Source organism: Dermacentor variabilis, chromosome 3, assembly GCF_050947875.1.
Source record: "Dermacentor variabilis isolate Ectoservices chromosome 3, ASM5094787v1, whole genome shotgun sequence".
Taxonomy (NCBI): domain Eukaryota; kingdom Metazoa; phylum Arthropoda; class Arachnida; order Ixodida; family Ixodidae; genus Dermacentor; species Dermacentor variabilis.
In genome coordinates, this window is record NC_134570.1 from 104,674,030 (window position 1) to 104,746,118 (window position 72,089).

At 46.2% G+C, this 72,089-nt stretch overlaps 1 protein-coding gene across 1 annotated transcript; it reads right to left on the bottom strand.

Moving 5' to 3' along the window:
• Positions 1–7,654: 7,654 nt before the first annotated feature.
• Positions 7,655–37,310, bottom strand: LOC142574668 (nose resistant to fluoxetine protein 6-like). Its single transcript, XM_075683705.1, has 10 exons — positions 36,949–37,310; positions 28,603–28,814; positions 27,994–28,105; positions 26,331–26,415; positions 25,213–25,304; positions 23,582–23,761; positions 20,957–21,050; positions 18,740–18,826; positions 10,354–10,476; positions 7,655–7,847 (listed from the first exon to the last, which is right to left on the bottom strand). Exons 1-10 carry the CDS (start codon positions 37,244–37,246, stop codon positions 7,655–7,657), a joined length of 1,476 nt encoding a protein of 491 aa, XP_075539820.1. The 5' UTR covers positions 37,247–37,310.
• Positions 37,311–72,089: the final 34,779 nt, after the last annotated feature.

The following is a 72,089-nucleotide window of genomic DNA, read 5'->3' on the forward strand; positions in this document are numbered from 1 at the left end:
TTATCAGAAAGTGGTTTTGGCGCGTAAAACCCAATAATTTAATTTTTAAATTTTTTTTTCCTCTGTGGTCGTCAAAGTGTGTCTTATGGGCATTATCTACAAACGGGTGTTCCATCACTTCACGCTTGTCTATTATGCAACATTTTGTGGCAATATAAGCCTTTCAAATTGGAAAGGAGTCCCTAGTACCAGTCCTTGCCTACTGAAACGCATGTACAATGCCGAAACGCTGTCATAAAGCAACTGCGATGAGGTGATTTCAATTAAATTTGTGCTTATGAAAAAGCTGATGTAGTTACCGCAACCAAATTAGAATAATTATTTAAGCTTCATATTTCTGCAAAGATTGCCTGAGATCAATAAAAATTATGATATTTACAAATCTGTAACTCACCACCAACAGCAGATATCGTAGTTCTCTGAAGTGCGTTTGTTGGACGCACAAATAAAAAATTAATGTAGTATATCACAGCTTATGTGGCGTTGTTACAGCGTTTCCGGGTGTTTTTCAAAAGTGGCACCAAGAAATTGGTGGCATATTTGAGAACAGTGAATAATGCATGAGCTTTGCGCCCTCTAGATGTATCATGAGGCGCTGTTGTCTCAATTGACAACTTAAAGAAAGTATCTGCTTCCTAGAGTCCTTAGATTCTAACTTTTTCTTTTATAGGCATGAAACCTACTCCCACTCAGAGCAGGGTATGCCGAGCAAAAGAGATCTCCTTTTCCACATACGCAGAAGAGGACTCCTGTGCTGAGGCTCTCTGCTGAGAGGCAAGTCTCCTTTACCAACGTTGAACGAAATTCACCTGTCCTCTGCTTGGCGGGTTTTGTTAAGTTTATAGGGTAATAAGTAGGCATTGACAGCAATTTAGCCCATACTATCACGATAATCGAGTTAATGATATTGTGCGCAGGATGAATGTGACTACCAGCGACACATTAGTACTAATTGAAGTGGTGGCGAGTTCCTATATTGAAGCCGCGCCGGTCAATGTGTTCAAAGCTAAATCGAAACGAGACATGCACCGAAATTATATACGGTGCACTGCATTGTTATTGCATTGGCTTTTCATGCTGAACGTTATGAACGCACATCAGCTTTTCAGGGTAATTAAAAAAAGCAATGGTTGTACAGGAAAATGGAAGGACATCCAGCTTTATACTATGCTGAAAAATTCTTTTTTGGCGGTCTGTCAGTTCTAAAGTAAGGACTAAAGTAAATAAAGCTACAAAGCTGTCTCTAATACTTCCGAGAATGGGCACGATTTCAATCCATAGAACACTCATGTTGTCATGCTAATTAACATGACAAATTTATACGGCATTCACCGCTAAATGCCATTTGATGGAAACAAGGTACCTTGAGAAATACGTGTTGATTGCGGACATTAGCAGACTCGCTGCTCGGTTCTTGCTGGTCGTCAATATATTTGCCGGTTTTTAAGCCAGCTTTTTAATTTTTTACAATATAGCGACGGCAGTAAGGCCGTCTCAACCAGCAACAGGTCATGACGATATTGAATTCGTTACTCAGACGCCCAGGTGTGCCATACTTTTTGATATTATCATTATAACTTTTGCGTAATGTTTCGCTATACGTAGTGTATTTGCGTGTATCTGAGAAATTTCAAAGTTATCAATAACTAAACTACTTAGGTGGCTCATAAACTACCTTGCTAATTTTTCGCTGCCTGAAGTCTTCCATAACAAGGTATGTCAAACACCCGCTGAAGTAGCACACGGCGTGATAGTATGGCCGAAGGTAGTATTCGTTCACAGTTTTGGACATCACTCTGCGAGAAAGAGAGAAACAAAACACCTCTAAGATCAACAAAAGTAATTCTTGCATTGTTATACTTCAGGTAAAAAGTGTTGCGATTTTTTTTTTCAGTGGAGCGGACCGCAATAGACCTGACATCCTAAAGCGCGTTAAATTCCTAAAAACCCCAACCTACAGGTGGTTTGCATAAGTAATATTTCCGGTAATTTAAAAGAACACTAAAGAGAAAATCCTAATGAAATTAGAAATGAAATGAAATTATTTCGGTAATTTCGCTGTAATTGCTTATTTATGAGAAGAGAAACTGGATAGTTCCATTTCTTGATTAGCGTGCTCAAAACGCCGTGCCGGTATCTCATTGCAACGTAAGAAAGTTCAAAAGTATACTTTTGAGCAAAGCAAGCAGAAGGTAAAAGTGGGAGTCAACATCTTGACAAGTGGACTTGCCTTTTTCAAGGCGACAAAGCTTATGTCCCCTTGAAAAGGACAAGTCCACTTGTCTGAACGTTAGCTCCCGCTTTTAGCTTGTTCTAGTTTTGCTCATGGTCTTAAATTAACATCTACCGACTTCCCTGTATTTTCCCTTGAATTATACTTTTGTATGTTCTGTCGCGTCGGCTGAGTAAAAGTTCCCGAAACTTACCACGTTTTACCCTGTAATTCGCTACGTATTACACGTGCTGCGCTGAGTTTGCACTTCAAGATGCATATTTAACCGCGGGAGACATTATACAATGCCTATAACTGCGTTATTTGTGCGCTAGAGTAACGTTTCAGCTGTAGATAGTACAACAGACCAATTGTGAATTAATCAGTGCGCTCTCCATTGAAAACAAATGAATTTCAACAATTTGTTACAGAATTTCCTGGATGCAGAACTATGTGGGCATCTTAGGGTTAATCGTCGTCTCCTTCAGTACACCATGTAGCCAATTTGCAGGTAAACAATTCAGTAGGCCCAGGAAGATGCCGTCAAAGTACATGATGTCTCGTCGAGCAGGTACAAGAACGTGAACGCTGTGTAGCAGCCTGCGTTTTTTTTTTCGTCGCGTTTTCTGCCTTGGCAAGCGTCTTATTGCGGTAACAGGGGAGTTTTGGGTATCGTAGTAGGCCTTTTGCTAACGTGAGAGAAATTATTTTTCTCTTTAGTGTTCTTTTATGCTCTTGAAATTAGGCTTCCAAGCGAAACAGAAATAATAAAAAAAGCTCTCCATCCCAGCTCTGCAAAAGTAGGTGTCCAGCGAAGCTGCTGAGTAACACCACTACGACTGCTTAGTGGGGTATCCAATGCTTTATGGCTTTACAGTCATGGTAGTAGTGATATTTTACAGTAACGGTAGGAATGGAAGTAGCGACAATGTCGACAGCACACAGCCGTCCCTAGCAGTGATGCAACAACATTGAAGTCAATTGCTAGGCTGGTAGTTTTAGGTACGAAAGGCTAGGCACCTGACACCCCACGTCGCGAGCTGGCGTCACCGCGATAGCTTCTGCAACCGTAATCTTTACCGAGAAACATAAGCTACGTGTTTGCATAGGTATTAGGAGCACCTTATCATCAATTATGTCTTTCGCACGCTTGTTTTGAGCTTGTTCTTTATTGAAACTTATGCTCTTCTGTATGGTGTACGCGTGATGCATGCACTGTTCCATTCTCTTTGCTAAGTGGTAGTAGCGTCGGCCAGGACCAAACTTTATTCGGTCCTGCAAGTAGTGATAATTAACCACTAAGCGGGCCGCTCCCACGTCGGGACCGGAAGGCCAAGCCTCACGGCCACGTCCTGAGCCTGCTGGACAGCCCAGAATTGTTCATCCAGGTCCGGGCTGCGAAGTGCCGCCTCTCACCTGGACGCATCCTTGATCGCCCAGTCTTCAATTCTTTCGCAAGACCAGAGCATGTGTTCGAGCATGGCTAAAGCCCCACAATCTTGGCAATAAGGCTCTGTATACGTCTACGGATAAAACATGTTCAGTCTCCGTGGGCAAGGATAAGTACCAGTGTGTAGTAAACGTAATGTAAGTGCATGAGCACCGTTTAGTTTAGGATGTGGCAAACCGTAATCCTTGCGACTAAGAAGGTAATACTTCGTGATTTCATTGTATGTGGAAGGGGAGTCTCTGTTCCCGAAGAGTACCGCCACGCCGTGATTCGGGGCAGAGCGGAGGGTAAGATCTGGCGCAGCCTGATGAGCGGACTCATTGAGATTCGGAGAGGCTCCCTCAATCATCCCAATGTGAGCAGAAAACCGACAAAAGTAGTGCTGAGAGATCTCACATGTCTGCATAATTTTTAAAGCAACCTTAGCCACCGAGCCCTTCTCAAAGGCCCTAACGGCAGACTTTGAATCGCTATATACAAAAAGCCTCCGCCTGTCAACCAGGGCGAGCGCAATCGCCGCTTGCTCCGCCACCTCTGGCCTATCAGTGCGAACGGTAGCAGCGTTAACGACACTACCCTCATTGTCCACGAAAACTATGGTAAACACCTTCCTCTTCTCGTTGAAAGAAGCATCGACGAAGCCAACCTTCTGATTCTCATCACGAATGAGTCTCAGCAGGCAAGCCCCCCTGGCCTTTTTTCTACCCACATTTCGCTCCGGATGCATGTTCCTGGGAACAGGCTTTTCGTGATACCGATTACGGACCTTCAAGGAAATACCGGCATGAGGCTGCTAAATATTCTCCTGAGGAACACCTAACTCTATCAGAATCTGCCGACCCGCGCTAGTCGTAGAGAGACGCACCATCTGCGTCCTCTCCTGAGCCTCAGCTATCTCATTTAAGGTATTATGAATTCCCAGCTGGAGAAGTCGGTCGGTGCTGGTATACATTAGCACTCCCAACACTTTCTTCGTGATCTTCCTAATCTGCGTGTCAAGCTTCTCCTTCTCTGATGGTTTCCCCTTGTGCATGGCCGCAACATAAGTAAACTGACACAATACAAATGCGTGCATAAGTCTAATCAAACTATCCTCCTTGAACCCCGTCTGCCTGTTAGCCACCCTCTTCACTAGGCGTACCGCATTTTCTGTCTTGTCAATGATCTTCTGGATCTTCAGCGTATTGGCGCCGTTCGACTCAATCATCATCCCCAGAACCATGATCTTATCTACCCTAGGTATGAGATCGCCATTTCTTGTACGAAACTGTATGCTCAGTTGGTCCACGGGGATCCATCCCCTTGGCTTGGGTTCCCTTCTAGTGGGTCTGTACAGCAACAGCTCCGACTTGGAGGGGGAGCACCTTAACCCAGTCGGGTCAAAATAATTCTCTATTACATCTCTGCCTCCTGCAGAACACGTTCGATATAGTCCTCACTACCACCGGGACACCATATGGTCACGTCATCTGCATACATGGTGTGCTTATAATCCCCTCAATCTCCAAGCGCTTCTTGGTCAATATGACCATGGCCAGATTGAACAATGTTGGCGAGATGACGGCACCCTGAGGAGTGCCCCTGTCTCCAAGATTTAACGTCTTTGACTCCAGCTCCACAACCCTCAAGGTAGCCTTCCTGCCTGACAGGAAGGACTTGACATAGTCATGAAAGCGCGCGCCGAGGCCAAGATCCGAAATGGACTTAAGAATAAAGGAGTGCCGAACGTTGTCAAAACCCTTCTCCAGGTCCAGTCCTTGGATGGTCTTAACGCCCCTTCCATCTCCATCAATGACCTGATGCTTGATGAGCTTCATTGCGTCTTGAGTCGACAGCCCGGCCCGAAAACCAATCATAGTGTGGGGGTAGACCTGGTTCTCTTCAAGGTACCTTGTAAGCCGATTAAGCACCGCATGCTCGGCTACCTTGCCCACACACGAAGTGAGCGAAATAGGCCTTAAGTTATCAATGCTCGGGACTTTGCCAGCCTTGGGAATCAGCACCGTGAGAGCTGTCCTCCACTGCTCCTGAACCACCCCGTCTCTCCACATAGCGTTAACCTCCCCGGTAAGGTACTTGATTGACCTATCGTCCAGATTCCTCAAAAGCTTCTTCGAAATCCCATCCGGTCCGGGAACCGACTTGTTCTTAAGGTTATGCAAAACCGTGCGTATCTCTTCCACAGAAAATTTCTCATCTAGGGAAAAGTTTTCGTCTCCCGTGCAGGCCTGCTCCGCCAGAAGAGCATCCGGGTCCGCAACAGGAAGGTATTTGTTGGCCAGCTTTTTAACCAGCTCTTCCTCCGAGGCAGACCCCACTGCTTCGTGTACAGCTCTAGCAAGGACGTGCCCCTGACTAACTCTCGTATTGGAGTCGTTCAGCAAATGATTAAGCAAGCCCCACGACCTCCCGTTGCGCACTTGCTCGTCCACCAAGTTGCATAGCTCTTCCCACTGTTGCCTAGACAAAAGCTTACAGTGCTCCTCAATCAGCTTATTCAGCTCGAAAATCTTTTTACGCAGCCTGCGATTAAGCCACTGCCCCTTCCACCCTAGCCAGCATAGACCGCTTGGCTTCAATCAGATGGGCCAGCCTGCTATCAACACTATCCACCTCCAAATCCGTAGTGATCTCGTTCGTAGCCTCCTTTACATCCTCCCTCACCTGGGTGACCCAATCCTCCAGGGACGCCCGGTACAGGCCTTCGAATTCCTTCCCCCTTTCGCCTCTCTCCTCCCGGATCACACGAAACTTATCCCAGTCTATAAACGTTAACGCCCTAGGGCGCCTACCCTCTACCTCAAGAACGACTTGGTTAATATAATGATCACTACCTAAGTCTTCGGCAAGATTGCACCAACTAGGCTTGGCCGTGTTCTTTGCAAAGCAGAGGTCAGGGGTAGTATCCCTACACGACGACGTCCCTATACGTGTCGGAAAGGCAGGGTCAGTGACCAGCGTAAGGCCAAACTCCGCAGCGTTCTGTTAAAGGTCTCTCTCTTTAACTGTGTCATGCTTGCAACCCCACACGTGGTACGGAGCATTAAAGTCCCCAGCCACGATCAGCGGATGGTCCCCGGTAAGCTTAGAAGCCTTCTGCAGAAGCATCTTGAATCTGTGCACCCTGTCCCTCGGTGCACTACACACGTTCAAAATAAACACGCTTTTCTTGTTCAACAGGTGAGGAATCACCTCAATGATGACATACTCCAGGGAACTGAAAGGTATCTTAAGATCATGGACCACTTGCGTCCGTTTGCTATCCAACAGAATGCAGGGCCCCCGAGCTTTGGATCCGCCGAAGACGGTTCCGTAGCCCGTCAAAGAAACTTCTTCCGTCATTGTCTCCTGCAGTAGAATAGCCTGCGACCTACCCTTACACCCGCGAATATATGCTATAGAGGCGCCCGTTTACGAGCATACCCCCTACAGTTCCGTTGCCACACACAAAAAGTCTCATTTTGTCGCGCCAAGTTGAAGCAGTTGCTGCGAGCCATCTTGCTGAGCCTGAGACTTCCCTGTCGAGGAACCAGCCGACTGAGATCCCGACCTAAGAAGGGAAGGGGCACTCAGACTGGATTTGTTTGCGAACGCCTCTATTCTACATTGCAGCTCCTTCATCGATCAAACCGAGCGACTCTGTGAGACGCGTATTCAGCTGCGCCAGACCATCGTTGACCTGCTTAACACTATCTCCAGCACTCGACAGCATCTCCTTCACCTCAGATCTCAGCTTCCTCGACGCGGGCTCCGCCGAATGAGTCATCGCCTTCCTATTTGAGGGGCGCGACCCACTAGCCTCACCTACATCAGCAAAATCCATGCTATCTATAGGCTCAGGCACTGCCCTCTCGGCCGGTGCAGGTCCTGCCACACCCTTAAGGGCCGAGATTTCTGCCCTAAGCTACCTCCCCATTTCTCTCAACTCTACGTTTTCCTGTTCTACCCTCTTGAATCTCGCCTCATTCTTGCTATGCTCAGGCCTTACCAAACTAGGCATCTCCGTTCGAGCGCTTGTGCGCTCCGCCTAGTTGGGAACTACTGGCCGCTCCACTGGGGCCCTTGCCTTGTAGACCCTGCAACACACCACTCTTGCGCACACCCTGCGGCGCAGTCCCATTGGGGCCCCGCACAGTCTCAGTTCCCAACTGTCCGTCCAGTCCGAAGCGCACCTTAGACGCCGATCTGCTCCCAGACCAGCCACCGGAGTAGCTGCGAGATGCTCTACCTGGTCTCCTTGATCTTGATCTTGAACGTCGACGCCCACGATCTTGTCCTTGCTCAGTCTCCTGCGCCTTGCCCAACGTCAGGAACTGGCTTTCGTCGTAGCTGAAGCCTCCCTTCTCTTCATCCACCGCCTTGATATCCTCATAGCCCGCTCAAAGCGACGGTGCCGGACCACATATGGGCTACGCAACCGCTGCTGGCACTCCTTGGTAGCTGTGATATGCGCTCCCCCACACAGTTCACACTTGGGCGTATACCGGTGGGCCTCACCGGGCTTGGTTGAACCTCAGCCCCTGCAAACCACTTCTTCCGGCGAGGGGCAGACGTCAGCGCGATGCCCCAGCTTCCCACAAACATAACAAACATCAATCTGCTTGCGGTAAAGCGTGCACCTAACCAGCGCGTTACCATAACGAACGTAGTTGGGCACCTTGTATCCATCGAAGGTGATGATGACCGTACCCAACTCCTTGATGCGTTTTGCCGCCAAGGCCAGGGGATTACGCGGGTTAACAATCTTGTGGCTTAGCGCTTCGGGTCCCTTGCTGAGAGGAACATTTCTTATGATTCCCTTGCACATTTCATGCGGCGCTGCACGATATGCCTCAGCTTCATGCATGTTCCCAGCAATGCATAAATCCTTGATCCTCACGTACTTCGCAGCGTTTTCTTCTTCCGGCGGGCTAAGCACCACAATATTCTGCTCATAATTGGGGCAGATCGTGTCCGCTTCTCGCTTTACCTCGTGTATGCAAGCAGCAGCTGTGAATGCACCAGCCACCGTGGCCGCACCAATTTTAGCAATATTCAGACCTCCCCTAATAATGACGATAACTTTGATATCATTTTTCGGCAGCGGAGGCATTTTACCGCGAAGGATGATACCCTTCTTGACGCTAGCAGGCGAGTTTGGACTCACTTTGCCGTTCTTGGGTCCCGGCCCGGCGTTAGGACTAACTGCATTGAAGCTGCATGATGGCCTTGGCTTGGTCGTTGAATTCCTCTGGGTGTTAATTTTCCAGCCAGCATCCTCCGAAACGTCTTCCGGAGCAATATCTTCCCATTCGGGTGAGTGTGTTTTTTTTGCTTGAAACTTAGGAGGGTTTGAACCGTGGATGTTGGCAGTTTTTGACATGCTGTTCTGCATGTTGTATGAATGATTCCAACAAATCCAAGCACTGTTTGCTTCCCTTTGCTGTGTGCTTGTAGCCTCTGCCTTGCGGGGCTACGGGCCATTGAATTTTTTGCCTGCTTACGTAGGCACGAGTGTTTAGTGCTTTCGGGGGTATGAGCCATTGATGACGACCATTTTCTGTCGACGGACGCGAAAGAATTCCAGCGTACTATAGCCGCATGCAGCTTCGCTGTAAAAATAAGCAATGTCTGCAAACATACCCGTCATGAGCAATCAGAGCAGAAGCGTTAGAGATGGCTCCTTGTAAACAAACCATCAGACATGCGTCCTGTGCGTGATGCACAGGTAAAGTCACTTGCCTGCGTGTGTGCAATACTAATTTTCGTACCTGCGTACTTTTTTCCTGTGACCTGAAGCTTTCAGGAGACGCTCCGCACACACCTTTTATATTAAGTGCAATTCGTAAATACAATTTTATGTGTTGACTTTTCACTGAACTAGGCATGCGGCGAGAACAAGTTTAGGAAATTTGTTGCTTATATTTCGATTTGATACCGCCTGTTCGGCGCGTTTAATATCATATCTGTGTAATTTCGTTGTTCCGCGTTCTACTGCACGTAATAGAGGTGATATATGCGGCGCCTTCTAATTGGCCAACGTGCCGTTATATAGGTACGGATATATTAAGCAATTAAGCATTATTTTGCAACCTCTCTAGAATAACGCGTCAGAACAAACGTTAATTATTTTAATGTTGCAGTGTTACCCTGAAACATTCCACACCTTCGACATCGCGCTAAGGAGGAATTGCGTTGCGGATGCAGTCAGTGTCTCAACTATGCCTCTTCAAAATGATTGTACTCTGTGACGTAGGCATGCTGGTGATAACCATACATAACATGTCCACTAATACATAAGAATTGTCTAAGGCCTTCAGGGGAGACTCACGGCGAAAATGCGTAAATGTAGACAACCATTTTTGTAACTGTTACGAATTCAAACTAGTAACATTTTACCAACTCATTGTTGGCAATAAACATTTCATCATTTAGGCACTCCCCCTCGCAGCAGCCTAAGCAATGTACATCTCATATAGTTCTCATCGTTTCAAAATTCAAAAATAGAAGCTCACCCACGGTTATAAAAAGTCGCATCGCGCGCCGTCTTTGGTATGCATGAACTAAAATATATGTTGTTCACGCACAGAAAAAAAACTTCATCTGACTAACGTAATAACCGTGGCTATAAGTGCGTAGGCGGTAATGGCATGCTTTCGACATGAGGCTGTTCTGTTTCCCAAATGCGCACTTTGTTTTCTTCAACACTTACTGTAGAACGGGCCCGGGAAAGATCATGAAAGGCAGCAAGTCAGAACTGGCCACTGCCCATGTTCCGATGGCGCAGCCCAGGAAAGACAACAGAATGAATGCCCCCACGGCCAGCATTTTCCGACTGGACAGAGACATTATAGCATAGGTATCAAGAAAAAGATATTGCCCGAAGCTTCATAAGAAACTCTTTCCTGGAGTTATGCGTCAAAGTGAGCCCTTTGGTAGAGAACGAATTTCCCTAACAGAGCACGAGAAAACCACACAAGAAAAGACAGGTTTATACATGCACAAAAGCGCACAGCGCTCGTATTTACGCTTTTCATGCGTTTTCTCTCGCTCATGGGTTGTTGGCGACGTGTTAAGAAAACTAACACTTTTCCCAAAAAACACAACACAAACAACGAAGGAACTGTTTAGAATCAAATAGTCAATGCGTCTTTTTTCACCATTGATGTTATTACCAATTTTACCATATTGCAACGCGTGCTAAATATGTTCGTTTGTGTTGAGTTCTAATGGCTGATTGATTGCGTAGATTTCATTACGATAGCAATTATGTAGACACTCCTGGCGAATTGCTGCCGTCGGTGTCAGCGTCGCCATCTACGTAATATTTAGCACATATTTGTGTATATGTATGCAACATTTTTATCCATGCCGTATATGCCGAGAACGCGTGGTACTATTCAACCGTCAAAGTCGCTCAAACGGAGATTATATTCCTCACTGATTTACTCCTTATAATTTCCTGAAGAATTGCGGCGCGCAGACAAAACTCACAAGAAAATAAATCACAGCGCATGCCTTTTCTACTAAATATTCTTAGGCTATATAAAGTGCAAAACAGTGTCAGTGGTCACAATCTATAACTGATGTAGTTTCACTGACGCCGCTTTTACTCGAGTGCAATGGTGCTTCTGTGATCCGTTTACAGCGATTTTAAGGGCTCTAATGCCTTACAATTCAAAGCTTTTTACGGAGCCAGAAATTTTGTCGCGTCAGAGTGTCGTGTAAGAATGTCGCGTCCGTGTATATTCGCGTCCGCACAAGTTTAAAACACTCCTTCCCCTTCAATCCCTCGATAGGAATTTAGGAGCAACTTGACCCTCGGCTATCGCTGTGAGCGCTTCATACTTCTGGCGAAACTACCATTTTTCGTGTGGTCCTTAACATTTATCAACATTCTCAAGTCAACCCTAACAAAGAAGGGAGTGTTGTGGCCTCTCTTGATGAGAATAGCGCGTTTTGGCAAGCTTGGCTACATTTTCCCAGGTTTTCCTTGACCCACGGACGTAGAACACTCGTTCGGCAGACTGAACGTTCCAGCAGAGCCAACGCAACCAATTGGAATGCACGATAATTCTAAGAAAAGGAGTTATATGTGGTCACTGTTGAGACATTCTCGAGTATAAATTCTCCCTTGCGTTAGAGGGACATTTTGGACCTCGAAATCCAAGAAAAAATATGTGCAATTAGGTCTAATATAGCGCCTTACAAAATTTGTTACGCACCATTTATTTCTACGAACCGCTTTCTTTTTTCTTTTCTAGGAGTAGCAATTCTCATGACGTCATACTCGCACGTTTGTCACGTAGGAGCAGAAAGTCCCTTATGCAAAAAAGAAAGGAGGCGTGCAGGCAGGACACAAGAGTAGGTAAGTGGACAACACGTTGTCCACTTCTCTACTCTTGTGTCTTGTCTGCACGCCTCACTTCTTTTTTGCATAATGAATCCTTACCAACTAGCTCTAAGCTTCATTTCCAGAAAGTCCCGACGTTTCGGCATTCGCTCCGTCTCGCTCGGGCTCTTGCGTATAGCTTAATCTAGCAGCGTGGCAGACTACAGAGCGTGTGCTGAAACGCGGCGATTTTCCATTTCCAAGTGACTGGCTGCTGCGTCCATGTTGCGATAGCTACACCTCCTACTAAATTAAATCGAAGCTGATTCGCGGAAAGGCTAATATAGTGATTTGCGTTTACGCTTTGAGGCTTGCGCGTATCTTGATACTCTTTTTGACGCCCAAGATGTTGATTGCATGCAATAAATTCAGCGAAAAAGTAGGCCCTTTCAGCACCCGTATGAGTGTGGGAGAAGCGCTGAGTGCCAAAAAGAGTTACCAGCACAGCCTGTCTATTTAGTGAGGTAAAGCTGATGGTCGTTGTGTATATGACTCACCTTTTGAAAACTAGTAGTATCACGAGAGATGTGGTAAAGAGCTGGAAATCCGTGGACAGATACCACGTGTGCGGAAGCATATCCTGTAATCACGAAGAAGTTCGTTCACTGCAGCAGATTCAGTTCAGTCGCTACATTTTTGGCAAGATTACTGCACTAATACTTGTGCGGGTACAGCTGATGCAAAAGCTGAAACTTCGCAACATTTTTAGTGTTGTCTTGTCCACAAATTCTTTTTTCTTTCATCTTAGCTGTGTCTGAATTGTCACACATCAGTGATGTGGTCCATTACACAACGGGAAAAAGATATGTTTTGTATATATAGTCATGTTAGATAGTTACAATATACACATTGTAGAACATATTACAGAATAGCGTCTGCAGCCCTGAAAGTCTCCCACCTTACGCTCTCTTGGCCAGAGATTCAGAGCTGACACAATGCAAAAATAACATCCTCACTCATATACATGTGAACGCATGACCTTTGCTTCATTCAGCATTAAAAAAGGGATCGTAGCGGGGGCACCCTAACTTGCCGTACCAGGATAAATACTGTCCGATACAAAAATACGAGCGCCACGCATACACGGCATTTTCTGCTCTACCGCTGGGCCGTACGCGCCGGAAATTTGCGCAGAGCAGTAGCGTTATCCAACGAGTTGAACATAATACCACGTTTCTGACCATGGTACCGGTTTCATGCACATTCAAGTCAAAGTGGGTGCAGTCTGTCACGATGCCACTCAAAGCATGCCGATTTCACTGCAACGGAACGATGATGCCATCTGGAGCGGCTATGCTGAACACCGCGGTTTTGCCGTAGTAGTGTCACATATGGTTCATCGTTCCGTCGCAAACGCGTAGATGGGAAACTTTTGAGCAACATCGCCACATACAACACCCCCTCCCCTTTGTAAATATTCTTGATCAAACTTCTGAGCATAATACTAGCAACCAGGATAATTACCATAAGTTACTGTGCGCCATTCTAGAGCAAACAACTTAGCAGTTCAGCTTAATCACCCCATGTACACGTGGTGCTCTTATTAATGCAACGAACAATATAACGGCCACAAGGACTCCAACACTGAAGTGGCGCTCGTAACCACAACCGTGAAAAACATAGCATGTCTCACCCACGCAGTGATCTCAACAAAATTCCTGATCATCAGAAGCAGGTGCCACCAGTGACTGCCGACTTCGTTGTACAGATTGAGGAAGAAAGCCTTCGTGTCCGGTCCGAATACGAAGCGTGGCATCAAGTATAAGCACATGATGACGAAGAACAGTGGAATGGCAGTTCTGCATGTATTGAAACACAAAGAAAAGGGGGGAAGGAGTATTGAGCTAATTATCAGCGGTAGGCGTACATTGGCCGCACTTTTGAAGCGTAAACATTATACGGTCGATTGAGCGGAAGAGCCGGTCTCTGTCGTCTGGACAATCGAATTCTTATTCTTATTAGCTGTGAGGCCACGTCACGAGCTCGCCTCAACGGAACAGAACGGGCGAGAGCGAGCACCTACTGCTGTGTTAGCGAACCAGGCACTGAGTGAGGAGAGAGAGCATCGCCGCGACGGCATGTCGCACTCGCTGTCCGGAAGATTGCGTTATCCGCAAGTTGCTTGTCCACGCGAACTCTCGCATGCGTTCTAAGTGCGCCTTGGTAACTGCTAAAAATAAATTATTGATTTAAGAATACAATAGATTCGAAAGAACAATGTTAGCGGTACTTAGTTTCGAACCTACGAATCCCGGCTCAAATGTCGGATGGTTTACTTACTGCAATAAACCAGCGCCTCCAAGATAGCCGCCCTGCGCTCTCGGCTTTATGACGTCATGCTACTTCAAACGAAATTTCTGTGACCAAGCCAGTCGTGATGAAAGTAATGGCGTCAGAATCACTGTGGCGCACTTGGGGGACAGAAGATAGATAAAGATAGTATCCACCCATATAGACCGTTGACCCTTACAGAGGTAATATACAGATTAGCAACGGAAGCAAATAAATTAAAGCTTGAAGCATGGGCAGGAAATAATGTCATTTTGGGGGAACTTCAGGCTCCCTTCAGAATAGGTAGGCGTCCGGATGATAACTTATTTGCCCTTACTCAGTGTATTGAAATATTAAGAACAGAAAGGAGACCATTATATGCGGCCTTTTTGAAATTTCAGGAGTGTATGACAACGTAGGCCGCGACATTTTGAGGGATATTCTGGAAGGCGAAGGCATCGGCGGCGATTCTATACAGCTTTTGAGATAGATTTACCCACAAAATACCGTTTGCGTTGAATGGGAAGGGATGAGGAGCGAGGAGGAAGTTGATGTCAACAAGGGACTGAGGCAGGTGTGCCCTTTATCCCCACTGCTGTTTATGATCTACATGGGGAGGATGGAGAGGGTGCTAGAAGGAAGTAATATCGGGTTCCATCTCTCATATAAACAGGCGGATATAGTATTAGACCATCAGCTTCCCGTATTTTGTTATGCGGATGACATTGTGTCGATAGCTAATAAGCAAAGTGATATGCAATGTCTGGCTAAAACATGTGGGCAGGAAAGCGAGAATTTATCTTTTAAATTAGTTTTAAAGAGTCCGGTGTTAGGATATTCAATGAAAACATTCAACAGACAGTGTTCATATGGGGCTAGGAAATACCTCGCGTGAAAGAATATAATTACCTTGGTACATGGATGAACTAAAACAATAGATATATGGAAATACAGTAAAGGGGAAGGGAAATGCGGCCATAATGAAACATAGAGCAATATGGGGATGCAATACATACGAAGTGCTGCAGGCTACGTGTAAAGCTGTATTGGTTCCAAGACTTACATTTGGAAATGCGGCTGTTTGCTGGAAATAAGGGGTACAATAAGGAGTTGTGGCAACCAAAGGTCAGTAGGACACTTCGCAATTGGCGCTCATAGGAAGACTACAAATGAATCTGTGCAGGGCGATATGGGCTGGACAAGCTTTTAAAGGAGAGAAGCTTACAGTAAAATTGATTATAAAGCACGACTAAAGAATATGGAAGGAAGCAAACGGGCTGGGAGTGTGTTCAGGTATTTCTACAGGAAAAACATTGATTCACAGCGGAGCAGAAGGACTAGGAAGCTTGCCAGCAAGTATACGACCTGTATAGTGAACAACATGGCTACAAAGCACCTCAAGCGGAAAGTCAGAGAGCCTGAGGTAATCTCATGGGTGGCGGCAATGGAACACAAATTTGGTATGAGTACCTAATTAAGTGGGAAAAACGACACAAGCAAAGAAACAATTTATGATAACTCAGAGGGAAGCTCATTACTTTTCGATGCGAGGTTAGGATTCCTTAGAACGTGCACTTATAAAGCGACGTATAGGAAGCAAGAAGAAGCATGTACTTGGCTGCGGTGAAGCGAGGGATACGATGGAGGACGTTCTGTTGGAATGTGAAGATATCTGCCCAGCGGTTTATTTAGCCACTTCACCTCCTTGGAGCCCTTGGGTTCAGCAAAAGCAGTGGGAAAGTAGACATGTCCGCAATGGCGATTAGTAAGAGGCATCCGGAAGATTGCTAGAAGAAAAGTGGGGAAACGACAAACAACGGAGGCGTACGAAAACGAAGTTCACAATAGGGGTTAAGAGAGTTTGGTTAACAGAACTCATCTTGTTTTCTTTTTTCTTTCTTTAACATAGGTAGGGCAATAAGCAAGTTAATAACAAGAGCTTTTGGCGCAACCAACCAGCATGTTGCAAAGCGGACGCTCATAGCATCCACTCATGCATCTATTAGGTTCTGTGTCAGTCGGGCAAGGTAGCATGAGATCACGGATCAAAATGCATCGTCCTTGTGCTATCTAGGAGGCTTCGTCCAAGCGTCTCAACGCGCTCGCTTGCCCGCGAGGAGCTCCTAAATCGAAGGACCACTCAGCGGAATTCAAGTGGACAATATTGCTTTCACAATCACAGCTTCTAAAAAGTCTCAGGTCTCCTCGGATTTTCTTTTTCCTAGCCTTCCCACTTCCGGATTTTCATGGCCGCACCGCTTATGAAGATCGAAGACCTAATGCCCAGCCTTAAGGGATTACCTATGCTATCCGAAAATGCACGCAGTCGTAACGCTGCGGTTACAAGGCGGTGGTAATGGTAGCGGTGTTGGAGCAGGAGGGCTTAAACTGGTTTGCCTCACCGGCAACTGTTCCGCCTGAACGTGTTGCGCTATCACTAAGGGGTGAGTATTGCCAAAGCCTGAGCATATCTTACACTATTAGTACGTAATAGGGGATTGAAGTACTATTTTTTCGTCTTTATATTACAGGTCACATAATACTGGGCAGCAAACGAACATATAAAAAAGCAGGCTTTTTTTGTGAGAGCTGGATAACAGCCCTGTGATATAGTGCGTATGTAAATTTTAGACAGCCCATTAACTATGGCTATATTTTGCCAACTATTCTTGCACAGCTACGTGTACATTCATTGATGTATATTTGCTGAATGCGTCCAGTATAGTCTCCAGCGAACCTGAATTAACTGCGGCAGCTGTCCACTCCGGGTTGCATTTATGTAATGTTCTAACAGCCGCTTCGTCCGGTCAGCTTTCTAGCTCTGAACGGCACCTCGTGAGCATATCTATCTATCTATCTATCTATCTATCTATCTATCTATCTATCTATCTATCTATCTATCTATCTATCTATCTATCTATCTATCTATCTATCTATCTATCTATCTATCTATCTATCTATCTATCTATCTATCTATCTATCTATCTATCTATCTATCTATCTATTTATCTATTTATCTATCTATCTATTTATCTATCTATCTATCTATCTATCTAATCTATCTAATCTATCTATCTATCTATCTATCTATCTATCTAATCTAATCTAATCTAATCTATCTGGGCATATAGACATCAACCGTTACTCTGATCTGTTGGGAAGAAGTTCCTGCTATGGGCACTAGCTCAGTCGTGGTGTTTCCTCAAGCCGCAATTTGTCAAAAAAATGGGTATATTAGTTTTTTTTACGTGTCAAAACCACAATCAGGCTAAGACGTACGCCGTAGAACTATGAGGTATGCCTTAGTAGATTAATTTTGAGCACCTGAAGTTCCTTAACGGTTTTGAATCTCGCTCTCATCGAAATGCGGCCGCTTCGGCAGTAATCAAATCCGCAACTTCGACCTTAGCAGCGCAGTGCCATGCCTTGTGAGCTATAGGGCAATTTCTCACGTACAAATACTTAGGTATTTCGTACAAGAGCCGTAAGTGACGTAAGGTACGCGTACCATCGATAATCGAGAACCATGCGAGTCGGCGGAGAGCGCTAGGTCATACCACTGGCCAAATAACTGGAGCCCGAGGGTTACCGTATGCTCATACTCATAATCGTATCGTCGCCTTATTTTGCCTGTTTGTTTTGATGTTCAAAATAAAAAAAGGCCAAATCATATGAGTGTGCATGTTGTCGGTCACGATCGAATAATGTCCTGTGCTAGAGATTACACATCCACCCTTTATTAACAAACAACAGTAATACAACCAAACGGCCTGGCCCTATTCAGGAAAATATTGATTATTTGCAGCCATTATTATGCGCAAATCACAATTTATATTCAGTTCATGATTACGTTAATTTGTTAACTCGACAGATATAAACATCAAAATAGTAAACAAGCAAAAGTCTACTCAGGATTTACAACATTTGGATTTGGAGCTTCATCTGGCGCAACATATCTGGCGGCACCCCCCCAATGGCGTGTGGAGCGAAACTTAGGAACTTTAAAGGCCTCGTTTAATATCAGGAGAGAAGACAGTGTGTTTCGCAAACGCTGCCGTTAAAGCGATACAGTGGTAAGCGAAAAACACACTCCACAGCATCGGTGTTGTGATTGTAGCACGCAATGCAAGAACATCGTCCACTTCACGGTAATGCGAGCAGCTTCTGCTTAGATGAACGCCATCACGCTTTCCTGGTCATTGTGATTGCAACATTGCTTTCGTTTATCCATCCTACTGATAGGTAAGAGTTCTGTCCAGGTGCATTTCAGCTTTCGCTGAGTAACGGGGCGGGGTATGACGTTAACACATATCGCAAGAGCACATTAAAAAGAATTCGTGGTTTCTGCGTCAGTGCTTCCGCTCGGCCAGTACACGATGGTCACAGTTGTTACTATCTTTATATCTCTAGTAAAGCGAAGCAATGTGCAGGTCACCTGATAAATCGCTGTATCACGGCAATGATGAAAACGATAGGCCCGCCTCTCTTCTCCCTGCTGAGAGTGAGGCACAAGAAAAATCCACTGCAAGAGAATTTGACGAACCCGATATCAGAAATCATGGTTATGAAAACCTCACCATAAACTAATGAAGGCAAACTAGAGCAAGTTGCTTATATTTTGGTTAATTTAATGAGAGCCGCTCAGTCCAATGTAACCGATTTAACATCGTTAAAAAAGAGAGAGACTATCTTCGTGTTGCCAATAATGTATCTGGGCTGCGTACTCCTCATTGTACAATCTCCTCGACAATCAGACAATAGGGAAATGCACAAACACAGTTTTTTATGCACATCTTTGGAACTTCATCTCTTTTGCAGAGGTCCGTTGCAGTGCGTATACAACCCATTAGAGTCACTTGAGGAGCAGCTATCATACTTTATCTGCAGTTTGCACGTTTTTAAAAATGCATTAAACCGAAATAATAATTTAAGCTGTATCTATAACTTGCGCGTATCAAAGACCAAATATATGTACCGTCGGAGCACGATTGGTAAGCCAGAAAAGAAAGAAAGGCGAGATTTATTTAGTGGCGGTGGCCTGAACTTACCGCAGTCTCTCAGCCTAATTTCATTTATTTCTACAGTGTCTGCTTGGAATTAGGTGGCCGTTTATAATTCAATTATAACTAAATTGCCTCCTAAAGTGGTATCATTCACAAAGGGGAGGAATGCCTTGCTTCATAGAGCCGAGTGTGCATTAAATAACAACGCCACGCCTTTTGGGGGCCAAGGTGCTGACGTAGATATCGCCGATCGATGGGAGACGTTTTGCTGCGCGGGCACAAAACACTTCCTCTAAGTGAGGGAGGCAGCGATGATCCTGCTGACTAGCCTAGGAACCTATTACACCGTGCTCCCGCGCTCACCGTGTACAGGCTGCATCGAAAGAGCCGCAGGCTTTATGGACGCTCGACAGTCTTGTTCATCTCACGGCGATTTTCTTTCAATGGCAAAAACACGTCGAGACTCAGTAAGTGACGAAGCAACTCCTTCTCTTCTCATTCGTGAAGAAATTGGCGTGTCTTTGGGAGACCATGCACGGGCCCGCGTGTATGCGCTCAGGGTCGATAGTATAACCCTCTGCCAGCACTGAAATCCCTCATTCCCCATACAGTCCAGTCCCTGTGAGCGGGAGAGGAGCACGAAGCCCCGTGACGTCTCATCGTGTCATGCTGCCGTCAGCGTAGAGAGCTCGGCGCGTGAATACCACTTAATCCTTTCAGTGCCACTAACGTACCGGTACGCTCACCGCTCTCGTCATCAAAATAGTCATCATTTGGCGAGCTCTGAAACAGTTCCGCAATCTGCTGTATGTTTCTAAAAAATTTTTGCGCATCTCTGCGTTTATCCAGCGTCAGCTTACAAACAAGGCAAGGTGGGCGGCCAGGTCATGTGGCTTCCTGGATGGAGGAAGCCACCCACAAGGAGGGCGACCAAACTAATTCGTCTACTCTTAATGAACTTCTGTCATCATCACCTCGGTTTGCTCTGTCAGGATTTTTGTTAGCGCGCTGCAGCACGCACCCCGTGGTGGTGGTGGTGGTGGTGGCGGGGGCGGAGGGGGCGGGGGGAGTAGGATGAGCTCAGTGCGTATCCACCTTTTGGAGGGGTCACGCCCGCACTCTGAGGACCACTACTGAAATGGATTCTCCGTTACAATGTTCGTGCCACAGCACAAGAGCTACTCTTGCGTGTTTATGCCAGCTGCAGTACCTGCAGAGCAGGCTTTTTTTCGGGGGGGGGGGGGGGGTTCTATGAGGTGGCGGTGCTATCGCGGAAGCGCGCACGTCAGACCGAAACTAGGTTGGAGACAAAAACGAAGACAGGAATATAAGCGCCACACTAAGAGCGCATTTGTAATTATCCGTGTCACTTCCCTGTTTCCTGAATAACCGAAAACAACCCGCTGTGTTCGTTTTATGATATATAAGAAAAATACTGCTTTCGCCCTTGCTTTCTATTTTACTCAGATTTCATAAATCTTGAAATAAATAGATACAATTTCCATTTCATTCAGTCTCTACAACTATGGCTCCACAAAAGCGTCGCATTCAGGGAATAGTTCACCGATATGGTTATATTGTCATTTAGTATACTAATATTACGTCTCTACAGCCACATTTTGGAATTTGTGACGGTTTGCACCACCTACCTGAGGAAAAAGAACGTTCCAACGCTGCTGAACCCAGCGCTTAGGAACATGTATGACCATTCTTCAGAGGCGATGAGCAAATTCAGGTAACGTGCTAGAAAAGGATATAAAAGTTTGACTTCATAACTACATGCAACAGGGCAATACACTATTCATTTGTGGCGACGTTCCGTGCTGAGGGAATGGTAGCATAGAGACATAGGCATTTCTACTGGATGAAGGCATTTGAATTTAATCCCTTGAGAATTAGCCAGTAGAATGAAAGAGCCCCTGCGCAGCTTGGCTCCTAAGGAATGCGAAAAACATGCCTCGAGTCCGTAGAATTTTTATTTTTCCACTCGTGGTTTTGCTTTTTAAGGAGTGGAAAAGAAACTGACACAAAATGTTCGTCTCGCTTTTCTTGCTCTTTATATAGCCGTCCACTCCATCATCGCGGTATATGACTCCCCAATTCCTCCAAGTGCAATGAATAATAAATTATAACATCTTTTATTCTGATGAAGTCGAAATTCTCTGGCGTTTCGTTTAAAAGGGATATGTGTGCGTCGCGAAAATTTAGGGTTGTGAGAAGGAGGGGGAGGGGTGTCACGTGATATCACTGGTGTTTGGGTTGGTGCAGTAGTCGCAGCCGCATTGTGCACTTCACATCGAAAATTTTAGAGGAAGGAATAATAGAGAAGAAAAGGTCAGAAATATGAAGGGCGCTGCGCGTTCATACAGAACCGACCGCCAAGTCCCGATAACTTTCATGAGGCACGAGTTCAGAGGATAACAGCAGCAGGTCACTTGCGCTATTTTGTAGCGATGTCCCTTCCGATGATACTACCTTTCGAGCTTCGTCAGTGGGCAGAACGACTCTACGCTTGCGTTATCGATAGGATCAGCCGCCAGCGAGTGGTACACGATAAAGGAGGCACATAATCGAGTGCAAGGCATTACTACAAAATAGTGGCCTAAGGTTATCCTGTGTGGAATGCAGAGAAGCGTGTTGTGAAATAATTGCTTATATGGCATGCCTACAGTTTCAGGCAAGACATGATCACTGTACTGCTTCCTACCACTGGGCCAGATTGACCCGTACATGCTTCAGCGGTTTGATACCTTTGATTTTCATGACGCACTTGAATGACTTGTACACAAGCCTACGCCAAAAAGTTGTGCTTGATTTCTTTGTTTGGCACACATCTTTAAACGGTTGCCTTAAAGGAGGATAGCATTGGTGATTATTTTTTCTGTTCAAGGATTTTTGGCACGACACCGTAGTTGTGGGTCCACCAGCTATCGTTAAAGTAACAAACGAAAAGCGGGATAGAAAATTTTTGTGTGAGTGTCCTTTTAAATAAACACCAATGAAGAAACGTATCATTCAGATTCGAACTTCAGCAGGCCTCTGACGTGTTCGTTCATCGGGTGAGCTTTGTAGCTGCCCATTCTTTTATCAGTCACGTCACACGATGAATACTTGTGGAAAAAAGCGTCACGCGGATTTGTTCGCTGTGAGTGTATTATCCTTTAACTCTAACGTGCAAGGATGCCCCAAGACAGGCGAAGGTTGTGGTTAAATAAAGTGTTTCTAGACAGCGTTGCCCGCGCAGCTCGCCAATACATGAGACATATACATTTTCGCCCCTGTTGCATACAGGTGGGACATCAACAGCTTCTCTTAGGAGTTTCTTAGTAATGTTACGAGACGGCGCTTCGGACTGTGACTTTTAGCCGCCATAGTTTATGTAGGACATGCGTCCTTATTCGGAATGACTTTTTCAGATTTCTTGACACCGTCCTCGCGTGGCACGCCACGAGCAATGCACCCGAATTGATATGCAGCACGTATCCTTATTTTAGACTCAACTCTGCACGAATCACCACCACAAAGACACTGAACATGCACATGCAATGTCGATACCCGTGAATAACGGATTTACGAGATGACACATGGATACACTCATTTCTTTTTCTGAGGAATGTGGTCGCGTGGGTGGGGTGCATCACAATTATTGCAGATCGTTTAGGCCCTATTGGTGGTAGTGTTTTAGCATTGTGATCAATGCGCAGCTTTGCGATAGCGAACAATAATTTTTTTCTTCGTGGATTGAAGTACAAACTTCGCCTACATTGCTACATAAACATTCCGTAAGCACCAATAGACCCTTACTGCAAAAAGGTTGAGGTGCGCAGGCACAAGGAACGCATACACACAGGCAAGGGTGTCCATGCCGTATCAGAGTGCACGCACCAGATACCGCTTCGGCTATAGATTTTGACAGATTCTATTTGACGCTCTATTTGGCGCATAACGAAAAAACTGTAGTCACTTTGAACGCAAATTTAGTTTAATACTGAACCTGGATACCATGGAACGCGCGACAACATCCTGGCGTAAATGGTGAAGCACAAACACTGAATGTTTGCCTTTATACCTAGGCTCATAACCTACCCTGCTTTTCCCTAAGACATGCAAATGTAGTCTCCTAAGTGCAAATGTGCGAAACCTCATTTGGGTATTCTACTGAGCATCCAGTTAACATCCTTTGTTGTAATTTTAAGCTAAACTATAGCCGAAAGCTGCGAAATGCAAGCGAGCACAGCAGAAAGAAAAACTACGCATGTTTCTAATCTACTCACACCAATTGTCGGACATCGTTTGACCGCAATGGCAAAACACTATGTGGACGATGGAGAAGAATCTCATGCCATGCAGGAACTGCAGGGCGTAATGGTCAGTGTTTGACTTCTCGGCGACCTTGAGCAACATGCGCGTGTTTGACGTGGCGGAGAAACCTTTCACAAGATCACCAAGCGCACCTAGAAAGGAGGCGCCAAATCATTATTACGAAAAGTCAGTGTTGAGAAATTGATTCTGCAGTACGTGTGCACCTCCGTACGTATGAAAGATAGAAAGCTTGGCAATGCTTGAACATGAGAAAACCTACTCAAACTTATCTTGTGCAAGTGCAATATTAATGAAAATTCACCATTTGCTAATAGAACATGTAGTAGCGGAGCAGAATCACAATCAACTTTCCTAGGATTAATGGGTCTTGTCATGTCGCGGCACACAGGAATAGAATGACCTAGGGCACATGAAGGCACTACTGACCGCATTCACAGCGTAAGCAATTAAGCATTCCTGAGATTGAGCTAAAGACCATAACTTCCCCCTTTCCACAGTGACAGCTAAAACAGGATAAAATGAAGGCGCAGATGTCAGAGGAAAGAGTCTTTGCTGTGGTCTTTCACTTTTCATATAATCCCTACTATTTGCCTTCTGTGGCTGATTTTTCAGTTATGCACATTGAGACCAGCAATGTTTGCATTTAGTCAATTAGTGATTCCTCTTTCTTTGCTTGCTGGTTATATAGGAAGATATAGCAATCTGTCGTTTTGTGGCTTGCATATTCCTTTAGGTTATTGATTTCTTTGTCAGTGTTTGCTTTGGCTGAATGAATTTTAGTTTGCTTAGAATTAGTTACCTTTAATGTGCCTTTGAAATGAAACCAATAGTACGTGTCAGAAGGAACACAAGGCCACCTTCAATGCATTCTATTTTCTTTTCTTAAATTGTCATCTGTCGACGCTTCAGTTAACCTACTTTATTTCATGCCAAATAGTGCTATTCGCGAAGTGCTCCGTTCAGCAGTCGCAGCCTATGTTAGGTGCACTGCTGCACGAAGGCCTCTGTCTGCGATCTCCAATTACCCTGTCCTGCGCCAACTGATTCCAACTAGCGCCTGCGAGTTTCCTAATTTTATCCCACCACCTAGTCTTTTGCAGTTATCGACTGCGTTTTTCTTCTCTCGGCATCCATTCTGTAACCTTAATGGTCCACCGGTTTTCTAACCTACGCATTACATAGCCTGCCCAACTCCATTTTTCCCCTTAATGTCAATTAGAATATCCGCTATCCATTTTTGCTCTTTGATACACACCGTTCTCTTCATGTATCCCCCCCCCCCTTAATGCTACGCTTAGCATTCTTCCTTCCATTCCTCTTTGCGCGGCACTTGACTTGTTCTCGATCTTCTTTGTCAATCTCAAATTATCTGCCTATATATTGCACTAAATAACATTTAGCATCGAAAGAGAATGCTTACGGTCTGTTTTTTCGCCATGTGTATTTTCTATGAAGGAGCATAAGAAAGTGCGAAAATACAATAAACGGAGAAAGGAAAATTAAATAGTCTTTCTTGAAATATTCATGCATGTAAAGTGTAGACGTAACATCAAATAAACGTACTCAATTGCAATACACCTACCGTACTTTTCCATGAGTTTTGGCTTGAGCTTCATTAAACGGTCTGTCAACGTAGCGGCAATAATGATGACTAGAAGGACGCACAAAAACATCCTGCAAACCGTAAAACAATGCAAATAATAAAAACAGCGTATATGTACGTCGCGGTATTTCTCGACGGACACTACAGGTGAATATGTAATCAGTTTGTACTGATAAATTAGTAATTAAAAATGTTACTTTTGTTTATTTGGTGGCAGGAAGTTGATCACAAAAAAGAGCCATCAAAGCGGAGCTTATGTTTTTTCAATGTCGTGCCCGACGCTAATGCCTGTACGTCAAATTGAGGTCACAGATTTCAATGCGTGTTCTCGTGCACAGATTGTTGCGACAGCAGTTTGTGCTAGCGGATATTGAATGCAGTTTGTTCCCAGTAAAAAAAAATTAACTTGAGAGACTGTCAGAATCCGCGACGTCTTTTGCGTTTTTTCTCGTTTACCAAGCCTTCTGTCATGACGAGAGGGGTGGCATTGGTATTGTAGAAGGTAACTTTACTATTTCAGCAAAACATAGTTTTTCTCTTTATTGTGCCTTCAGACATGCCTTGGGCAGCAGGGGAAGTTAACCCTCAATGCTCAATTCTTTTTCGCCCACGGAACTCAAGATACTCAACGCAATAAAGCAGTACGAAAAGGTACGACAAGAGGCGTTCGCCTTCACGTTTTCAGACAAACATTTTTTTAAATACAAAGTAATGACGTGAAAAGAGCTTAGCCTTACATTCTTATTAGACAGAAGCCTCAATGTACGTATATATGACCGTATACCTCTATAGAACCAGCTCACAATTGTTTCAGCTGAATGCGTTTTCAAAGAAAAGATTCATTCCATAAATTTCCAATAATTGCTTGTTTATGGAAGAGTCAACCATTTCCATATAAAACGTTCATGAAACGGATACTCTAAAACTAAAACTACCAAAAAATCCACAATAACAGCGAATAAAAATATAGTGTTCTCGATTTACACCCTAAGAAACGTACACAAATTGAGGCAGCATTACGATATATTTGGCCATATTTGTAGAGTAAACATATTGTTCGTACCACCAGTATGTCAAGAATATTCAGAACAACTTACATAATTCCAATTTGCGCATTTGTCCACGGTTCCACTTGCCCTGTCACGCAATTTGATACTTCCAGGCGTACCAGCGGTGGCTTGACTGTGACAAATGAGAACGCTAGAGTAATATAATCACAGAGTTTCTTTGCTCTCTTACAAAACTTCCTATGACGGAAGGGACAGCTACAGCTTCCGTCAAGCGACCCACTAAGAGACGTGCTGTGGTTATTGTGGCACACTGTGGGCGTAGACACTGTGTGGGATGCGACAATTCAGATAATCGTACCCCAGAGTGTTTATGCAAGTTGTAGCCTTCACTACTGTATCCTGCTAATATTTGTGGGTACACTGTCTACTTGAAGGCAGACCCAGTTGTTCTGTGGTAAATATTTAGAAACGTAACTATAGCCAGGCTGTTTTAAAAGGGCGCTTCACACACATGCAGCCTGTGGCATTTCTTGCGATACCCGAATGGCACCAATTTTCTGGTGTGAGCGATCACCACCAATCAGTGAATTTCGACAATTATTCACATTCTTTAGTGCTGCGCGGCCAAACCGCCATCTAATTATAAGGCACGCCCTAGTGGGTGACTCGAGGTTAATTTTCACCAGTTGGGTGTCTTTAGTGGGCACATAAATGCATATGAGCATTTCTGCAATTCGCCTCCATCCATATGCTGCTGGCACATCCGGGATCGAACCCACGACCACCACCTCAGCACCGCAGCTCCAGAGGCACTAAGCTCGCGGGGTGGCTATCCTGCACAATGGTCAAAGCTCTTGGAGCCAGTCATAGGAGCCATCAAGTGGAGAATTTGTTGCTGGTTTTCAAATAGGCGAAGCAGAGGATTCTTTCTGAGTGCTCGCCGAGGCCGGCACGAGTCAGCGCTTCTTTGGTATGCATCTTTAGCGCTCGTATCTTCATTCAACCGTTACGCGCACAGATGGCCAGCTGACGTTTAGAGAAACGAGAGCGAGTTAAAAGCAACAGAGAAAGCACATGTGCCAGCGCCTAATGACATTGAAAGAAGAATCGTACTCTGATTGATATGTTGGTAGATTGAGCGAAATGAAAAAAAGAAAAAGCCCGGCGACAGTGTACTTTCAATTTACAGTACCACACAGCTGCTACGAAATTATAGCGCAGGAAATATCATGTGAGCCCGATCAAGTCTGTGTGAGCGCAGCCAACTTAACGGCCGCTCAAGCTAGTCTTCGTGATGTCAAAGTTGCGAAGAACCCCAGCTTTTTAAGCTACTAGGCTACCACTTGAACTTCTGCTGCACAGGTTGAAAAGACATTGTTTCAAACTGGATTAGCTGATAGTGACACCTCGTTTTATATTCCCCCTGCATGAACTAATTCTACGTTTTTGATTATATTTGCATAGCATCAATATCTATGCAACGTTTAATCAGTCTGCATGCGTTGACGTTCAGTTTTATTACGGACTTGCTTTCGCAGTCTAGCTCTAAATCTTACTTCACAATGATAAAAAGCTCCGCAATCTTTGTGCTTAACTCCTAATGTTTAACAAGAAAACCCGCATTTTTGGGACTTGGATTAGGAGCAGTCAACATTAAACACTGAATTCTCAAAAACAATATCGGCCGTTCGGTCCGCATGGCGATTGTCAATACATTTATGTGCGTTGACATTTTCTCTTCAAGGCTTACCTGCGTCGACTAAAGCTTGCAAATCTCGTTGGTTGCACTCGTCTACAGAGCAAATCCCCATGCGTATAACGGGAAGCTCTTCGACGGAGAAGTAATTGCTAAAGTATTTGAGCTGGAAGAAATAAAAACAAAGATGAACTGAATAAGTGGGTTCTAAAGCATGTCAAACAGAGAATATTATTTACTTAAATTTCCAGAGCAGAATTCCCGCTTTCTTAGGATGGCATAAGTAGAAGGACCACAGACTTCGACGACCAGCTGATGCTTCCGATACGCCTGCACGCATAATCTACCAACCAATCTGCCTATCACTCGGAGATAATTTACTTTAAGAGAAACCAGATTCATTTAGCTTTCAGCAAGGAAAATCTTTTATGTTTATTCGGGCATAAGGTGAAAGTTTCTGTTTTTGAGCTTTAAGAACCTGTGCTTTTAAGCTGTTTTGAGCCATATATCTCCACCTACATAACGTTTGCTCTCTTTTATCTGCCTGCAGGTTACATGGTATACGAAAACACTCGGTAAAAGGCATGAAAACTGGTCGCCCACTCTTCGCATATCTCTCACCTCACTGAGTACCATGAGGAGGAGGACGGTAATGTCGCTCACCTTGGGATGGAGAACGTTGGAGAAGGTCTGGATCTTTCCTTCCGCTGCCGTGGAGTTCTCATTGTACACCAGAAGATTGCAGTACTGGCCACGCATGAGCACATCCCCGTAGGTGTCGTATATCTCTGTCTCGAGGCACTCGTCGAAGGCCCCGAGGTCTACGCGAGAACCCTGCAGCAGGCCTGAAGGGAACTTCCCGGAAGCGTCTAAAACTGTAAGTAGACAAAAATTGGACGAGGAAGTGAATCAAAGAATAATAACGAATGCAAGCTAAGAAACATTTCATGAAATGGCCGACGCTCCTGTATTTATATCCAGCCAGCAAAATTGACAGGACGGTAACAAGTATATAACGCCATTACGTTAAGCAGATGTAAGCTAGAATTTCTGGGCTTCTGATATCTAGCGTACCAAATCCTTTGGGGGACTGACGGTCCCGCTTCTTCCCGAACATTTCAGTGTAAAGGATGTTTTATAGCGTCCTCTTTTGGAAACTTTTACGCCCATTTTCGACGATATTTCAGTCACGAGATCCATTGTAGAAGTTATGGCCTCCGGTGGCGGCAATCTTCAGCGATTCCTTCGAAACAACTCGCCGGGGTTCAAAAGGGAGACGCTAGCCGCCCAGGGACTTTTCAATAATTTTTAAATCACAACGTTCTTCATCACCGGTGTTCCCCTCGTTCACAATTATTCAGCGCTGCATTCCAAGCATTTTTGCCGCAGCGGACCCGCGCTCTCTCTGAAGATCAGTAAGCAAGCAGGAAAAATTTGATCCATTGCTTGACCGATACCCTTGAGTGGGTAGGTGACAATGCCTTTAAGGTCACCATGAAGATAGTGGGCTCAACTGTGAGTGCATGCGGCTGTCGCAGTACATTATTCCGAGGTGAAGCAATCGATGAACTCTACTATTCTAATGATTGTGAAACTCCTCTCGGTTTGGTGCGGTCGGCAATTTTCGTTTTCTTGTTCGATAGGCGAACCGACCATACTCAACGATTGGCCGTGCAGGTTCATGCCGTAAGCGCTCGCCTGTTTTTCTTAATCAAACAATGTTCTGATGTTGAACGTGTACATGTTAGTTTAGCTGATAAGTGCCCGTATATTGAGCACGCAGACATCCTAATGAAAGAACGCATGATGCTCAATAGCATACTTAATTTTATTGAATTTCTTATGCGTTACTCTACCCTTGGGCACGTTGGTATCATCGCATGCTCCGGCATATATAGCATGAAAATTTCACCGACGTAGAGCAAGTGAGTGCACCTCCGGTTCTGCGAAATAAAGCCCGACATCATCACATAAAACATGCACGTAATACTGCCGGGTCATACGTATGTTTAAATGACACAGACGTAGTAAAGCGGTGAAAAAAATCCCTTCATTCTTGTGTATTGTCATATAAGTCGAGTACTTTCTTGTTGAGCCATCGGCTATATATACCACAGAGTTTGTACCACTGGGTACGCGCACATTCTTCGCCGATACTGCCGAATAGTTACAGAGCACCATGACATAAGGTGTGTAAAAAACCTTAACCTATTTAGATGTCTGTCATAATTCTCAATGGAAACAGTCGTGAATGTTATACATCACACACCGCATTCATGCTCGTTACATCGCTGCGTGAACCTTCCGCGCGTGACCTCTTGCGGAATTGTTTTTTTATCTGTATAGTTTGTGAACGTCGTAGTGCATAAATATAACTATTACGTGCCATTTTATGCTCCATATGAAGAAAATAAACGCAGCTGTAAAGCGCTGTTCTTTGTTGTACGACGTCTAATTACCCACTTCACAAGAACTTCAGTTCCCATATATTCCAACATGTGCGCTCGATCTGCGAATTTCTTTCTCTCGCTCTCTCTTCAAGCAAGGCGAACATTTGTGCACAATCGACAATTATCTTCGTTTGAAATCTCACCATCATTTTTATTCTTCATTTAGTTACTGAGCCTTAAGACCACAAAAGACTTGAAGTGCTTCATCAAATGGGCCAACTCCACCGATAGCTCTGAATTTTCCTTGCAACGAGAGAAAGCTGTGCGAAGAAAGAGTATGCACAGCATGTGACAGCTCAAGGACTCCAAGTGACGTGCACTGAGGGTAGCCTAGATACGAGGGGACAAACCCTCACCGACTCTTCGAAGCAGGCCTTCACAACCGTGAGCTGTACGCGGGTGAATCACTGTTATGCGTTGAATAGAATAGGAGGATCCAGGAACTTGTGCAAAATTATATATTCAACACTCGTTCCGCGCAGAAGCACTGACGTCTGAAGTGCGTCCACTGCTTTGTGCCTCTCGCATACGTGTCTCGACTTAAGGGGAAGCAACGTCTGGACAGAAATACCTTACTTAGATAACCACTGAATTTATTTGAATGAAATGTGTTATAGCTAAGAGAGAAAGCTTTTTTCACGGTCTATAAAAAGCAAAATTTTGATTTATTGCCTGAAAAGTTTTGTCACAATTAGCGCTTATTAGTACAAACACTTTTCAAGAAGTAATTAAATACGTATCCGTAGGCCTGTATCCAAACTAGTTATCGCAGTCTGTAAAATTAATCTCTAAAATCGTTTGAAGTGGAAAACTTTTATATGTCAGTTTTCCGCTTACCTGAAATAGTTAAAGTACTTATGGGCTTTTTACACACGTGCTACTCCAGAATTAGTAGACAGTACGAAGCGGCGAACTTGAATTCCTGCGCTTTAGATCTCTCACTATGGGCCGATTACCTAATGGACAAATCGTACGTGGACGCTTAGTTACAGATATCGGTGAGCTATTAGATTTATGGATCTTTTTTAATTATTCATAGCACTATTCGGAAATCTGCGGACTACTCCACGTTTAGTACATCCCCTCACACCTTATTATTATTATTATTTTCTTTTAGTGCAAAAATCCTCATGAAATTGGGTGCAGTGCAGGTCCAACAATATAATTTCTATGTTCCCATGTACTTCAAAAAGAGCTCCCGGGTTACAGTACAACTTCCCCTTATTGGCGTTCTCGAATAAAACGTCCGATGCAATTTATTACGCAGCGATATAAATCGCCAGAACCGGCCTAACAGGTCTCCTTGACAATCGGCAGACCGACTTCCGACAGCGTCGACGCTTCGAGTAGCATTACAGAAACTCGCCATAGTAGGGATGGTTGGGCGTGGCGTAAATTAAATCTGTCGTACGTCGACGGAGTGCAGGTGCTATCCGCGATTACGCGATGAGGTTCCGAAAGGCCACTTTACGCTGTCTGAACGTACCAGAACGGAGGCCACGGTTACCGGCCTTGCCTGGCGCTTATCTGAGCAGACTGCAAGGATGCGCCTCGCCTCCAATGAAACACTTCCTTATTGACTTCGGCTTACCTGTGCGTCCGCATCTGTTGCAGTACAATTAGGAAGCCGGCCAATGTAAAATGAATTATGTGACACCACTTACAGTTGTGGCTAACCTAACAGACAGCAAAATGTCTTGTGCCTCCATCCTACCATGGAAAGTCCCTTCTGGGGCTGCAGTCCTTTCCTCGGACTGCAGCGCTTGCAGCTGTTCGTCTGGCATCTTTTGACCCTTGAAGGAGGCCACATTTATTTCGATTCTACACTACCACATCGCTAGTCGAAAAAATTTTGAAAATGTTTATTAGGCGCCTTGCAGCTTAAGCGAAAGTACCATTTAGAACCAACTGTGGGCAAAACATGAAAAGTCCAATAGACCAGCAATAAACTTCACAATTCCTAGGACCTGCAGTCCTTTATAACATGCTAATTTTCAGCGCACCTCCTCTTTGATGGAGACTTGAGGATTACCATTTTGTAATTGGATGGCAATACATGGACAGATTCTATAATAGGTGGGTTACAAAGAATGCAGTGTATTACGGATCTCGAACAACAGGGCTAAGCCAATAGACAGAATATATATCATTGTCGTAGCAAGGGGTTAGCATAAAGGCCACGTGCACCACGAACACCTCCAAACTGGAATTAATACTCAGCCTGCAGCCTAGTATCCCTTCTAACCCACTCCGTTCCCACTCAAGTCAATGTCCCCTCCTCTGAAACAATTTTCTGCCTAGGCCGATGACATAGTGATCGATTTTGAGGCTGCATTCGCGTTTTACCGTGACCGCAACCGCCCTACACTCCGCTCGGTTGGCGACGGCAGCGACCGGTGGAGCCGTCGATGACGGCGCCTGGCCTCGCGCTAAGTTGCGAGCCGTCTTCGTTCCTGCGTGCCTCGTAGCGCCTGCCCTGTCCGAAACTATCCAAATGCTGTTCCAAACTGTATCTCATCCAACTGCCGTTCCCAGCTGTCTCCCCTCCAACTGCCGTTCCCAACTGTCTCTCATCAAACTGCATTTCCCAACTGTATCTCCTCCAACTGCATTCCCAACTGTCTCTAATCTAACTGACTTTCCGAACTGTCTCTCCTCCAACTGCCGTTCCCAACTGTCTCTCATACAACCACCGTTCTCAACTGTATCTCCTCCAACTGCGTTCCCAATTGTATCTCATCCAACAGCCGTTCCCAACTGTATCTCCTCCAACTGCGTTCCCAAGTGTCTCTCAACTGCATTCCCAACTGTCGCTCATCTAACTGCCGTTCCAACTGTATCTCCTCCAACTGCATTCCCAACTGTCTCTCATTTAACTGCCGTTCCCAACTGTATCTCCTCCAACTGCCCTTCCCAACTGTCTCTCATGCAGCTTCCGTTCCCAACTGTATCTCCTCCAACTGCATTCCCAACTGTCTCTCATTTAACTGCCGTTCCCAACTGTTTCTCCTCCAACTGCCGTTCCGAACTGTCTCTCATCCAACTGCCATTCGCAACTGTATCTCCTCCAACTGCGTTCCCAACCTGTCTCTCAGCTGCCGTTCCCAACTGTATCTCCTCCAACTGCATTTCCAACTGTCTCTCATTTAAACCCGCCGTGGTTGCTCAGTGGCTATGGTGTTGGGCTGCTGAGCACGAGGTCGCGGGATCGAATCCCGGCCACGGCGGCCGCATTTCGATGGGGGCGTAATGCGAAAACACACGTGTGCTTAGATTTAGGTGCACGTTAAAGAACCCCAGGTGGTCAAAATTTCCGGAGCCCTCCACTACGGCGTGTCTCATAATCAGAAAGTGGTTTTGGCACGTAAAACCCCAAATATTATTATATTATTATGTCTCTCATTTAACTGCCGTTCCCAACTGTATCTCCTCCAACTGCCGTTTCCAACTCTCTCTCATCCAACTGCCACTCCAAACTGTATCTACTCCAACTGCGCTCCCAACTGTCTCTCATGTAACTGCCGTTCCCAACTGTCTCTCCTCCAACTGCCGCTCCCAGACCCGTGGTCATCCGACACCCGGCCGGGGTGCGGTGTTTCGCTCGTTCGCGTATTTCTGCTCCAGACGCCTTGTGCCGAAGCAGCTTTGTTTCAGTCTGCTTTTTTAAAGTTTGGCTGTCTGAGGACGGTCATCGAAATTCCGTCGGGTCGTCCGATGCGACTGTCTGGCTGCTGCCTCGCTGGCCAGTATTAGGTGTGTTGCGGAGAAGTACACCAGTCACCACAGTGCTATTGCTTAACAAAAAAACGAACAAAAACTTAAGCTTAGATCCCCGTTTCCAACAAATCTTGTTCTGCAATTTCGTCACACGCATTTAGGACTAAAACAAAGAAAGTTGAGATGTTGAAGTTTGCTGGTACTTGCCGAACAAGTAGCTGGCGTGCTAATTACGCCAGAGAAAGGGGCTGCGAGGGGGACGCGAACAAAGGTGGAGCAAAATGTTCATTGGCGTTCAGGCATTTTATTTAAGTCTTAATTTCTAACATGACTATTTTATTACTATTACGCTGATAAAATGATGTTTCTCGTGTGGTTTCTGGTAGTCTGAAAGTTCGTTGAACAGCAGTATACTTACGCTAAGCTAAACAAAGAAAAATTTTGCATTTGAAACAGGTAATGAGATTTATTTGCAAGAAAAATTGTAAAGCGGGCTTAAAGAGCACGAAACATGATAGTGCTTGATGAAAGTAGTCTTCGAGATAAACTTCTCACTGAAATAATAAAAAATATACTTCTCTAAAACAGTCGCGGAATAAGTAGCGATAACATTGGCTTTAAGTAATAATAAGTTGACACGTATTTACAGTGACTTTAAGATGGCTATTAGACACTTTACCAAAGGTTTTGTAACCTAAAAGGCTTCCCAGCCAATCGGTAAGATGGACAGCCAAGGGATGGAAATCCGCTGATTTCCTGCACACATGGGGTCTGTCGCTTCCTCGCGCAAAAGATAACACGAGATGGCTAACGCAGCTACACGAGGACTTACTATACGTACTATACCATATTAATATGCAGGAGGAGAACTGCGAACAATTACTTCTATATAATGAAATCACGAAGCATTACTACATGAACAGAAGGTAATTTCCAGTGACACATGCTAAGCTCAATAGAGCTCAAACAGTGACTGTGAGATTGTTATAGACAAGAACTTATCCGAGTCCGAACATTATTAACAAGCTATATCCAGAAAGAGAGGTACCAATCAATTGCGAGAAGTGTAATGGCATCATTACTCTAGATCATATGCTTTGGCAGTGTCCTGTGTCTTTCACAGACTGTGACAAACAAAGAGACTGGTGGCGATGAGTCTTTCAGAGCGGAGTTCTGTTACATCAAGTACAGGCCGTCCAGAAGGCCCACAATACGGTGGTAAGGTCAAACCTTACTGTCCCGACGCTTGAGCCAGCTGCGTCAACCTAAGAGTTGACCTTCAGGACGGGAATCAAGTTCATCATACCATACCATTTTCAAAAACAAAAACGTTTTATACATGCAACACCAAGTGTCGAATTCTGAGCAAAATGTGAAACTTGTATTCGACTACAATGCGGCAGAGTCGACGCGAAGTTTTGCGAATGAGACCTGCGTTCGTCCTTCACTTCTAAAGCTGTGTAGACTCTCGTTTATTACCTTGGAGCGTTGTTTTATCACTCAGTCATGAGATCGTGTTCATGCCCGCCAGGGCGGTCACTATATAAAAAAATGTTCTACATAAAACACAATGGTAATTACGGGCCATAATCCGCGTATAATTATTATGAACGCCGTAGTGGAGGACGCCGGGCTCTTACCACCTGGGGTTCTTTAACGCGCATATAAATCTAAGTAAAGATTAACCTTTTTCATTTCGCCCTTTTTCAAATGCGGTCTTCGTGGCCAGGGTCGGATTACTCACCTAAAGCTTACCAGCACAACGTAATAACCCCCGGGCTACGACACGGTGCGCTTGTATGCAGCATGCCTTAAATTTATAATGTTTGCATTCGTCCTAATGCTTGCATATCTAAAGCTAACACTACAAAAAATACAAATATTAATTGGAGAGCGCCGTGCTACGTGAGCACGCAGTCAGAGCTCGAACGTGAAAACGAAACTGTCCTGGCCGCCGCGCAGCAGACGACAAAGGCGATTCCCTCGGCTGACGTCACCATAATCGCATGTCGCAGCGCCAATGTCGATCGTGGAGGAGGCTAACAGGTCAGACAGCGGCTTTCGTTTTAGTCGGCACAGGCTTTTTTAGCCTTCACCATTAACAGGACTAAATTTGACACTCTTTTCAGTTCTCAAAACAAACCTCTCACCATTTGAAGGTCAACCGCGATCAAAAAGGGTTTAATGTTATAGCATGTACAAAGTAGCAGCTGGAGCAGGAGTTTTGTCTACGACGTATACTGAGCCTTCAAATAATAAAATAAGTTGTATACCCTCAAAATTGTAGAAAAAAACTTCTACATCCAAGTTTCGCGAGGCCCTTGCTAGTATTCAAGGTAAATAGCGCTAATGACTTACGAGAACGTGGGCCTTGATACTACTATATTTACTGTGTAAAGGAAGTCGTCATCATCGTCCTATTTTATTTCGCAACAGGACGAGCGCCTCTTCAATTGATTTCCAAATTATTCCTGTCGCGCGACGACTGACGCCTTCTGATGCCTGAAAAATTTGCAACTTCATCAAACCACCTAGTTGTCTGCCATCCTGGACAGTGCTTCCTTTTTCTAGTCGAGCATTGGCTATCGGCATTGTCACTCATCTGGCCCGCCCAGCTACACTTTTTTCTCCTTATTTTAACAAAAATATCGGCCACCCCCTTTGCCGTCCACTCCTCAACGCTTTCTTCCAACCTCCTTAACGTCATCCCTCTCATTTCCAGTCATATCGCCATCTGCAAGGCCATTATATATGTATCCTGCCGTTTTGGTTAACTCCAAGTTTTTGCAGACTTTACAACGTTCCATTCGATGAAGCATGGAATACGGCCTTCTCTACTTACGTCTCAGCGCCCATGGCTCCAGATTCTGCATGGCTCGCATGAAACGCAGCAGACCCACGTTGCACTCGGGCGTGACGTCAGCGCTCAGGAGCCTCCTCCGCAGGGCCACCGGCATGTTGGCGAAGCCACCAGCCACAGTGTTCCGCAAGAGTTGCATGTAGTCTAATTCCTCATCCGCGCTCTCCATTGCCGTCTGACCGTCATCTTCGCCGGAGGCACCTGTCACGTTTTCCTGCGCTCGCGCGCGTTGAAGCGCGATGCATAGTAGCACGCACAGCACCAAAACTGCGAGCCTCATATTCAAAAGGCCTCTGCTATCGCCTATCGCCTATGCGTCTGTTGTGAAGATAACGGATAGGCGATGGCCTCGCAATTTCACACCGGCGACCGGGGTCACTCACGACGCGTCGGCCTTCGTATCTCCTGAGGAGGCTCGCTATACGATTATCAGTCGTTGTTTCTGCTTCAGCGTCTCGTGTCTTGCAGGAAACTCGGGCGCGTCAATCAATCTCTGTCGCGCTTTTTGGTGCGCATCGAAGGGCTTCGCTTTCGCTCAGGGAAGAAGAACCAGAACTCGCAACGCGCGCAGCTAACTAAGCGTAGAAAGCGCCGGCAGTGAGGCTTTTTCAGAGAATTCACCAAACGTCGACGCCGAAACGCGCCATGCAAATGGGCCAATTCCCTCGGGAGTGAACGGAAGCTTAAATGTCGCGGAACGAATACGACGAAGAGTGACACTATTTTGTTCTTTCCCACCGAGTAGAACAGACCGTCGGCAGAAACAAGATATCGGGACAGCTCCTCGCGGCACACGGTAAAGAGAAATGAACCACTTGTCAACCCGATCCGCAGCAACTCGGGGTCGGCTCCTGCGCAGACCGATAGGCAGGACGAGAGGTTTCAATGCGTCGTGGTCGACTGGCAGCGGCAGACCTCGATACGCGATACACATACAATAGGCAGATACTCGAGAGAGCAATGGAGAGAGTAAACATGCTGCATTTAAACACGGAGGATAGCCTTCCACACTCTCTGTAACCGTCCGCCCTCCCTTCGCCTCCCTCTTCAATGCTCTCCGGATGTCAGCATTCTCCTCGCGCTCACATTTCGGCGCAAGTGTGCGTTTAAATGTATGGTGATTCAATATATCGTGCCGGGCTTCCTTCCTCGTGGTGTCCTCACAACCGCTTGCGCAAATAGCTGGCTGTCTGACCGGTCGGATGCGCCTCCTCTCCGCCCACACAGCATACACGTCGAATGTTCGACTCCACTTTTTTTTCCACCTATAGTTTTTCGAGAAGGAAAAGTCACAAAAAGTAAAACTTGTACTATCCTCGTTGTTCGCTTTTAATCTTCCCTTTAACATGTACTTGTTTCACCATCATGCATTTTACACTTAAGACGACGAAAGAAAAGGGCGGCATACGAATTTGGAACTATACTTGCATGGAGGCTACATACGTAAACAAGAACGGTTCATGCTTGATCCATAATGAATGATAAGATTGTACGTCAATTCCTTCTATTTCAATTTTGTTGCTTCGCGATCACGTCAAATGTCATTTTTTCGCAATAGCACACCTATCAACTATGCAAAAGAGCAGAATTATACGACTGCCCCGGTGTCTCCGTTCCTCATTAAAAAGATGTGTTAGATGTATTGCATATGACACGCCATGGTAGTTCAGTGGCTATGGCGCCCTTGCTGGTGCGCCCGAGGTAGCGGGTTCGAACCTGGCAGTGCACGGCCGACACATTTCGGGGGGGGGCAAAACTCAAAAAATGCTCATCTATTAACATTTAGGTCTACGTTAAAGAACGCCTAGTGGTCAAATTACTACAACATGCTTCATAATTAAGTCATGGTTCTAACTCGGTAAACCCCAGTATGTTTTTTTGTCTTGCAAGTGTAACGTAGTTGTCAAGAGGCGTGACGCATATTTCTATGCACACTTGTGCAATAATGACGGCAGGGCAGAATTACTAAGATGCACTGCTATGTACAGTTCGGAGATGTGTGTATACGCCAATAGCATAGTGCTACCAGCATGGTAACGGCGATCTCTGCAGCACTCGGAAAGCCCAATTCGTTTTGACGAAAAGCTATGAGAACCTAGAGCGTATTCTGTGCACAAATTTGTGCACGTGTCATTGAAGTTAGGAAGCATATTTGTAAAGAAAAAGTCATTTTTTGTGGTGATTTATAATAGACTCTGACATGCGCCATCAAAAAAAAAAAATTCCCTGATGCTTAGCGCTAGCTGGAAGCCTCCCGAGTGCTGAAATCCCCAAGAATGTCTTGGTGAATAGTAGACATCTCTCGTGCTATATCAACAATTACGAAATCAGAAGCGTGAGACAAGTTGCCGACGCGATGTGGAGCCAGCGGTTCTACGTTCCCGTCTTTCTCGTAGAGATACCAGATAAGTGAGTTCCGCTAACTTCAACGTGCCTCGAGCGGCCAGTCGCACGGCAATTTTGCGTGTATTCGCGGGCTTCTTTCACACTCGGATTGATTGATTGATTGATTGATTGATTGATTGATTGATTGATTGATTGATTGATTGATTGATTGATTGATTGATTGATTGAAAACTTTATTGTTCCACCGAGCTGGGGTGCCCGCCTCTTAACCTACACGTAGGTAGGGGGGGAGGACGAAGCAGTCCCCGCGCGTTGAGGCCGGTGAGTCTCCACGGCCTCAACGGCCAGGCGGATTGCTCGACGCTCACACTCGAAAAGACACTCTTACACAGCACGTATTTAGCAACAGAAAGGTGTATCGGGAGTTTTTCATATTCCTCTGCAATTTTCTCACTGACATATTTAATCTAAGTATAGTATTTTAGAAGCTTATTAATTAGTCAGACTAATTACCTATTTAGGCTGAATGAAAAAAAAATAATTTCAGTATCTCCAAGCGACGGCAAACAACATTAGGATTAAGTCGGTTCTGTCTAGCTGAGTGGAATTTGCATATTTTAATGTTTCGCTCAATATATGGAGCAAGACCCGCCGTGGTTGCTCAGTGGCTATGGTGTTGGGCTGCTGAGCACGAGGTCGCGCGATCGAATCCCGGCCACGGCGGCCGCATTTCGATGGGGGCGAAATGCGAAAACACCCGTGTGCTTAGATTTAGGTGCACGTTAAAGAACCCCAGGTGGTCAAAATTTCCGGAGTCCTCCACTACGGCGTGCCCCATAATCAGAAAGTGGTTTTGGCACGTAAAACCCCAAATATTATTATTATTAATATATGGAGCAAGATGGAGGCTCGAAGTGATTAACAGGTTCTGAAAAAAAATGCCGCTGCGGCCAGCATTTTCTGTCAAGGGAACTTCTATTCATCAGGGTCGACATCAAAAAGGAAGTTGAAGACTGCTGCCAGGAAAACAAAGCGGTTAGAAAACGATGTCTCAGCGCTGACCAAAAATCTCGATTTCTTGAACGAGGACCAGAAGGCTGCCTTGAAGAGAAAGAGCCGGAAAGGTAGTGCATGGGATGCAGAAACCACAAAGAAAGCGCTGCAACTCAAATTTGCTTGTGGCTCTGCAGGCTACGACTTACCTTTAGAACAGTGCAATTCTTTTCGCTCACGAAGAACACTTTGTAGACGACTGCAGCACCTGTCATTTAAGCCCGGCGTTTTGATTGATATAGTAAATATGATGAAAGTGAAAGTGGCCGCAATGTCAAACATTGAAAAAGACTGCGTCATATTTCTCGATGAAATGGAGATTCGCAAGGGTGTCGAGCTAGACCGCAGTGGTGCCTGCTTCCTTGGCAAGGTGACGCTTCCTGAAACCGACGGAGCAGCAAACCATGTACTCTTCTTTATGGTTGGGGGCCTAAACACCCGCTGGAAGCAGGTGATTGCTTATCGCTATGCAGGTGCTTTTGTCAATAGAGAAGCTGAGAGACTTTGTCTTCCATTTAATCAACCTTTGTGCAGACATTTCTTTGCATGTGCTGTGCGTGACATGCGACATGGGGAGCTCCAACCGTGCGATGTGGTGGAGCTTAAACCTGTCAAGATCCTGCTGCTCTGTCACTAGATGTATTGTTCCCCACTCATGTGACAATTCTGTCATTGTTTCTTATGCCGGATCCTTCACATGTACTAAAATATATTAGAGGGCACCTTCGTGCGAGAAGATCCCATGAAACTTAGTGAAGAAATAGTGGCAAAGTACAATTTACGTAGCAGTGATGTGTCGATTGAGTACATAGAAGCAGTCCTAAAGGTGGACTCAGAACAACTGAAGGTGGTACCTAACCTGAGTACCGTGCACATTTCCAACGGCCACTTCACAAAGATGAAGGTAGGGGTAGCTGTTCAGTTATTCCGGGAAGCACCGCCAGCTATAAGGCACTTTGTAGAGCTGATGAAGCTGCCGCCCGACGCTGAAACAAGAGCCTGGTTTTGTGAAGTAATTTTCAAGTGGTACACAATCATGACTGCACGGCACCCTGTTGTTGCTATGAATTTATCAAATGAAAGCGAATTTGAAGAGGCTATTGCAACGCTGAAACTCGCTGTTAAAGTCATTGACACCTTAGGCGCTAGCATCAAAAAGGTCTGGAAGCCATGCCAGGCGGGGGTGCTAATGTCCACTGCTGTAGTGCTTCAACTGCATGAATTTCTGCTAAAGAAATGTGGCCACGCATTCTTCTTGACAAGACGATTGGCCCAAGATTGCCTGGAGAACTTGTTTTCGGTCATCCGGATGATTACTCCTGTGCCCAGTGCATATGATGTCAAAAATGCGCTCAGAATTGTGTCAGTTAGCCAGTTCCTCAAGGTACCTAAGAACTCTGGTTATGAAGCTGACGACAGCAACTACTTAGTAGATTTCTTCTCTGCAGAGATTGAAGAAGTGCAGAAAGAATTTCAAGAACCCTCGTACGATGATAAATGCACAGAGGGCAAGCCATTGTCTCTTGTAGAAAATGGCATCATTGCTCACTTGGCAGGGTATTTGGTGAAGTCTGTTGCATCTACTAACAAACCATGCTCCACCTGTACTGAGACCCTGATTGCTGATGAGGCTTCCGATGAGCATGCTCTTGTGCAGCTCAAGGAGTACAATCAAGGTTCTAGAAATTTGGTGTATGTAAGCCATACGGTACTGCGCTTTGTTTCTTCCTGTGAATGTGTCTTTAAAAAATTTTCACAGGAAAATGATATTTGTCGTTTGGATCACCCAATCAATACAGTGACGAGCCTTATTGAGCGATCAGTTTCTCTGCCACCTAGTGAATGCGCTGACCACCCTAGCGTTATGAGAAAACTGATGTGCCGTTTTGTTGTCATGCGACTGCACATCTACCTCCGCTGGCTGAACGAGCCTGATGATTCAGACGACGGTTATGGCAGCAAGAGTGTGGCTGGCGTGAACTTGCCGTAGAGTACCTTGCTTTAAATCTTGTACCACTCCGTAAATAGCTGGTTTTTTACCTCTGACTTGCTGGCTTATCTTGTAGTTTGCATCTTTCTTCATGCTTTGTTTTCATGTTTGTTGAAAAGGTAACACCACAGTGCACGTAGCAACTTTTTGCCCCTATGTCTTCCTTGCTTATTTGGAGATTGACATCTTTTTTCATGCTTTGCTTTTATGCTTTCCTTTTGAGGTTAAACCCCCCTGTACATACCCCACTTATCTGTCTCTCTGTCTTGCTTACTTGTATTGTAGTTTGCGTTTTTTCATGGGCGTTTGCACTTGACATTAAATAAATAATTTGGACTGTTTTTTTTTCTTCTGTTGCCTTTGGTATCTGTAAGGGGTGAGGTTGACAAGATAGGTTACATATTTTTCTGCAGCACTAATGAAGCTCAACCTTTAGGGAGCAGTTATTTTCAACAGCCTAGCCAATCACCACCCAATTTTGCAGGCAAAATAGGAATTGCATGCACAGGCGTCGTCAAATCTGCAGCTATTTATTATACCTTTTCTGGTCGAGTCTTTTTCACAAAGCATAAATTTTCAGTCTATTACCTTTATTTCGGATTTAAAACTTAGAAAAAAAACTGCAGTTATTTAATGACTCAGGGGACCAATTGAAATGCATGCTCACTGACCTGGAGAGGCACAGCAGAAGAGTGGGTCTAAAAATTAATATGCAGAAAACTAAAGTAATGCATAACAGTCTCGGGAGAGAACAGCAATTTACAATAGGCAGCCAGGCACTGGAAGTCGTGAGGGAATACATCTACTTAGGGCAGGTAATGACGGCGGATCCGGATCATGAGACGGAAATAATCAGAAGAATAAGAATGGGCTGGAGTGCGTTTGGCATGCATTCCCAAATCATGAACAGCAGGTTGCTGTTATCCCTCAAGAGAAAAGTATATAATAGCTGTGTCTTACCAGTACTCACCTACGGGGCAGAAACCTGGAGGCTTACGAAAAGGGTTCTACTCAAATTGAGGACGACACAACGAGCTATGGAAAGAAGAATGATAGGTGTAACGTTAAGGGATAAGAAAAGAGCAGATTGGGTGAGGGAACAAATGCGAGTTAAAGACATCTTAGTTGAAATCAAGAAAAAGAAATGGGCATGGGCAGGACATGTAATGAGGAGGGAAGATAACCGATGGTCATTAAGGGTTACGGACTGGATCCCAAGGGAAGGGAAGCGTAGCAGGGGGCGGCAGAAAGTTAGGTGGGCGGATGAGATTAAGAAGTTTGCAGGGACGGCATGGCCACAATTAGTACATGACCGGGGTTGTTGGAGAAGTATGGGAGAGGCCTTTGCCCTGCAGTGGGCGTAACCAGGCTGATGATGATGATGATTTAATGACCTCAAATTCACCCTTTTTTGTGTAGGTGTACAAGCATGGTTTATAAATGAGTACAGATGGGCATGAATAAAATAACTACAATGAAAAATATATGCAGAAATGCGCTTCACAAACGGAGGAATTGTAGCAGAACAACCGGTGTGCATGTCCAGAGCGCAAGCGAAGTCTGAGCATGAGCGCACGCAAGAACGCTCGGTGGCTGTGCGCCTGTCAGAAAAATGAAACGAGTGGAAAACTTGCAGTAGTGGTTTATCCTACCGCCAATGAGGTGCAATAAGTTTTCTTGGGCCTCGTGAAAGACAATGCAGGCGCAGTGGCAACGTTGGTATACGCGGCATCGTTAGTATGTACCAGCGCCAGCCTGTAAACAGATGTAATTGCACCCCTGTGGGCAATAAAGAGGCGAGAAACTCGCAGGTTAAAAATGTTAAAAAGCAGACAGGTTGTCTTTGCGAGCAAAACAAACGGAAACAGCTCGCGCGACAGAAGCGAAACCAACCGCCGCGCGCGAGCGGCTGATGACGCGCGGCTGTTATGAAAGCGCAGGAATTGAAAAACCAAAAACAAAAACAATTTCTTCCACTCGCACGGAGCGTTAGCACCTGCTGGGCAACGGATCTTTAATATGATAGCCTGTTTGAAATGATAACCAACTGACGGCACACTAATTGTTCTACCTCGACCAATCGCGGCCCTAAAATTAATTCGTACAATTACGTATTCGACCCTCGGATCTTAAAATGGCTATTATGAGAAAAAGATGCGCAGTGCAATATTGACAAAAAGATTATTCAAATCAAAGCTCTCGAAGCGCGTTACGAACGCTTGCGCAGCCGATCCCGTGTGCTTCAATATGGCGGCGCCGTTGAGGCTGTCTGAGGCCTCGGATCACTACGTTTAGCGCAGGTGAATTGATAATCACTGATGTCTGTTTCAGATGGCAAGGGGTAGGGCACTCTTCTCTCCTTACTTCTTTGCCGCCAATGCAGCAACCTGATGTCGTTTGCTTGAAGCCAGCCCAGGCCCACTTGGATCTTGCGGTCAAGCCTGCTACCAGACAGAGACGCTGCTTCATGAACAATCCAGCACTATTCGGACGTTTTGCCGAAAGGCCCCATGAGGAAGCAGCCCCTGGGCACCTCCTTCAAATCTTCCGTTGAAACTGGGAGCAGCAAACGGGAATGCATAGCTTTGCAAGCTGCAGCAAGTCTACGACTTATCGGGGAAAAGCATTTGACTGCAGTGGCAGCTCCACTCCGATCGCAATCCGTGGACCACCACTCCTCAAACGAAGGGGACCTGAAGGCGGCTCGCAGCGCCTTAAGCGGTGTTAGGGTTGGCGTCTGACACCACGTGGCGAGAGGTCATTCACCCTACCCCTGAGCCGCAGCCCACGAGCGACCTCATCACCGTCGCCTCGCATGGTCGTGGCATCGTGTGTGCTTACCTCATCCCCTTACCTTCTCTTGGCCGGACCCCACGGCGCCGGAGAGGTCATTCACCCTACCCCTGAGCCGGAGCCCACGAGTGACCTCATCCCCGTCGCCTCTCGTGGTCGTGGCATCGTGTGTGCTTACCTCATCCCCTTCACCCCCCCCCGCCTGAGCCGGAGCCCACGGGGGCCCTCCCTTCGTGCCTGTCACGTGTCATTCGACTGAAGCAAGATCCCGCCCACACTTGTAGAGAGCCTATTTAAGGGGCTCCGAAATGTACTTTGAGACTTCATACTTGAGACTTCATACTTCATGCTTTTCTTATTTTATTTCAACTACCTTTGAATAAACAGTGCAAGTTTCGCACTAGGAAATCGTCACGCCCCTGCTTGGTCGCCATGAACTGCCGGATGCCTGCAGCCCGCCGACAACCCCACGCTACCCAATAAGTAATGTCGGTCGAACTTCGATAGGCAGGCGCCGCTACTTCTCGGCAGCAGTACGGTACGCTACCCTGGAGTACGCAACAAACTGGCTGGCAGCGATTGGGATACGGAATCCTGGAGACCCCAACTTGGACGGCAACTACGAGATCGTGGCCTCTTCGGCCTGGCAACAGCGTTCGGAAGGAAGGTGTCTGGATCATGACTGCATATGGTGTGTGCACGGCTTTTCTTCACTGAGATATCACTTGGCTTTTACGTATTTTTTGGAAAGTACATAGCAGTGACTTTCCTTTAATCCGTTGACGGAAGTTTGAGTACGTCCAGGTTGTATAGAGTGAAGGTTTAGCAGCACTAAGGGCGGCCATGAACTTGCAGGCACTAAAGAAGCCGGAATTGTTGAGCTTGGCCAAAGAGTTGGGCCTCCAAATTGCCGAATCAAAGAGAACGCCGGAGATCATTGAGGCGATCGAAGCGACCGGGGCAGACCACGAGGAACTGACGGAATGCCTCGAGAGCATTAAAGAAAAAGAAGAGCGTAAGTGCCTAGAGGCAAAAGAAGAGCGCGACCTCGAAATGAAGCGCCTAGAGATTGAGCTCTAGAAAGCACAAAATTCTGAAAGACCTAGCACAGAGGCACGTGAAAGCGAGCGCAGAATGACAGACTTGATGGCACCCTACGCAGTAGGAGGGGACATAGGTTTTTTTCTGGTACAGTTTGAGCGCATGTGTGAGATGGCAAAATTCGCGAGAAACACGTGGCCGCAACGCTTGCTTACGTTACTGCCACGTGAGGTAGCTGATATTATCGCCCGCATGGGGAAAGAAGAAGCAGAGGACTTCGATGAAGTCAAAGCAAATCTGCTTAAAAAGTATAAATTATCAGCTGAAGCTTTCAGGCGAAAGTTCAGGGAAGTCGAGAAGACCAAAAGTGAGTCATATTCAGATTTTGCATACACCCCGGAGGTAAACCTGAAGGAATGGCTCAGAGAAGAGGGTGCACTCGGCGATGCCGAAAAGACAATGCAGTGCGTTGCTTTAGAACAGTTCTACCGCCGACTGCCAGCAAACCTCAACCATTGGGTTCAGGATATGCCAGGCGTAGACACTATCACGAGAGCGGCCAATCTCGCTGAGGAGAACGTAACCCGCCGTGCGTTCGAAGGCAACGAAGCTCCTAAGAAGGAGGTGACTAAATACAGAGCCGACAAGCCAGAGCGTTGGTCGAAGTCGAATCAGTATAAGTCAAAGGAAAGGTCAGATTCAGTGAAAAGTAGTGACGAGAACAGCAAGGGAAGGGAGGAGTCACCCGAACAGAGGGCAGAAAGGCAAAAGAAAAGGGCTTTCGAGGCCAAGAAACCAATAGTTTGCTACAACTGCCAGCAAACGGGGCATATCTCCGTGGGATGCAAAAATCCCAAGTTAGTGTTGATGTCACTAACTAGTAACGAGGAAAACCTAAAATGGCTAGAACCGTACATTCGAGACCTCGTGGTAAACGGCAAACCATGTAGGGTGCTTCGCGACTCAGCAGCCACAATGGATGTAGTGCACCCGTCGTACATTGAGGAAGGCCAGTTCACGGGAGAATGTGCTTGGATAAGGCAAGCCGTGGAAACCTCCAGTGTTTGTCTCCCTGTGGCCAAGATTCGTATCGAAGGACCTTTTGCAGTACTAGACACTGAAGCTGCCATCTAGGCACATCTCCAGCCTCAGTATCCATATTTGTTTTCTAACAAATCTGAGGATTTGCTACGACGCAGGGGAATCGGGTTTAGTGAAGGGATAGTGCAAGCCTTAACTCGTTCCAAGGCACGGGAGCTCGCGGCCAAGGCAGTGTACGAGTGTCCAGTAATGGAGGAAACAGGTTTGAAGGAGGATTCATCCACCAGTACCGAACCGGACGGCCCCATAGGGGATGATGCGGAAGGTACACCAGCTAATGAAGAAGTCAGGAAAGCAGCAGAGCCTGAAATGTCTCGCGAGGCAGAATGCAGGCAAAGGTTATTGAATGTAAGCCCTGCCACATTGATTGCTGAGCAGGAAAAAGATTCTACCCTGCGTAACCTAAGGCCTGACGCTAAAGAAGGTGTAGCCAAACAGAACGTGAAGTTCCTAAAGAGGGCAGGCATCCTTTATAGAAAGTACACCAGTCGAAAGGGAGTGAAATTCGACCAACTCGTGGTGCCTCATCCCTATCGTGAGCAGCTCCGGCACCTGGTTCACGGGGGCTTTAGGACAGGGCATCTGGGCATTCGTAAAACAAAGGACCGCTTTTTGCAGGAATTTTACTTGCCCGGCTGCTTTCGAGAAATAGAAGCATTTGTAAGAAGCTGCGACACATGTCAACGCATAGGCAAGCCCGGAGATAAGGCTAAAGCGCCAATGAAACTTGTTCCCATTATCACGGAGCCATTTCGCAGGCTCATAATAGACACAGTGGGACCACTTCCTGCGACGCAGTCTGGCTATCGACATATTCTTACGGCACTATGCCCCGCAACGAAATTTCCCGAGGCAGTGCCTCTCAAGGAACTAAGCTCGGCGGAGATCGTCAACGCGCTTTTATCTATCTTCGCGCGAGTAGGCTTTCCCGCAGAAATCCAGTCAGATCAAGGATCCGACTTTACGAGCGCACTGACCTCGACGTTCCTGGAAAGGTGCGGTATTAAAATTATCCATAGCTCAGTGTACCACCCGCAGTCAAACGCGGTAGAGAAAGTCCACTCAGTCATGAAACGGCTTTTGCGAGCCCTTTGTTATGAGCACAAAGCCGATTGGGAGAGTTGCTTGCCTGCAGCAATGTTCGCGCTTGGAACTGCACCGCACGAATCAACAGGTTTTTTCCCTTTCAGAGCTCGTTTACGGACGCTGCCTTCACTCCCCTCTCCGCATTGTTCAAGAAGCCTGGGAAGGCCGGGCAGAGGATCCTTCGGTTGTGGCATACGTGCTAGAGCTGTTGGACCGTCTGTACGCTTCTCAGGAATTAGCAGGGCAGGAAATGCGTAAGGCACAAAGCAAGGCTAAGCGTTACTATGACAGGACGGCTCGCACGCGACTCTTTGAAGGGGGGGAAAGGTAATGATCCTGAAATCCTCGTTGAAAAACAAACTAGAGGTTCTATGGGAAGGATCGGTTGACATAATTCAGAAATTATCTGAAAGAAACTACGTAATCACGGTACCGGGAAAACGAAGGACACCACAAGTGTACCATAGCAATCTACTTAAACCCTACAGGCAGAGGGAAGCCATTGTAATAATAATAATATTTGGGGTTTTACGTGCCAAAAGCACTTTCTGATTATGAGGCACGCCGTAGTGGAGGACTCCGGAAATTTTGACCACCTGGGGTTCTTTAACGTGCACCTAAATCTAAGCACACGGGTGTTTTCGCATTTCGCCCCCATCGAAATGCGGCCGCCGTGGCCGGGATTCGATCCCGCGACCTCGTGCTCAGCAGCCCAACACCATAGCCACTGAGCAACCACGGCGGGTGGAAGCCATTGTGAACATGTGCCTTAACCAACCTGAGGAAATGCCTGTCGACTTTCCAGAGTTACCAGCAGTGACGGAGACAAAAAACATTGACGAGACCATTGATAAGTTAGTAGAACAGGCGGAGTTGAATCCCATTCAGAGGGCCAAACTGAGGGAACTCGTGTTTGAATTTAAAGACGTATTTTCAGACACACCGGGCAGGACGACTGCGATCGTTCACGATATCGAGTTAACCTCGTCGGACCCTGTTCGTTCGAAAGCTTATCGCGTTTCGCCTCGTCAACGTGAAGTCATGACCGCTGAACTAAACAAGATGTTAGAGCTAGGTGTAATCGAGCCAGGAGAGAGTGATTATACCTCACCTCTTATCTTGGTTGAGGTCCCAGGAAAACAGCCGCGGCCATGTATCGACTACCGCAGGCTCAATTTAATCGCGAAGGACCCGACTTATCCAATACCGCATATCGAGGAAAGGCTTGAAGAGGTGAGCAGTGCTAATTTCATCTCTACGCTCGATTTAGTCAGAGGGTATTGGCAGGTTTCATTGACCGAGAGGGCAAGCAGGCTTGCGGCGTTTATTTCCCCGATGGGAACCTTTCGTCCGAAAGTCCTGAGTTTTGGATTAAAGAATGCGCCATATTGCTTCTCTAGCCTTATGGACCAGGTGCTACGAGGAATGGAGGACTTTGCATAGATATCTTTTCTTCATCATGGGCGGACCATATGCAACACCTGCGAACCGTGTTGTGTCGGCTACGAGAGGCCAACTTAACTGTTAGGGCTCCCAAATGCCAATTAGGGTGCACGGAGGTAGCTTATCTAGGTCATGTAATAGGGGAAGGCCATCGTCGGCCTTCCGAGGTTAAACTGACCGCGATAGACAACTTCCCGCAACCACGCTCCAAGCGGGACATCAGATCATTCCTTGGCCGTGCGAGTTATTACCAAAGATATATTCCGCGGTATTCCGAGATTTCAAGTACTTTAACGGATGCTCTCAGAAAAACAGAACCACAAATGGTAAAGTGGGATGACGCGAAAGTAAAGGCTTTTAGCATGCTGAAGAACGCACTAACGAGTCAGCCAGTGTTGAACGCGCCCGACTACTCTAAGCCATTCATTATTCAGTGTGATGCAAGTGACAGGGGTATGGGGGTGGTGCTCTGTCAAAAGAAAGATGACGAGAACGAACACCCTGTATTGTACGCCAGTAGAAAGCTTTCTGTTCGTGAGGAAGCATACAGTGCATCAGAAAAGGAATGCGCCTGCGTAGTTTGGGCGGCACAGAAACTAGCTTACTATATCGCTGGCTCAAGATTCACCATAGAGACTGACCACTGTCCCCTCACATGGCCGCAGTCCATGTCTACGAAAAATGGTCGACTTTTGCGCTGGAGCTTGGCTCTTCAACAGCACACCTTCGATATTCGCTACAAGAAGGGTAAGCTTAACGGCAATGCCGACGGTTTAAGTCGTTGCCCCTAGAGTATCGAAAGCCTCATGCTCATCTGGGTTTCCGGGGCATATTTTTCGTGCATTCATATGTTTTCCGAAGTGAAGCCGATTGTTAGCTGATTTTACTAACCACGTCTTCGCGCATTCAAGTAATGGCTGTTTTAGTGTTAAGGGGGAAGGACGCGCGTAGGAAATGGGAAAGGTGTAGCGGGTTTTCTTTTTTTTAAAGGCGGGTGTGTCTTGGGGGAGAGTGGCCTTGTGCTCGCTGCTTTGTGGTTGTGGGTCCGGCACTGTTCTGGGGTGATTGCTTGCCCTCGCAGGAGACGAAAAGTTGCGAGACCTGCTTGCAAAGACCAATTTCACCGGACCGGACCAAGGAGAAAAATCTCAAGAGCGCCACGAGGACGGAAGACCACTCCCCGGAATCTACCTGCTACGTACGAAGGGTTCGTCACCTCTATGGGGAATCCTGATACCGAAACGCCGATCCCTCGTACAGCGGCTGCTGGCCCCTACACGTCGTGATCTTCCTCCCCCGCCGGAGATGCTGTTAGGGTTGGCGTCTGACACCACGTGGCGAGAGGTCATTCACCCTAACGTCTGAGCCGGAGCCCACGAGCAACCTCATCCCCGTCGCCTCTCATTGTCGTGGTATCGTGTGTGCTTACCTCATCCCCTTACCTTCTCTTGGCCGGACCCCACGGCGCCGGAGAGGTCATTCACCCTACCCCTGAGCCGGAGCCCACGAGCGACCTCATCCCCGTCGCCTCTCATGGCCGTGGCATCGTGTGTGCTTACCTCATCGCCTTCACCCCCCCCCGCCTGAGCCGGAGCCCACGGGGGCCCTCTCTCCGTGCCTGTCACGTGTCATTCGACGGAAGCAAGATCCCGCCCACACTTGTAGAGAGCCTATTTAAGGGGCTCCGAAATGTACTTTGAGACTTCATACTTCATGCTTTTCTTATTTTATTTCAACTACCTTTAAATAAACAGTGCAAGTTTCGCACTAGCAAATCGTCTCGCCCCTGCTTGGTCGCCATGATCTACCGGATGCCTGCAGCCCGCCGACAACGCCACGCTACCCAATAAGTAATGTCGGTCGACCTTCGATAGGCAGGCGCCGCTACTTTTCGGCAGCAGTACGGTACGCTACCCTGGAGTACGCAACAGCGGGTGACGCTTAGCAAGAAACAGTGGATGCGAGTGAATACATGAGAGGTGGTTCACAAAAACGAAAGTACTCAGCACGTCTCTTCCTGCGCGTCGCGACACTTTCACCATAAACTGCTCGTACTCATGCAGGGCTCTCTTCAGGCGCGTTTCTTCGAGCAAAAGTAGGAAGCGTCCGTCGTCGTATCCAAGTCCTTCGGTACGAACTGCTTCTTCTAAGTCTTTCGTTGATGTGAACAGGTCGTCGCAGCACGTCATTAGTTCGAATGCGAATGGGAAGAAGACAAAGTACCAGGGAGAGTTCATTATCGAAGTTCTTGGGTACTTTCTCGTCTTCTTTAAATGCCGCTTTGCAACCTTTCCTACTACTTTGCTTTAAGGAGACGGAAAATATCGAAGTTATACCATTGTTCCTTTGTTGCTTGCACACGAAGTTTGTTTGTCACACCGATACCGTTTACGTCAGCGCGAAAACGACAATCTGTCTAACACCAATGAGCTACACAAGCAGAGATCCATTGCATATATTTTTTTGCAATTAGGATCTTTTTCCTCTTTTACTGCGCCTTTTTTATGTATTGTCCGTTTCTGTTTCCTTTAATTTTCCACAACCGCTATTAGACTAGCCTATATTAATAATAGGAATTGTGTTCCTTGTTGTACTCCTTATTTATTTGTTTGCATTTGTTTTATGAGGTCTTTTTTTCTCGTTCCTCTCTCCCCACATTGTAATGGCCCGTAAAGGATTCAGTCGAAATCTCAGCAGTCGCAAAGGCATTGCTGAATCAGGGTGTAGACGAGCCATATGGGAAATACTGAAATATATCTATAATACCTCCACAGTCCCCGCAGTCTTCCATAAAGAAAGCGACATAACCCCAATAAAGAAGGGCGTCGTGCAGGGAGATACGATCTCTCCAATGATATTCACAGCGTGTTTACAGGACGTATTCAGAGACCTGGATTGGGAAGGATTGGGGATAAGGGTTAATGGAGAATACCTTAGTAACTTCCGATTCGACAATGATATTGGTTTGCTTAGTAACTCAGGGGACCATGTGCAATCCATGCTCAATGACTTGGACAGGCAAAGCAGAAGGGTAGGTTTAAAAATGAATCTGCAGAAAACTAAAGCAATGCTTAACAGTCTCGGAAGAGAAGAGCAGTTTATCATAGGTAGCCAGGCACTGAAAGTGGTAAGGGAATACATCTACTTAGGACAGGTAGTGACCACGAATCCGGAGCATGAGACTGAAATAATCAGAAAAGTAAGAATGGGCTGGGGTGCGTTTGGCAGTCATTCTCAGATCATAAACAGCAGCTTGCCGTTATCCCTCAAGAGAAAAGTGTATAACAGCTGTGTCTTACCAGTACCCACCTACGGGGCAGAAACCTGGAGGCTTACGAAAAGGGTTCTACTTAAATTGCAGACGACGCAGCGAGCTGTGGAAAGAAGAATGATGGGTGTAACGTTAAGGGATAAGAAAAGAGCAGATTGGGTGAGGGAACAAACGCGAGTTAATGACATCTTAGTTGAAATGAAGAAAAAGAACTGGGGCATGGGCAGGGCATGTAATGAGGAAGGAAGACAATCGATGGTCAGGATTCGAACACATGGGAAGCGTAGCAGGGGGCGGGAGAAAGTTAGGTGGGCGGATGAGCTTAAGAAGTTTGCAGGAACAACATGGCCACAATTAGCACATGACCGGGGTAGTTGGAGAAGTATGCGAAAGGCCTTTGCCCTGCAGTGGGCGTATCCAGGATGATGATGATGATGATGATGATGATGATGATGATGATGATGGTGATAATGATGATATGTAGAACATACAGTGACCAATTTGTTCAAAGGTATTGCCCGAACTAACACTGCCTCAAGTGTCGCCTGCAGGGCCATATGTGGTCTGGAGGGCCACACAGGGAGAGCAAGGCCATTGATGCAGAGAAATAGGCCTGCCCCCTGAAGCAAGGAAATGGCCCTTCGACTTATTTCAGCTATGTGCGACCTCGCAACCCTATTTCGTACCTCTTTCAGACGCGCGTGATATTATGAAACATGAATAAAACCGATCACGAGCGTAATTTCTACGCGTGAAATAAACACTGGCGTTTAATCTTTTTTTGTCATTATTTATCGGGTGGTTCGCCAGAGCCATTCTTGCTACTTCCGTAGTCATTCTATACAATCCGTGCAAAGAATTTGTCCACTGAATGGCGTACACAAACATTTGTATGAATGTGCGCACCTTGGTCTGCTTGGTACATACACCTGGCAATTCTCAACATTGACTCTGTTTCTTCGCACGCAATTTGACATTTCGCAGTGTACGTCTGCGTGATGTCCAAGGGTTGAGCAGTCTACTATAACGCATCGCTCTTAGAGGCGTCCGGCAATGCTAATACACCTGAAAGATTCACAAAATTCGGCCCCGCGTCTATGCACTATAGCCACATTTGCTCAATGATGCAGGAAGTTACAGCCGAATACCATTCGTAAATTACAGCCAAATACCAGTTTCTATTTATGTTCTTTTAGATCCTATATAGAGATTATTGGTTCGATTGCACTGCCGAATGAATCGACCTATCTACTATAACTCCGCAACTACGTTGGAAAAAGCACCAAATACTCATCGAGTACTACAGTCTTCAGTGAGACCTGTGAGTATATTTGCAAGAAAAAAAAAATACTGCGTGCGCTGATGAAGCGACAGATTGTATGTAAATCAAAGTGCTGCAGGCGACGCGCAATGTGAAGAGCAACGATGTGAGGGGACAGGCTCCCTCAGAGAAACCTCGAAGCAAAGCATTTCAATGCTGAATTGTCGCGTAAAATACTCGTGAATCGCCGTTACCTCAAAATGAAGGCGCCGTTCAAGGAAAGAGTGGAAAATTAAGTATTCAGGATATGTTCCGCTCACAAGTATTGACGTCCTGAAGTGCGTCAGCTTCGGTGCGCATCCTGTATGCGCTCGGAAACTTAAGTACCTTTGGCTCTGCAACAACTCCGATTTTCTTTTCCAAGTGCCTGTTAAGCGGAAAATTGATTAGGCAGCCACTTAACCGATTGAAAAGCAGTTTGTAATACCTAACAAATAAAGAAAAAGCTTATTGCACTGTGGGAAGCCTAAGCTTGCTCTGGGACTTTGTAATTTTTACAAATTTTGCCGAAAAAGCTTACACGATAAATTGGAGCGCTGCGTTTACGACAACGTTACTCCACACCAAACACAGACGTTTCAGTTTTGCAAACTTCACAGATTACGGCCTGAAGCGGACACATATTATTCATGTGTTTTCAGTTTTGGCGAATTTGGACCAATAATTATGAGGGTGGTTACAAGAAATATCCTGGCACATTTCTAGTATATTTCGGAGTTACGTATATATACTGCTGCCGCTTTGTCCGCTTTAGATCGCTCAATAGGCGATATTCAAAACATCTAGCGCCATCTATCGACTTGTACCAAAGCGTCATCCTCCATCTTGTCAAGGGCACGGAAAAACGTTTGAGCTAGTCTACCAACTCCAGACGAAAAGCTGCGCAGGAAAAGTCGCACGCGCAAGAACACCGTCAGGTTGCTGCGATTCTATTTTCGTAACGCTAAAGACATTCAAAATGCTATTCAAAACTAGCATTTACATGCTGAACATACGTATGGACAATGTGCTATGTTCATTCTGCATGCTTTTCACAAAGGTCAGTTGACCATTTACAAATATTTGACGTAAAATTTACACGAGACGTTCATTTGAGGGATCACCAGCCATTTGTGCGCAGGTGTGAATAAGAGCGGGCGAGAGAGAGAGAAAATCTGGGAGCTTTTGCTTCTTGAATATATGACTCTGCCTAGGCACTACGGAGGAGGTTTCTTAGTGCGTGTTGTAGGCGTTTGTCCGTAGGCGTCCCGGCATTGCGGAGTGGGGTGGAGTTTGTTCTTGATCATGTCACCTTGTTATCACCACCTGGGGTTCTTTAACGTATACTGCATACGTTAGCGTATACAATGGCTACCTAAAACTGTTTTCGAAGCCCGAGGACGGCGGAAACATGAATGGAATGTTGCACTGCTGTTTCTTCTTTTATTTGAGGATACTTCCCGCAATTCTGAGTACAGAGCATAGGATGGGCCAGATACGTTTTATTTAATTGTTTGAAGCCGCAAGCAGGCAGTTTACACATGTTTTTCAGTCTACGTTTCGCAACACCTACTGATGGGGAACTATATGCGCAAAAATACACACTAGAGGTACATGCGAGAGGGAACCGTTCCGTAACATAGCAGAATGAAAGCCGACACTGTGGCCGAAAAGTGCAATCAATGAGCGGCATTCGATAAACACGAAATAAAAAAAGAAGAAACGTATTTATTTCTAAGCCATCTACTACACACGTATTATGCAATTATAAACACCGTTTTAGAGGTCTGAATGCATATACCAGCGCGCGAAGTAGTACGAATGACACTTTCGAGAAGCATCGCCAGCAGTTTCCAACGGCGCCACGTTGATGCGGCCCCGCCCACGTCGACCACAGCGCCGCCACAGTATTTTTCGTTGTCGCGCGCCTCCCTGGAAAGCAAGCGCCGCCCCAGCTGGTGGGCAAACTGAACCGTATTCCAGTACACTTTAATTGCGGAGTCTCGTCTGAAGCGCATTTCATCAGCTGCATGGGCACAATGGGGAGCTTCAGCAGTTAGTGAGAAACTCTGTGGGAAAACGAAACTGCCCACTCGACAACATAGCTACAGGCAAAGTCGCTGCTTTCACTGAAGTTCTGTTTGCTCCCTGCTATACGCGGCTAAATATATATATATATATATATATATATATATATATATATATATATATATATATATATATATATATATATATATATATATATATATATACAGGGTGTCTCGCCTAACTTAAGCCAAACCTTAAAAATATGCAAATGCTAGGTATCTGGAGAGGACCAAGGCACTGTCGTTTGCCGTCGCTTGCAGGTACTCATATTATTTTTTGTATTCCGCATAATTAGGTAATTATTCTTAATTATTGATATTATTGATTATTTTAAGTAGATGAATTGAGAAAATGTAGAGCAACAGAAAGCTGTATCGGGAGTTCTTCATGTCGCTGTACAATTTTCTTTTTAACATTTTTAAACGACTGATATAATTTAGAAGTTGATTAATTAGTTAAGACTAATTAGGGAATTAGGCGCCATGCAAGAAATTATCTGAGCACCTCCAAGCAACGGCAAAAAAACATTACCTTGGTTCGATCCAGCTACCAGGTATTTGCATATCTTAAGAGGAAGCTTTAGCTCGAGTGCTCCTATCTAAATACATGTAAAAGGAGAATTCGTTTTTCTCGGCAACCACTGCACCAAATTTGGCGAGGTTTGTTGCATTTAAAAGAAAAACTTAAAATCTAGTGACTGTTGGTTTCGAATTCTTGAGTTAGGTCGTCAATCTTTTATTAAAAATTGGCGAAAATCAAAAATTTTCAAAAAGCGAAACTATCAAGTTTACAACTCTGTAACTCAACCACTAAGAATGATAATACAATTCTGTGAATTGCATATAAAAGTACATCCATAGCGGACAAAATTGATATGTTACACATGAATACAAAAAAATTTAATCATAGGGAAATACAACTTTTGTAAAACCGTTGTAACCAACGTAACAAATTCATGTAGGATGTAAGATGACATATTGAATTTGTCCGCTTTGAATGATATAATGGATGCCGTTTACAGAACCGCGATATCAGTTCTTGATGCAGAGCTATGAATTTGTAAACTTCGTCCTTCTATTTTTTTCAAACGGTCAAATATTTGAAAATCGTTTTAAGAAAATTCAAGCCCTAAATCGAAATTCCGCTTCCAACAGTCACTAGAATTTAACTTTCTCTTTCAAATGCAACAAATTTCATCAAAATCGGTTAAGGGGTTATCTCATAAAAACGTTTTTGCGTTTTACATGTATTTGAATAGGCCGCGTCGGAGTTGGGCCCGAGCTAAAGCTTCCTCTTAAAGGTTTGGCTCAATCGTGTATGACAGCCAGAGAGTTCGTGACAACGCCGGCAACAAGCCAGGTTTGTTTTCATCAGCGATAGACAGAAAAAAAATATCTTAAACTAGAATGACCAGTTAAACAGTGGCCGACGTAGACGATATTTTTATCTCGTTCGCCCGTGACTGCTTCTTTACTGTCATGGTTATCACCGCCCTCCCCCCACATTGTTTTTTTTTACTTTTTTGACGCTACAACAGCATCATTTAAATTAGTGCTCAATGCAAATCGTGCTTCCGTACTGATAATTTATTCGGTACACGAGCGTCTGTTTAGCCCATAAAAGTGCAACTATTTTTGTTAGACTTTTATGAGAAGGCACTTCTGTTTTATATACAATGCACTTAGCCAGTCTTAAGCATTTAATGGGACACTAAAGGCAAATACTAAGTCGATGTGAGCTGTTCAAATGCCATTCCAGAAACCTCGCAATGCTTCTTTGGCGCCGATAAAAGACTTAGTTTACGAGGAAATTGCATCTGAAGGGTCCGAATAACTTTTTTTCCAAATTCACATCTCCCGCCGCCCCACTGGGGGAGTGGTGACTTTCCATGCGCCATCACGACGCTCTGCTGCCGTCGGTGAGTAAAACTCCGCCCGACAGACGGCGCTACCGAGCTAAAACAGAGTGGTGGATTCGCCGCTGCAGCTGCCTTTTGGTCAAGTGGCATAGACCGTTCGGGCATCCCGCGACATCACACGGAAGTTGAATCCTCTGCTACTTGCAGTTTGTGCAAGTTTCGCGAACCAGCAAAGCCAACACAGCACTACGCGATAACGAAACTAGTGAAACGCGAAAGCGTGGGTGGCGCGGAGTCAAGCGAGAACGAAACCTTTCGACCGCCCGCCTCGTTGTTAAGGGTAATTTCAATCAGTCCTTTTTTCTAAAAAAATGAAACAGAACTGGACAAGTAGCTTTGTATTTCCTATGATAACTGAATACAACGATGTTTTTTGCAACGAATGGTTGAGTACTAGGGCCACAATTTAACTGAGGAGTGATTTCGTCATCGGACACACACACACACACACACACACGCACACGTGTGTGTGTGTGTGTGTGTGTGTGTGTGTGTGTGTGTGTGTGTGTGTGTGTGTGTGTGTGTGTGTGTGTGTGTGTGTGTGTGTGTGTGTGTTTCAGAGCAGTTCACCAACGGTATACAGAACGTCATGGCCCCCGCGCTCTGTCCTCAAGCTTTACCCCGCAGCGCGTTGTGGAATGCCATGTTTGTTGGCTATCTGTGTTTGCATTTGTAGTTTCATTGGCGTGCGTTTCTTCTTTTTGGGTGCTAAAGTAGCAAGACGCCGCGCATGTAGAGCGCCTCACCGCGCATGAGACGGGTCGCTCATGTTATTGCGCTGTGCTCGAAGCCAGAGTGCCTGTAAATGGCTAAGTTCGCAGTACTTACGAACACCTGAAGCCCAAAAGCAGTGCGGAATGAGAGTGAGAGAGCGAATACGCGCCAAGCTCGTCGTGCGAAAACTCCGATACTCGCAGCGGTGAACACCAGAAAAAACATCACACGGCGGAGCAAGTTCACTATATATACGACCGCAAACTCGCAGATAACGTTTGTCCGTCATTTTCACGGGGACGTGCATGTGCGAACAGACTCGCGCAGTTTCAGTTCCCACGCTCAAAGCGAAAAGCCAACGCGAACGGAGAAGCCAGCGGGTTCACTTGTTGCATGCATGTAGCTCATGAGCGTCCACTAATAGCACTGTAGAACGGCGCGGAGCTTCGATCTGCAGCAAAGCCTTTTGACACATGACGCGTTTTCTAGCGAACGCTATGAATATGTGGGATTGTGATGCAATGTATTGTTGTTTTAGAGATTTCGATCGAAAATTTGAGAGCATACGAACAATTGTATATAGGGTACTTAAGCTATGATTCGAAGTGCACTTCGGTCCTGAAACGAGGCTCGGCGTAGGTTTTGACTTTCAAGCACTACGCCTCTTGAGAATGACGTCCGTAGGGATATCCAAGGGTGCTAAAACCAGCGAGCATGGATTCATTAATACGTAGGGGCACAGAAAACGTGACTCTTCATTAAGTGCAAGACGATGAAGGGGATCTGTTGCATTTTACAGTCCTGAATAGCCACAAGCCGACGATCTCCGGTCCGCACAGAGCACAGGCGATTCGCAACTATGCTCCAAAGAAGATAGAATCGACAGGGCCAGTGTTGCCAGATCGCTGTGAATATCGCATAAAGGTGCAGCGTGAACACTTGTCGTGCTCGTGTTTGTCGGTGAGTTAGAGTCGTAAACTTAGTTCTTAAAAATTAAATTTTCGGACTTTCAACAACATTTGTAAAGGCATTTATGGCACAACTATAGATCTGCCTGATACTGCAACGTCTGTGGGATTCCCGTTCCTCCTTCGAATGCCACACATGCAGTCAAATTTCACTCAGGGGATACCCAACGACACGATTTCTACCTTGTCATGTAATTATTCAAAAGCACCAGTGGTAAGGTTTCCTCTTTACGGTCAGCTTTAGGTAATAATATGTTGCATACGTTTGAGAAAGCAGCGACAGTAATTGCCCAGAACCAGCTTGCCGGTCGTCCTTGTGAATATGCAGACTATTTCTAACACTGCCGAGATTTCCAATGTGGCGTTGATAAAGCTACGTTTAGTACGGGCGGCGAAGAAATAGAGAGCTTTAGTTTAGGAGACGCAAGCGGCTTGCGTACGCAAGAACTAGGGGCGACGGTACTGCACATGCGCAGACCGCTACATCTACTTGCGTCCGTGGGTTGTTTGGCCGGCCGAAAACATCGCTGCCCCTAGGTGGTCACGTTACCTACGTGACTCTCGCGGTGTAGGAGAACTTACGAGTAGCGAGCGAGTAGATGATCTAATAAATCTTTCGACAAGTGTCGACAGACGTCGTTTTTATATATATTAGAGAGGTTTCGCGTGTCAGTTATTCGGATAAACGCAGTTGGGGCGTTGGGGCGTAGCCATAAACTGGAGCGGTCTGCATGGTGCATCCACCTGGCGGCGCAAAGCTCAAACAGACAAAAGCAGCGAATATTGCTGTAACCAAGTCTATTCTACTTCGCTGCTGGTGTAAATTTTCGGCACTGGCGTAATTGTGTTGCTGCCAAAAATTTATACCCCCAGCAAAGTAAAATACACTTGGTTTCTGCAATAATAGCTGTTTTTGTCTATTTGAGCTTTGCGCCACCAGGTTGCTGCACCATGCAGGCCGCTCCCGTTCATGGCTCCGCCCCAACGCGCCAGCCTGCGTTTACCCGAATACCGGACACTCTAAAGGCGGCAATACACTCCGACATAACGCGCGCGCGCGCGCGCGCTCGTCATGGCGACGTTACGTTGGCGAAAACACGACCCCCTACAGTCCGGCGGCATCTGGCGCCGACGCGGCCGGCGGCATTCAGCGCGCTCTGACGTCGTCCGGCGCCGAATGCAACCGACTGCATTTCGCGCCGACCGCGCCGAGCAAGTTAGCTCCTAGCGCCCTCTCTCGTCGAGGTAGAGACTCGCTACTCGGCAGGCTGAGGCAGAACGAGATGGCCTCTTCGCAAGAAAGCGTGCCCGACCCGTGCGGCTCCGAAATCGAAAGGTATCTGGAGGCCGTCCAGCAACACCCTTGTGTCTACGACACCAAAAGGATGGTCTACTGGGATTCGGAGCGGGAAAACAACGCGTGGGAGCAGACACGCATGTACTCCGGCCACTCAACAGGAGCGTCAATGCTACGCACGTGTGTGTATACGTCTCCGAACATGCTATGCACTCAGCGCCTGTTTGTTTGTCTTGTTTTCCCTGTTTCAGTCGAAGAGTGCCTGAAACTATGGAAGCGGCTCAGGGACCGCTATACTGAAAGCTATTGAAGCGACGAAAAGGAGTGGCAGCGGCTACGTGTCTGTGTTATGTAAAGAGAGAGACCTGTTAAAGCGGGAGACACACGGACCGATTCGGTGTCCGATCTGGCGTCCGACGAGCCGGAACGGCAGCCGGAATCGAGGTGTTTTGCCGTGCCGAAGCGCCGGATCGGACGTCCGGCGTGCGGCAAACCGGGCAGATTTTCATCGTCCGACGCGACCGGCAACCGCACCGTCATCTGGCCGCAGCCAATGACAGCGCGGCTGGCTTGTGACGTTCTCCGACGTTCCCTCCACGGAGGCGGCGCAGGCAGGCCGGTTTCTCGCAGTGTTTTTTTTTTCCTTGCCTGCTGCAGTTTGTTTCCGACAAGAAATAGTTACCAGTTCTGTGAAATTAACTCGAACGTGTGCCTGTTATGCAAAGCAACGCCTAGTACACTAGCACTAAGCTACTGGCGAGATCGGGAGCCGCGACGCGAGACCAGTTCGCGGGCAGACATTCCACACCGACCGTCTGAGCGACGCTGCTCGCTTCGCTTGCACGTTTGCCCTTCGCAACGACTGCGTAGAGTAAACCAATTGTATTTAATTACGGGCGACCTAAGTGTACACTGTTAATTGTTTTGGCAAACATAAGCGCTCTTCGACGAGCTCGGGTTGGATCGTAAGCGCCGTCTGCCTAGCTAGGCCTACCGTCCCTATCACTGGCTGTTAGCGGAGTCGTCAGTTGACAACGCGCCGTCGTGAAGTGTTCTGTCACTTGCAGGGGCATCATTTTATTGAAAGTGTTCTTGTAAAGCGGAGCAGTGTTGTGCAGAGTTGTTTATATTGCGTTTATCGACGTGGCTATGAAGTCGAGCTGGGGGCTGGATCTGGGCGGAGCTTACGCGCCGCTCAATCTTTCGGATTCACGGACCGTGTGCCCCCAATCGTCGTATGCCGCATGCCGGAGCTGCGTCCGTACCATCGCCGAGCAACAGTCCGGTCCGCGCGGTGGTAATCGCTACCGACAGAGAAGGCGCGCGAAAAGATTTGTTTCGATGTTCCACGACAGGCGGCACGGAGCGGCGCGGTGTTCTGCGCATGCGCTACTCCAGCTGCGGTAGGAGCGCGGCGTTGTACTGTAGGGGGACGGATTTACGCCTGACGCGGCGTAGCCGACCTGGCGTTACGTAGCGCAACCACCGCGCGCGCGCGCGCCGGGTCACGTCGAAGTGTATTGGCGCCTTAAACCTCTCTATTAACTGCTTTTAATAAGAATAGTTTTATGTGCTTTACTTCATATGCTTGATTTCATGTTTTAAAAAATGATAACGCAGCAAAGATCAGACGTTGCTGGCGCTGCGAGCGCATGCGACCTCACTGCGGCTTGCGTTTGGGGCCGCTAACCTATAACGTGTTTCTGCTTGCGTACGCAAACGCAAGCGCACCCACGCGCTAGGGGCCCCAACGCCTTGCGTCCCCTAAACTAAAGCTCTCTAATGAATTAAATTTGCCATGCGTCAGCAGATAACGGGCCGTCTCTGCGATGACGCGATGATTCCGCGTAAGGCCGCTGTATGTAGAAGTACTACGGAACGCCGTCGGAATGGTGGCGATGCGTGTCAGATTTGGATGGCACGAATGAAGCATGTTACTATTCCAGTTAATCTATACATCCGCTCCAGTTGCAGTCCAGTTAGAAAACGTGTCAAGTAGAGTGAATCGAATGAAACCCAGCATAAGTGCGCCTAACCTAACAGGTACAACAGAAGACTTTGTGCCTTCATCATACCCTAAGAATTAACATCTGGAGCCTCTGATTTTGCCTCTGAGCGTTTCGTCTCTCCGAGTAGAAATAAGGGGGTAGAAGTAAGTGGGTAGAAATAGGTGGGTAGATGATAAGTGGGTAGAAATAATCTATTAGCCCTCTTTTATGCTGTTATTTTTTATGTGATTAATATGATTTGCACTAATTTAGGACTTTTCAGTGCATTTACAAGTGTAAAGCATACAAGGCTTATCTCCCGCGTATTTTGCAGACCGCCAATGCTTTCTACTAGCCTTTCTCCGCACCAAAGTGATGAATTAACCTATTTGTGTAGTTCCGCGGTAATCTTCGGGGACTTTAAGTGGCGCATTATTATTTTAACTACTGGCTTGCCTAGTGTTGCAGCAAATTTGATGGAATGTTGGTCGTTCTTGAATTCCTGTCTGGATTTTAAGCTTAGACAACCCGTCCTTCAGCCTACTTGTTGCTCAAATCGTCCTGCTAATACATAAGATTTGCTGCTTATAAACATAAAATCTGGGCCCGTATTCATAAAAAGTTACTACAATATTAAGCGTTCGTGCCAGCCAATATGGATATAGGAGTTATTACCGAAGGCGACCACACAATAAAAAAACGGCACTTACGAACGAAAATCTTTGTGAATTCGGCTCCTGATAAATTACAATGATTATCGTATACGACAAGCCCAGAACTTGTTGCATCGCTGATTTTTTTTTGCCTGAATTAGGCGATCACTGTTTTATTAAGTGAGGCAATCGCGCCTCTGTTCCTCACAAAAGGAAGAAACTAAGCAAAATGACAGGCTAAAGAAATCGAGATGACAAAAACGATGACTTCTCTGCCATCAACACCGAACTTGAAGCATTTATCACTGACTTTATTCCAAGCTTTCATAATGGCACCGTTGGATAAAACTGCTGTCTCTTAAAAGGAAAAGTTTCCTCCTTTAAATTAAATTTCAGCAATACACCTTGCTCCTTCTTCAAATTCTCGATTGTTAAACGGTAGCCTGAAGCTCTTGTTGAAGCAAAAGAAGACATCTTCACCGAGTCGAAATTGGCAATGGCGCCCGAACGCGTGTCCGCCTTAATTCCACTCACCTTGAATACAACAACGTCATTGCGCATGCAGAAGACGTGTTCTACACTGTTGCACCTTGCTTTCCCTACTCTAAGATAACTCTCGACAATTTTTTAATGGGGCTCTTAGCGGCACATCCTGCACTATTTACGTGGTTCATAGCGAAGGTGGCGTGGTTGCTAGTGTTAATTGTTGCAATATGTTAAGTATTATTTTAGTTTCTTGCTTTTGTTACGCAATACACCTTTCCAACCCGGAGATCCTTAACAATGGCTTTTTTTTTAATGGCCGCCACCTCTGTACACTCCGCCTGAGTGTGCCGTTTAATTAAAACTTGAAGTTGTTAAGCTCTGCTTGTAAACGATAACTGAAACTCAATTTTTTGGAAAATGCAAAAACGTTTACTACTCCATTGGACTTGCACAAGCCTTTTTTTAGACTTACAGGCTTCTGCTTGGCTAGGTTAATGGAAGCAGGTAATGGTGTTCCGTTGCAGAAATGTGGTAACACCTATTCACCCCTAAACTACAGGTCCACATTATTAACCAGTGTACTCATTAACTTCTAGAACACAAGATTTGATCAACCACGGCATCTTTCCTGGAATCAAACATAGTGGTGTCAGGAAGTACTTTTCTGCAAAAACCGCGTTACTTTCTTTTGCGAATGATCTCTTCTCAGCGTTCGACGAAAATTTTATAACTGCATAGTTTTTTTTAATTTCTCTAAAGCATTCTACACTGTATGACACAACCATTTCCTTCTAAAAGTGTGCAATCACTATATTGATTCCAATATACTAGACAGGACTCAGTGCTTTCTGACTAAGCGCTTAGAATACTTTCACGCTAATCTTTATGAATTCTCTTCTGTTTTTGTTACTTCAGGCGTTCCGCAGCGATCGCTTCTGGGTGTGTTACAATTTCTTATTTATAGTGTAGCGGCGCGACTCTTTCTAACTACGCTGGCTGCGCCAGTGTTTCTTCATTGAAAGTTAAAGTCTGCCGACGCTTAAAACAGGCCGCAAGTATTTCCGCTTAAGCGTATTTCCCACAATGTATTACGTTAACCGAACGCCTAAAATGAACTTTTCCTACTCTTCCCGATTATGGGACCTCGCTGACGGATCACCAGCAAGCTTAAAATTCCATTATGCCACACTAACACTTGTCAAGTCACTTGGCTTCAGCAAACAAGCTGTGACTGGAACTACCATCCCACCACTATTGCGCCGCCGAAGGTTCGGAAAGAAACACTTATAATTCATTGTTAGACCAATCCTCTCTATGCCCTCTGGTCTTGAGGATATGGAAACACCGAAATAAACAAAAATAAATGAATAAACATTGCGTAGATTTTATGTTACAGTTTATTGTTAGTTGAAAAAGCGAAATGAGTTGTTTTATGGGCCCCTTTAAACTTCAGTACCTGTTCATTTTATCACCAGCTGTTAGCAAAACGTGAAAATGCGGAACGACCAACGCCAAACTTAATTCTTAATGGGGCATGCAGTGATGTGCCACCTGATTATGGTCGGCGCTCCTTCTCATCGATAGGCCTATTCGGGTTAAGCGTTTCTTGATCAGAGGGGAATGCGTGCGCAGAGTCCGTACCTTGTTGACTTATAAAGGATGTAATGTATTATGGATTTCAAATTGCGCAAGTGCGAACGCAATAGTGCTGTTTGACATGGCACGATTTTCACCTTGCGACGCAGCGATTTCCACCATTCCGCGACCGCCGAAGCTACCCGCAACTCGGTTCGACAACGCTCGTCGGACCCTTATGCAGTCGTAGAAATCGATGCTATACTGAGTGGGACGACAGCAAACGCCGTCAAAATAGGAACTTTTCTGTCGCCGCCTTTTTCACGATGCGTATTACGGGCGTCCTCGAAGTTGGGGTAAGCGATCGTAAAGGGTACAAAGCTACTAAGGGCCACACAATCTACTGCTTACTCAATTTTTCAATGCATGTCATAACCAACGCTTATTACCGATTACAGTGATTTATTATTGCAGAAATAATGGTACAAATAGATTTAAAGAAGGGGTAATCCTTGGGCGTAGTTCGGACGAACCGTCCGAAGTACGCCCAAGCTCGCAAGCTCAACGCACACAAGCACGCAAGCTCAACGCGTGCGGAGAAATTGGCGCGACCGTGGAAAGCGTGGTGCGAGTAGGGACATCTGGGGCAGTGGCGTAGCAACAGTGGGGGCCGGGGGGCCGTGGGCCCCGGGTGCAAGGGGCCAGTGGGGGGGGGGGGGGTGTCATATACGTCTGAAGGCACCCCTCTTTCCGCCGGCTACACCCGGGGGGGGGGGGGGTCGTGACAGGAGTCCTACGGACCCCGGGTGCCAGAGGACCTAGCTACGCCACTGATCTGGGGACATCGACATAAATTAGCGCATACTTTGCTGATGGCCCTAGTAGTAAAATATCGCGCATTCTATTTTTTTTTTCGAGAGTAGCAGCAACTCCGCCGACGAATGTGAAAGCTCGCAGCGAAAATCGTAAAGTGACGTGCGCAGCAGTAACCATTTTTTCAATCCAGTCGCTCCATGCGAAACAGCCTATACATAAAATAAAGCTGGTTGACATAGGGCAGATTCGAACTGGGGCATCCGGCGTCCAGAGTGGCACGGATTCTATCTCAGCGGCGGGGTACACCGTCCAAAAGGCCATCTCCGGGCCAATCGTTTGGGACCTATTCCTATCGCCGTATGCCGCTGGAATCCCTCGTCGCGGACCAATCAGAACGCGAGCCTTAAAATTTCAAAGATGGCGGCCGAGCTCGGTATGTAACAGAGAAAATGTCCGTCGTGCCAGCGTAAAAATATGTCACCTTGGATTCTGTGTTCCCACGCGTCGTGAGCTCGCAGCAGGGGCCGCAACTTGCAGTACTGTTGCAGAGCATATAGAAGAGGACGCAAGATGGAGTGCGCAAGAAAGACACAGACATTTGTTCGTATGTTTGTGTGTGCGTATGTGTCTTCTCGCGGTCCGGGTCGAACCCATTAGGCTGCATTTTCATTGCCATTGTTTTTGCTTATTTCCTGGGCGTCGTCATACGAAAAGCGTTGCCTTAGCCGCCGATGGCAGGGGGACTGAGAAGAAAAAACTGGCCATCATCCGTTATGTCCATGGCCTGTCACATAGGTTGAGGAAGATGTGTCTCGCTATGGCGTGAATGTCGTTTTCTCGGCGAAGAACAAGCTCGCCACCATTTGTTCCGCCATGTGCAGGCCTAGTGAAAGATCGAGCAGCTGCAGTACAGATGTAAGCAATCCGTCTGGTTGCAGTGTTAATCAGGTGAACAATTTTGTTTCTTGCTCGACTTCGGCAGTGTATGGAGTGCCTTTCTCGCGTGGGAAAGCATACGTTGGCGAAACTGGCCGATCTCTTAACACTAAGCTGAAGGAGCACTCGAATTCCACAAAAGCGACTGCGCACACACTTTTTGCAATGCACGTAAGAGACTGCAACTCAAAAGATAAACGCGCCCCCAAGTTTGAAGATACGACATGTCTTTATAAGCACAAAGATGGAACAACAAGACGAGTTGTAGGGGCCCACGAGAATAAGGAAAACATTGGCAGTGGCTTAGCTCGGCTGACAGGATATACGTAGCGAAAGCTAATTCATAGTATGGTTAGCCTTGGTTAATCTTGATTGCAAGTCCAGGTTAGTCTGGTTGTCTAGGTATGTTGCGGCGTTTAGCCAGTCGTTCGGCGCGCTGTTCGTCTGTTTCCTGGGCGATTCGTTTCCTCTTCATCTCGTTCCGATGTAGATTCCAAGCCTCCTCGTGCTTATCAGAATCGTCACCGTCCATACTGCCGCCTCAACTGCGGTTGCGGCGCATGCGAGCTCTCCTCTTCAATCCTCCGACATATTATCAGGCATGCGACGCTGCTGACGAAGCGAGCGGAGGCGAACGCAACGACGAGCAACGCGGTGGGACAAGGAACGCGCTGTGACGTCATGTGCCTCCTTGGAGCACGGCCACGGCGAAATCGCAAGTTCGCGGCCAGCAAAGCTTTCGCTTTCAAAGGGGCCGGGATGTGTCAGCCATGCTTATATAGCGCTTCATGACACTGAAATATCTTTTCTAGATTCGATATAACAAGTGGCAGTGTTTTTTTTTGTTTTTTGGCGAGCTAACACCGATTACTAGTAATCATGTTTTTTTTGTGACATTTTATGACGTTTGATGACTTAGGGCATGTGGGATTTGTAAGGTATCAGACCTTTCAAATAAACCTTTCAGTTGCAAGAAGCGCCGTGTCCTGTCTCCTCTTGTGCCTTGCATACCCACATTTAAGCAGACTACACGCAATCCACCCTACGCTGTATTCATACAAATGCCCCCTTTGTAATGATTACGCCTCCCTATATCACACCACATGGGCGTGCCCCAACGTGAAGGCAGCCCCGCAAATACCCAACCCCAAACTCGAACAGTGGGAGGCCGTGCTGACTAGTTCGGACCCTCGTAACCAGCTGCAACTGGTGCGGCGGGCCCGGGAGACAGCAAGAGCCGCAGGAGCCCTGGACTAAGGGCGCCACCTGCACAAGCAGGAAGACACCTGCTTGTCCTTTCTTTTTAATAAATGTTTCTCCTCCTCCTCCTCCTCCTCCTCTTGTGCCTTAGCCTGTGTCAAAGTAATTCGAACTCGGAATTCAGGAGACCTATTGCCGGATTAGCAATGTAGCAGACTGCTGCAGCAGTGTTCTATTAGCATAAATGAACCATTGCCATTGAGAAATGGTTCATGCAGTATTGTATAATAATATGGTAATAAGTTGTCTGCCGCATTTTCCTGGATGGAAAGATTGACCCTTGGAAGAGGTGCATTTACGTGTGCTAACACGACTTGGCTTAAACTCTCAGTGGGCAAGGTGCCGAAGTGAATCAGTGTGGTTTGATGATCTGTAGTGGGAAAGTGTGGCAGCTTCCCTGGGCTTTGAGAAATAGTTCCACATACGCGTGGGCTTTGAAATGGTTTCGTAACTACGTTTCGCTGTTTCGCAGTAATTGGGTTACAGGAATGGAGAGTACGTGTGCGCGTTCGTGCCTGCCTGGGCAGGCGTGGGCAGAAGCGATTCATCTTCACCGTGCACATGGGGAGTACGAAACGAAGGCACTTGGGTAGCTAGTCGAACTGTTTTCGTTAAAGTCAGCGTCCCATTTTCAGAGTCCATATTTGCCCGAACCTAAATTTTTCCCAATTTAAAGGTAACCAGTGCATAATAATGTTCTTGTTACGGCATGCACAACATGTCGTCCGCAGTCGAAGTGGAGTATATGAAAATATGAGGACGCTGCGAAATTTATTCGGATAAAATTTGTACCTTAAAGCTAGTAGAACAATAAACTCAACATCCACGTTTCCTCAGGCGTTGTCGCAATTTGGAGTAAATGGCGCTTGTAACGTTTGAAAATATCGAATGCGGTTGAGGTCGTCATCGTCACCAGCCTTTTGCTGTCCCCTGTAGTATGAAGGCCTCTCCAGTTTATCTTCAGTCACCGATGTCTCGGGCCAAGTAAAAACCTTTTATGCCTGCAATTTTCCTAACTTGAGCACGCCACCCATTTTTCCATGCCATCCTTTATTCAGCTGCACTTCCCTAGATTTCCATTCTGTAACTGTGATAAAATATCTGTTATCTGCTCTACGTATTACGGATGGCCCACCCAGCTTCGCTTTTTCCTCTTAATGTATTATAGAATATGCGCTATCCCCGTTAACTCTTGAATCCACACCACGCGCTTCTGATCTCCAAGCATCACACCTAGTAGTTTCATTGGATTCCTGTTCGCGTGGTTCAGAGCATTTTCTCGAGCTTATTTGTGAGCCGATAGCTTTGTAATTTTTACAAGGTACAGTTCACTGAAGCAATGAGAGCTGTCATTACGTAGGTCTCATTGCCGTGGCTCGAGTTTCTGGACGGCCCGCATGGTACGCAGCAGGCCCGCGTTGCACTCTGGATTCCCTTCGGCGCCAAGGAGCTTCTTCCTCAGGGAAACCGGCGTGTTGGCAAACCAACCAGCCATGGCGTTTCAGAACAGCTGCACATCGTTCAATTCATCAGCGCTCACTACTCGCATCGGACCATTGTCTTTGCCGTAGGCACCTGTCACATTTTCCTCCACTCGCGCACGTTGAACAGCGAAGCTGAGCATTACGCAGATCACCGCAACTCCAGCCCATGCCCACAGGAACTCCTGCCCATGCGATCAGCGTCGTCGACAGCAAGGGTAAAGAGAACGGTAGCTGGCGTCGTAACGAGAGGAACATGCACAACAGAGGAAACACCAGTAGCCTGGGCCATCTGAACCTACTGGGAAGGAGTCATAATACTCACAGATTGAAAAGCAGTTGCCGGAATTTTCAGAAAGGGAGAATCCCCTGGCCAGCCCTTCAAATCCTCACGGAAATGGCAAAGAAGGCCCTACCATAACTATAGATCGTTAGGACTCCGGGCCACGAGTGCTTGCTGGGGAATGATGTAGCCGAAGCCGGCGCACGAGCTCACGTTAACGGGTCTTTCTCACATGATGCACCAGGAACAGCGGATGAAGTCCCAAAAAAGTACAGCGATACTCTGCAACACTACCGGCTATAACCAAGAACTTTTCCCCCTCATCAGCCTAGTGTAAGTAGGGAAGAAGCAGTGAACCTCATGAAATTACAAACCAACATCTACGTCCACGGTAAACTATTGCACCGAACCTCACCTAGTCAGCATTTATACTTCTGCACCCAGACACACTGTGTCATATGGTATAGGGATGTGTCGGAAAAAATGGCACCTCGGTAATGAAAGGACGAATGCCGATAGTATTTCGTTACTTCCACCAAACGCTACGCGTGCCAGGCTGAAAGCCATTTCTGGAAACATGCCCGTAACGCACGCTAAAGTACCATTTGTGAATCCGCAGCCCATTGAGGTCACTTGCACACAGACCGGGAGGCAAGACTAGAAGCTTCATTGCGACACGCTCTATTCATAGATACAGTTCTCAAGACACCAGTACACAAGCACCAGACAGGCGCTTCTGAGAGAGAGAGAAAGAGAGAGAGAGAATGAGAGAATGAACATGCTTCGCCTAGACAGCGAGGAAATCTTTTTCCACTTTCCGTAGTCCACCCTCTTTTCAATGATTCCTTCACTGATCTGTTTCCTGTATCAGTGTACTCTCTTCAGTTGTTATTCTTACGCAAAAACTATAGTATGAGTGTATTCATATCGACATTCCGTTCGCTCTCAAATTTCGACGACAGCACCTATCATGGCATTTTCCAATTGAATATATCTTGCTTTCACAATCACTGGCTCATATGGCAGAATGCCAGATCAATTGCATATAGCTGCATTACGCCGACTTATTCCACGTCGAGTGTTCAACTTTGTTTCTCTTTCCGTTGTTACCTCGGCAGAACGAAAAGTCACTGCCAGTCAGATAAAAATAGCAAATTCAAGGGAGGGGGTACAAAATGAAAAAAAAAAAGATTACCTGTGGTGGGTGAATGTCAGAGAACCTCACACGGAAAAAGT

What these genes read in the sequence shown, in the direction of transcription:
- LOC142574668 (XM_075683705.1), bottom strand. Translation starts at nt 37,246, where the DNA reads ATGAGGCTCGCAGTTTTGGTGCTGTGCGTGCTACTATGCATCGCGCTT. An exon ending in GCAAGCTTTAGTCGACGCAG is followed by an intron (nt 26,416 to 27,993) that starts GTAAGCCTTGAA and finishes CATTTGTCACAG; the next exon opens with TCAAGCCACCGCTGGTACGC. An exon ending in AAAACTCATGGAAAAGTACG is followed by an intron (nt 23,762 to 25,212) that starts GTAGGTGTATTG and finishes CCTCCTTTCTAG; the next exon opens with GTGCGCTTGGTGATCTTGTG.